Source organism: Littorina saxatilis, linkage group LG1 (assembly GCF_037325665.1).
Source record: "Littorina saxatilis isolate snail1 linkage group LG1, US_GU_Lsax_2.0, whole genome shotgun sequence".
Lineage (NCBI taxonomy): Eukaryota > Metazoa > Mollusca > Gastropoda > Littorinimorpha > Littorinidae > Littorina > Littorina saxatilis.
The window spans coordinates 55,381,053-55,453,141 of NC_090245.1; the positions used below are offsets into that span (position 1 = coordinate 55,381,053).

The following is a 72,089-nucleotide window of genomic DNA, read 5'->3' on the forward strand; positions in this document are numbered from 1 at the left end:
CCCTGCCAGACTTGCTTGACATGACCTCATTTACATGATATACACACGTGTGATTTGAACGATTATTATCTCAAGGGTGTCTCTCTCACGTATGTAGGATAATACTACGTTCACGTAGATGAACACAAACACAGCTAAAAAATTTATTTTAGAAGTAAGGTGCACACGTCGGACATTTTTTTCTTCAGAATGCAATACCAATAAAAAAACGCTCGCGCTGGACCCGAGTACTCTTCAGACATTCACACACACACACACACACACACACACACACACACACACACACACACTCTCTCTCTCTCCCTCACTCCTTCTCTCTCTCCCTCTCTCTCTCTCACACTCACACACACACACACACACACACACACACACACACACACACTACCACATCTCCATTCTAAAACACGTCACGTTCCAAATCAAAAGACGACATTCTATTTTCTTACGTCACTATTCTTGGTTTACGGTACCATTCGGCGGCTTTGCTACGAGTATGGCATAGTCTTGGTTTGCCGAGACCTTGCACCGTTCTATCAGACTGCCTGGCTGGCTGTTGCACCGCGAATTCCTCCCACCGCCAAGTCGTTTTTTTGTGGTTTATTTCGCATTTAGGTCCCAGGTAACATTATGAAGTTTTAATACGATCAATCGGACCTATTATCAAGTTAGTGTATCAACTTTTGAACGAACTGCGCCCAGTAGTTTCCCAGCAATAAGCTGTTAAGTCGAGACACACAGATAGACACACAATTAAAGTCTGCAGTGGCCGAGGTCTTGTCGGTAGCGCAAATAAGTTAGGTTACGCATGGAGTTACGAACATGTAAAGCCTACGTCTTCCGTAGCTGCGCAAATGCGTAACTTGGTGGTCACGACGCTTGCTTAGTCGTTTGCGGAGTAACGAAATACGAAAGGAGCTAACGCTGAGCGTAAAAGTGTACTATTTTTAGCGAACGGGGTAAGCCCGTGAAGTCGCGTTGAACTAATGATGTCAACCGCCTACATGGAAGTCTATTAGTCTCGATGATACAGAGAATTCTTTCTTTTTCGATACTTTACGTCAAGATGTTTTGTTTGATTACGTAAGAGAGTAATCGTTATGTTCTTTATCACGTTGTGGAAAATGGAACCCCAAAAGCATCGCGGCGGCAATTTTTCTGAAACTGAAATCCACACCTTGTTGGACAAGATTAAGCAAACCACGACGAGCTGTTCAGCAAGCTGAACACTGCGGTTACCACAAAATTAAAACAACGCTTGTGGCAGGACATCACAGACAGCGTAAATTCACGTGGAGGAACGGAGCGTACAACAACGTAAATAAGAAAAAAATGGTCCGATTTATCGCAGGCCGCAAAACGGTTTCAAAGTAAAGTAAAGAACCCTCCGACAGGTGGTGGTCCCCCTACCCAGGTACCTTGGTGGTACGAGTATGTATTGGACATACTAGGAGAAGACACGTGCCTTTTAGATGGAATTAGAGGTAAGGTAGTTTGCTGTGGGAAGTTATAAAAAAATATCGCGAAAGCTCTCCCCAAACTTTAGCTCTGCATACATTTTGGTATCATTTGTTTCATTGTCCAAGGGGCATTAACTTCGTGCAATAAAAATAGGCTTTCCTGTCAACATATTTTGTAGAAAGTGAGTTATCTTAAACAGGGGTGCCGAAAAACGCGTGCCCACGGTCGCCAGCAGTTCTTTCATAATGTTTTCTTTGCTTTTATTTAGATAAGACGCCGAAACGGTCAACTGTGACTGACAATCCCCGAACCCCTCAAATGGCCAACATAAAACAAGATTGTGAGACTGAGAGCTTTCATAATTTCGTATAAAAAAAATAATAATCCGATTTCTTCATTTCTTGATAATATTGCAGGAGGAAGAGAGTCGGACGATCCCAAACGGCCATCAAAATCTCAACCGTCCAAGTCTGGTGACCATGGTAATACTGCGTTGATTGTTGTTATCTGCCGACGACGACGACGACCAAAATAACACACACACACTTCACAAATGACATAGCATGGACTGCACTGATTTGACTGAGAAAAACAAAATAAAGTAAGATATTCGGAAAGACACTGACCGAGGAATCGATGAGTCTTAGTACAAAAAAAGGAAAGTACAGACAGACAGACAGAAAGAGAAAGAGAATCAGCCGACACACATGTAAATAACCAATAATTCAGTGAATTAGCTGGGTAGAAACTACACAGTTTCAAGGTGCCTTCCTTTCCTTACCAATCACGCTGTAGATCACCATCTATTCATCCAGGATTATACAGACTTTCACTCTCTCACTCATACCAAAATCGACGGCATGGCTGCTTTTAGCGCACGAACATTATACACACTCACACACACACACACACACACACACACACACACACACACACACACACACACACACACTGGCACACACAAACACACACACACACATAAGGTGATCAATGTTGTGCTCTTGACTGGTAAATAACTGTAAAATTCATGTAACATTTAAAATCGTAAGCACGTCTCAGGGTATCAGCGTCTCACGGACACAGGCCCGGCGCGTGCGTCCGAGTTTGTTGGGGGGCCTGAAAAGGAAACGACATTGTGACGGAAACAAGAACGAAACCATTAATGAACTCACGACGGCAGAGGTAGACAGAGTTGAGCTGGAAAGAAAGAAAATCAAGCTCGAAATGGAAAAGATTGAATTAGACATGGTAAACACAAGAATGGAGACTGAGTTAATGAAACTGAAACTGAATTTGAATAAGCTGCAGACAACGAATGCCATGATAGAACAGGCGAACTTATTCTATTCACTTCGTAGAACAGAGAGAGAGATGGGCTGGCCCGAAGCGGTTGTGGACCTTGACATCTCAGTCCCCGAAAGTAACACTGCCCAGTAACCATCTGACTTCTCCGAGTGAACGTGCGCCCGTCTGCTCACAGTCTTTGTCTTCATTTGACCATCTCGACGAAATTAATCTTTGATCAATCGAACTTTGCAATACTTTTGTTGTTAGAAATATTATTTTGCTCTAGTGAAAGTTATGTTCATTGTTGTTCACTGTGGCACTGTCAAGTAACAAAATATATAGTTCGATCACGTCAGGAAATAGGGGGCTATTTTGTTTAAGTTTATTTTTTCACGATTCATTTTCGGAATTCATATCTTAGTTTTGTTGTTTTCTATCCCTGTGGTACTGTCTGTGACAAGAGAAACAGTCTTTCAACAAAATTTCAACAAATCTGTTGGTTTCTTTGCAAGATTAGTTGAACGTTTATTCTTCTCAGTCAAGAGAAGTTTTTTGGGGGGGTTTGTAGTCGAGTTGTTGTACGTGTGTCTGAGTGTGTAAGTTGATGATTTACAGTACATCTTGAAATGTTCATATCATCGTGTATGCTCTATAATGATAGACACGCACTCCCCCCCCCCCCACACACACACACACACACACACACACACACACACACAATTGCAACGTCATCAAATGAGTAAAACAGCTGTGACTGTGGTTCACATTTTTGACAAGCCCTGTCACGTTGCTCATACATCATCATTTTAACAGCACAAGCCCGAGAGATAAAAGGAGATTACGGGAAACACTCACATCAACAATACATGTACAGAAACAACACCAATACAAAAGTATTCATTGTGGAGAGCTTACGGTGACAGGTGTGCTGTTAGTGATTAAAGTAGTGCTGGACCAGCCGGTTTCTTTCCATCTGTCCAGCCAGTACACGTCGCCTTTCACAGGCATGGGCGTGGTATTCCCCTTCATCACCATCATTTTCATTGTCTTCATCGTCAGGGTCTTCTTCGTCAAGAGGCTCTGGTTCTGGCAGTCTCAAAGTTGTAGCAATGTTGTGTAGAACAATGCAGGCCAGGATGATGTTGCAAGCTGCCGCAGGATCGTACCTATGTGCAATAAATTTAAGATGTATACAACTTCATTAACGCTTTCATGATGACAAAAATTAAAAAAAATAAACTATAAATGTACAGGAGATTGAATAAATAACTTTTCAATAGACAGTGATATACCCTGCAGTAACTAGTCGTCAGCAAATTCAATGTGGCAGGTTTTTACTGTTAGACGCTGATCTCGAATCGCGCGATAGACTTATACAGATTTCTTGAAGTTTATAGAAGGCAGGATCACGGTTGCATCACGTTCAGGCAGTGACAGTGTTAGTCACATTACTGTTAAGTAATATAAACGGCACATACCTCAGCTCAGCATGAAGGCAGTACCATCTTCTCTTTAGAACTCCGTTGGTACGTTCAATGATGCTCCGGGTGCTGCAATGGGCAGTGTTGTAGTTTTCCTGAGCTCTGCCAGCTGGGTTTCGGATGGGAGTCATGAGCCACGGTCGCAACATGTATCCGCCGTCTCCAAGGAAAACACCATTTAGTGGCTTCTCCGGCCCTTCAAAGTTGCGGAAAATGTTGCTTTCACGCAGAATCCGCGAGTCGTGCACCGAGCCCGGCCAACGGACAACACAGTTTGTGATTTGCATATCTGCATTGCACACAAGCTGAACATTGATTGTGTGCTTACCTTTTCGGTTGACATATTCAAATTCATTGACGACGGGTGCACTAATCTGAACGTGTGTACAGTCAATACAGCCCAGTATATTTGGGAAACCTGCCATTTGGTAGAAACTTTCTATCATCTCATCTGCCTCTCTTTGGGTGGCTGGAAGATGCACATATTCCCCAAGCCTTCGGGACAGGACCGAGGAGAATCGCGATATGATCCGACCTACAGTCCGTCTGTCGACGTTGAATAGGTCTCCAATATTTTGTTGGAATGTCCCTGATGCATAGAACCGTAAAGCAACTAACACTTGCATCAGTGGCGGCAAAGAACCTCCTCTCCGGAGGGGATGTTCCAGCTCGTCTCCGAACATATCAACCAGAGAAATGATGTCGCAACGCCGAAACCGAAACCTAGAAAACATCTCTACATCATCGTATATGTCAAAAGGATTCGTTCGATCCCGCAAAATCCGCTGACGCCTGAAATCCTGTTGCAAAAGCATTCTCAAATACAATCGACCAGCCATTTTTTTCCACCCTACACGCGTGTTGCGCAAAGGTTTACGACAGGGGGGGGAGCAGTCGTAACTTTACGGTGACCGTAGTGGCGCAAGTTACGCTACGCACGCGTCATGCCCACCACGTTTCTAGCTTACGGTGTCCGTAGGCTTTGCGCATATGCGTAAAGCCGCTACGTAGCCGACAAGACCTCGGCCACCGGACCCTTGTACGGTACTAGCGTACTCGGGGATAATTTTGATTTGTGTACGTCCATAGGCAGTTCTCTTATTTCTCAGAATTTTTAGATCAGAACATCGTATCGAAACAATAAAGATACTGATGACGACACACACCGTCGAAAAAAGTGTTTCAGACTGCAATGCCAGTTTTTTCAATTTGTCACCACAATAATCCATTAACCTTATTCTTTTAATTTAAAGACATCAAAACTACATCTGGCCAACACACACACAAAAGAACACACAAGAACACACACACAAGAACACACACACACACACACACACACACACATACAAACACACACACAAACACACACACACACTCACAGAAATGCACTCTCACTGGCGGTTTGCATTTAAATAACGACGTCCAATAAAGTCTATCAATTATGTTATTCATCTCTAAGCTCTCTGTCTCTCACGGATTGCATTTGAATAATGATACCGGCACGGTTGGCCTAGTGGTAAGGCGTCCGCCCCGTGATCGGGAGGTCGTAGGTTCGAACCCCGGCCGGGTCATACCTAAGACTTTAAAATTGGCAATCTACGACTTCTGTCTTGTGTGTGGCGCACGTTAAATGTCAAAGCAGCACCGCCCTGATATGGCCCTTCGTGGTCGGCTGGGCGTTAAGCAAACAAACAAACAAATTTGAATAATGACATCCGACGGGCGCAGTGGCCTAGTGGTAAGACCCCGGCCTTCCAAGCGGGAGGTCGTGGGTTCGAATCCCGGCCGCTGCCGCCTGGTGGGTTAAAGGCGAAGACTTTTGCGATCTCCCAGGTCAACTTAATATGTGCAGACCTGCCAGTGCATTCGTGTGTACACGCAAGCACACGTCCAATTGCGCACGGTAAATATCCTGTAATCGATGTGAGAGTCCGTTGGGTTATGGAAACTCGAAAATACCCAGCATGCTTCCTCCGAAAGCGGCGTATGGCTGCTTTAATGGCGGGGTAAAAACAGTCATACGCGTAAAACTCCACTCGTGCAAAAACCACGAGTGAACGTGGGAGTTTCAGCCCATGAACGCAGAAGAAAAAGAAGAAGAAGAAGAAGAAGAAGAAGAAGAAGAAGAAGCACAACAACAACAACAAGAACAACAAGAACAACAAGAAGAACAAGAACAAGAAGAACAAGAACAAGAACAAGAAGAACAAGAAGAAGAATGACATCCAATAAAGTCTACCAATTACGTAATTCCTCTCTAAGCTTTCTGTCTGTGGCGGTTAGAATTTGATTAACGACATACAATAAGTCAACCAATTACGTAATTCCTTTCTAAGCTCTCTGTCTCTGACGGATTGCATTTGAATAACGACATCCAATAAAGTCTACTAATTACGTAATTCCTTTCTAAGCTCTCTGTCTCTTACGGATTGCATTTGAATAACGACATCCAATAAGTCTACCAATTATGTAATTCCTTTCTAAGCTCTCTGTCTCTGACGGATTGCATTTGAATAACAACATCCAATAAAGTCTACCAACAGCTGCGGAAACTTTTAAGAAACTTGAAACTTAGGAAAGCAGGAAAACAATACAATGTAATTCCTTTCTAAGCTCTCTGTCTCTGACGGATTGCATTTGATTAACAACATCCAATAAAGTCTACCAACAGCTGCGGAAACTTTTAAGAAACTTGAAACTTAAGAAAGCAGGAAAACAATACAATGTAATTCCTTTCTAAGCTCTCTGTCTCTGACGGATTGCATTTGATTAACAACATCCAATAAAGTCTACCAACAGCTGCGGAAACTTTTAAGAAACTTGAAACTTAGGAAAGCAGGAAAACAATACAATGTAATTCCTTTCTAAACTCTCTGTCTCTGACGGATTGCACTTGAATAATGACATCCAATAAAGTCTACCAACAGCTGCGTAAACTTTTTAAAAACTTAAAACTCTTCGAAAGGAATAAGTTGCGCCTTGGGTCATTTTGGTCCTGATGTGAATTTTACGACCTCAGCCAGGCAAAGCAGGAAAACAATACAACGTCATTCCTTTCTACGCTTTCTGTTTCTGACGGTTTGCATTTGAATAACAACATCCAATAAAGTCTACCAACTATCAGCTGCGGAGACATTTGTCTCGATAAAAATACGCCGAGAGGCGTTAAAGTTCCCCTTGGTTTGTCCCTGGCAACTTTTGATATACGTGTATGTTTAATGTTTTTTGTGCTTGCTGCTTTATGACATAAAACTTGCCAAATAACGACACCGTTGTTTGGATCAATTTAAGAAGCAGTAATGCAGACACTCTGTTCTGTATTATACATTTACACAAGTCGCGTGAAGCAAAATTGATACATTTAGTCAAGCTGTCCAACTCAAAGAATGGTACTAAACGCACTGCATTGCATGGACAAATGAGATCATCCACGACCGAGACTAAAAGCGCTGACTTTCTTGTTCAAAATTTGGCTTGCAAAAGCAACTTTTCAACGACAAACACCATAAACTATTTTTTTTAATCAGCAACTGATAAGGAACAGATAATGATAATAATATATGTCTTCTTCAAACAATAAAGAAAGTCACCATTGAACGGTTTTCTCCAATTTAAACTCATGTTCAATCAAACACAACACAATCGTATATTTTCTCATACAGGAGGAAACACAGAATACAATGATGTCACCTTTGTGATTGGAGCAGACAAGACCCGGAAGCCACGACGTCATTCGTCTCGCAGACTAAACTGATGGTGTGACGGCGAACGCCGTCAATTGTGATTGAAATATAGATTTTTTATAAAATCAACAAAATCAGCTAATATTGAGTGACAATTTCAAAAACGAATTTTGAAGGTACCATGATGGAATGTAATCATATAGTCCGCACTAAGTCAAAGATCATCTTACAAAAATGTCAACAAATGGATGAAAATCTGTAGCCGTGAAAGTGCCGCCTCAACTTTTGCAAACGGGCAAATATGATGTCATCAAATAGTCCTATGAAATAAATCGGAGAAAAAGCACTTACAAAATGCCCTGAAAAAATGTATGCATCAATTGTCATGAAAATCTGTCGGGTAATTTCTGAAAAATGCTTGTCACATACATACATACATATAGTGGGGCTCGTACGTTGCAAAATCAATCATTTCGTGTGACAAATACCAAATTTGGCATACATGTATAGTTTTATGTGCTTAACAAAACCTGATACAGAGCCACCGCGAAAAATTAAAAAAATCGGTAGTTTTTATAACAAAATTCAAAATGGCCGCCAGTAAAAACGGTTGGGTATGTTAGGCATATTTCATTTCATGTGACAAACACCAAATTTGGTATAAATGTATGGGTTTATGTGCTTAATAAAACCTGACACAGGGCAACCGAGAAAAGTTAAAAAATCAGTTGTTTAAAAAAAAATTCAAAATGGCCGTCAGTGAAAAAGGTATTTAGGCGTATTTGATGCTACAAGTTCTTCTCTTGCAATAGAAACTAACAGAAACAATTGTTAAAACACAACAATACATGTATACATGATAAATGGTGCAGCGATTGGTTGGACGGGGTGGGTGGCAGGCTTGAAGAATCGTTGGCTTTCATAACCTGTGCCAACAAAAAACCGGAGGTTTCTACATCAACTTCAAAGCTAACACCAAGTCAAACTTGAAAGGGTATCATAACAGAAAGCACTAAATTTCAGCAATGACTTGGTGCAGGGGCGGATCTGGGGGGGTGCAATGGGTGCAATTGCACCCCCCCCCCCCCCCCCCAGCGGGACAAAAAAAAAAAAAGAAGAAAAATGTATCACCTGAAAATAGCACTTTACACGCTCAGATTGCACCAGATTGCACAATTTTGCTTCCTTTTTAAAAAAAAATTCCGGGGGGGCATGCCCCCGGACCCCCCTAGCATGCTCGGCGCTTCGCGCCATCGGTTCGGCGCTTCGCGCCTTCGCTGATTAGATACAACAAAACAAAAAAAAGAACTTTGCACCCCCCCCGTTTCAAAACCCAGATCCGCCCCTGTGGTGGATTGCTTTTAAACTTTCAGCATCATATACAAGACGTACTTTGGGTCAACTTTTGTATCGTTATAACAATAGAACATTTATTTACATATACATGTAAAGCATTCTGTCAGAACATGTTTTTAAAAGGTTCACAATTCATATGCTTGTCGGCTTACATTAAATCAATTGTTCTTCTTCGCACGCATACACTCATACAGACAAAGGATTGATATAAATTCTGCCACAGTGTCATTTCATTATGACTATAAGTGTAAATTTGCTAGTCCTGTAAACCTGATTAACGTCTTTTGGATGATTGCTGTCCTACAGCGATGCCCCTTCATGCGTGATACTGAGAGGCACTGAGCAATAACTGCTGTGGATAGAAAAAAGTCTGAACGTTGCTTTCGTTCTCATGCGTTTACAGGACATGCACATTTCCGCCAGTGGCCATACACAAAGTAAACTGTGGCAGTACTTGAAACAATCATAATATATGCGAAGTCAAACATCTTTTTGATGTAAGTCAAAAAACATGTGACGGTTTTTAAAACAATTTTTGGAAGATTCAAAACAGTACTCGAACTACGTCTCATTATTAGACATACATTCCTGAAAGTTTTGAAGCAATCAACTTGGTCATTGCTAAAATACATGGCTTTTAGTAGGGTATCCCTCACAATTGACAATACAAAAACTCTCACTTATTAATGAGATAAACACATACATCAGTAGGAATAATGGCATAAAACTAAAAAGTATTCATCCTGTTCTGGATAGATAGTCAAGTTGTCTTTCTCTTCGTATGCAACAGTTACCCAGTTGTGCCTCATAAATTTGTCTTGACTTTTTGTTGTAGTCACATCCCCTTTGTCACGCCAAGGGTACCCTTATTTGGGCGGCGGTCATGTGACCCCTGTAACTAAATCTTCTTTTATCTGAAAAATGTGCCATTAATGGCATAGAAAGTTTGAATAAAATGACACGGGAATGAATGTTTGAGTTGGGGTACGAAAATGGGTGCAATAATATTTTTACACAGTTTAATTGCTGATTTTCACAGGCATGCAAGCACAGCTGCAGAGAGCAGAGCTCTTCAGTCCTTCTTTGCAGCATTTGCAGCGTTTTGTTGTGCAGCACTTCCACACTTCATGAGTTCTCGGCACATGCTGGATACCTCTTGAAGGCTCGTCCAAAATAACTCCCACTTTCCAGCCTTGGACTGCCAGCCCCACAATTGGTGTTGGGTTGTTTGCCTGATTGTATATTTACTGATGAAGTCTAATTGGTAGATGGCTCTTCTCAAACTCATGTCCTGCAGCAGCACGTTACTTGTAAGGGTATTTTGGTCAATTTGGCAGCGCTTTTGACAGAAGATGTACCTTCTAGCACTGTTCACACCCAGGAAGTTTGGTTTTGTCCTGCAGAAGTACAACAAAAAGCTCTTGTACTGACCTGTCAGTAGTACTCAGCTATCAAAGAAGAGCAGACAACATGAGGAAAGATTGAGTGACGTCTACTAATGCATGCCATACTTGTCAAGCCTCCAATACCACTGAAGAACAACACAGTATCACAGTCTGTAAAACTGTGAAACATGGGCAGGCAGGGTGACTTCTCTGGGCCAATGGCTTTGGCAATGTGGTGAGCAAAAAATGGCTGAATCCTTTTTCATAGCGATGCACACTTCATAAGCAGAAAAACGGATATCAGCTGGGATGAGAAGCAGACTGTCTTAGATTTCTGGCCTCCTCTATGTCCATGGTGTAGGAAATCCACCTGGGGTACCCTTCACACAAAAGCTGAAAAGTGACAATTTTATTTGAATAATGTTTACTATCTCAGAGAGTTAGCCAAAGCCTTCACACAAAAGATAAAATGCAAGAATTGTATTTTAATCATTTGTATAATTCTTACTATTTAAGGGGATGTGCGGGGGTGATTTCTGAGCTTTTGGGCAAATTTGGGCATTTAGACATTTTGACTGTTTGGAAAACTGTGGTCATTTTTCTTTCAATTTCTGCCGTTGATGTTGCATATACATGGTTTTTTTGTGTAATAAAAATAAATTCAATAAACCAACCCTCGCCTGATTGCGTTCATTTGTCCTGAACTTGCCTTATTATTGCCGATTTTCAACACCTTGATCAGCAAATTTGAGCAGACGACAGGGCGAACACTGCATGACGTTGCATGCTACATAGCCTCCCCTGTTTGCATGTGACCGTTGTTTCGTTATTTTCCGGACTACTTCGGCTCTAACGGAACATTGTCAATGTAGTTCAATCTACGCCAACTTCCTTATACGGAGAGTATGACGTACGATGCGATCTTGATTCGTTCAACCGGGGTCACGTGGTACAACAATGGCGCTTGTTTACAAGCAGTGAAAGTACACGCTCCTGTGCAAAAATGGTTCGCACCAAGCCATCAACAACCAGAGGAGCCCCAAAATCTACGAAAAAGAGGACAGATCAAGTGAAGAGTCAATGGAAGGCGAAGAAATCAGCGCAATCAGCTTCTGTGCTGACTGACGTGACAGAATGTGTGCCGGTTTTGGGGTCGTCTGCTAGTGCTACATTTTCCGCGTCGATTCCTTCCACTGAAAACATTCTCGGCACGAAGACAAGAAGTGAGTTCAAAAAAGAATCGTATGAGAGGTTTGTTTCCGGTGGAGTTGACACTAAGTCATCTGCTGCTACTGAAACCCTGGTAAAAACCCAGAGGGGTGTTGTAGACTTTGCCGAAGTAGACAGTATGGTTGCAAGTTTGTGCTGTCCACAGTGCAAAAACAAGTGCTTGTCTCTTTGCACAGACTCCAGACCAACAAGTGGCTTGGCAGTATTTGCCCAGGTGAACTGTTCTTCGTGCGAAGAGCCTGTGTATGAACAGTATCTGGCGACAAAATTTAAATCCAAGACAAAAGTGTTCGACATGAACAGACAGGCAGTGTATTCCTCGCTTGCTTGTGGACTGGGAGCCACCACATTCAGAAATTTCTGTGAAAACATGGATTTAGCTGGACTTCACCACAAGACCTTTCATACTCATGCCAGCCAACTATTCACACAACTAGAGGGATTCCGGAAGCATGTGTTCAGTGAGACTGTTGCATATGTTCGAGAAGTTCATGCAAGATACTGTGGCACTACTCTTGGTGTCGATGACACCCTGAACATTATTGTGAGCTATGATGGCACCTGGCTTACTCGTGGACACTCTTCGCACATTGGAGTTGGGTGTGCTGTGGACTTACTTACTGGACTCTGTGTTGATGCCCATGTCATGTGTACCTACTGCCAGGTGTGCGAGTCTACGGGGCAGAAGCTGTTTCAGGAAAAACCAGAGGAGTATGCGGCCTGGCTCGTGGACCACTTGGACAAGTGTGAGGTGAACTATAAAGGTAAATTATATTTGTTTGCCCAGAAATATTTGAATAGAGTTTATTTCAAATTTAAGCAACTTACTCAAATATAGCAAATTACAAGTAAATGTAATAGCGATGAGTGGATATTATTTTCCATGCATTCCAGTGAAACTGAAAACCAAAACTAAAGGCATGGATGATGGATTAAAAAAAAGCGTCATAAAGACAGATCATCAATTTATGATAATAATAATGAAAGTTGTAACACATGCATATATAAATCCAATTTTTAAGAATAGTTCAGGGCATGGGGGAGTGGATGTGTGTGATGAAAATAATAAGAAAACACACACAGATAGAGAGAGAGAGAGAGAGAGAGAGAGAGAGAGAGAGAGAGAGAGAGAGAGAGAGAGAGAGAGAGAGAGAGAGAGAGAGAGAGAGAGAGAGAGAGAGAGCTGTATTTACAGCATGAAGTGAGATTCACAAGTCTTCAGAATCAACGGGCTTAGAACAGAGGGAGCTAGTAGTGGTCAGGGGGTGGCAAATACATACATACAACTATACATGTGTGGCCACATACATACGTGTAAGTATGTGTGGCACAATACAAGTGTATTTAAAAATGTTCAAATAGTATCAATTGATGAATTATGCTTAACGTTTACAATCTAACATGTTCAGTGCCACAATATAACATGTTCTCACCACTATTAATAGGTAACATGCGCCTTGAGTCGCCTTGTGGGGTGAGATACGTGCGCGATATAAATCCTCGTAAATAAATAAAAGTAAATAAATAAATAAATAAAAAAATACCTGCTGCTAGAAATTTAATATACAGTAATTTGGTAATTCCATGTTTATTTCAATTCTTTTCTGTATTAATTACAGTTGAAGTATTAGCTGTACAATGACTGTGAATAACACATGCGTGCACACACACACACACACACACACTTAAAAAATACTCTGTTTGCAAATTACATTTCTTATTTTGTTCTTGTTTGCAGGCTCATCAGGGATGATGGAGGTGGAAGCAGCCCGTGTCATATGGCGTCGATCGGTGAACACCAACAAGCTTCGCTACACAACACTTCTGTCGGACGGTGACTCCAAGACTTTTACAGAGCTCAACGACATCAAGCCCTATGGTGAGGATATTCACATTGACAAGGAAGAGTGTGTGAACCATGTGAGTAAACGACTTGGTACAGCTCTTCGCAACATGGTGACAGACTGCCGAAAGCGAGGGGTGACTCTTGGTGGACGTGGAAGGGGTCAGCTGACAGGCAATGCCATACGCAAGCTACAGATTTACTACAACCGGGCAATTCGTAGCAACAAGGATGTGTGTAGCATGAAAAAAGCAATCATGGCATCACTGTACCATTGTTTTTCCACTGACGAAAATCCACAACATGAACTTTGTCCTGCTGGAGAGAGCTCGTGGTGTTTCTTTCAGGAAGCGCTGGCGAAGCACCAAGTTCCAGGTCCACACAAACACCTCATCCACACACCCCTCAATGAGGAGAAGTTAGCTGCACACCTGTTGCCCATTTATGAGAGACTTTCTGAAGAACACCTACTCAGCAGATGTGTTTCTGGCAAGACACAAAATGCCAATGAGTGTCTCCACAGCCTCATTTGGTCAAGATGTGCTAAGGACCACTTTGCTTCCCGCAGTCGTGTTGAGTTTGCAGTCTTGACTGCTATTAGAGAGTTCAACTTTGGACCTGCTGCTGCTGCCGACTCTGCCCAGTTCTTCGGATTCCAGACTGGACATCACATGAAGAGGCTTGGAGCAGCCAGGATGCACAAGAGGGTGCGGAACAGTCTGAAGGCTGTGAGAGACAAGCAAAGTAAAAGGAGAGACAAAGTGCGGGCAGCCAAGTCAAAGAGACTGGAAGAACTTGTTCAGCTGGAAGGTGGCCCTGCATATGCTGCAGGCATGTTCTAAGTTTTGACTATGTAAATGTTTTAACATAGACGGGGAATCGAGACGAGGGTCATGACTCATGGTGTGTTTGTGTATAAAGTGATTCCGAGGAAACTACTGGACCAATCTTGATAAAACTTAACATGAGAGTTCCTGAGTGCGATATCCCCAGATGTCTTTTTTCCATTTTTTGGAAAGATGTCTTTGATGACGTCATATCCGGATTTTTTTAGGCAGTTGAGGCAGCGCTCTAACACCCTAATTTTTCAACCAAATTGATTGCAATTTTGGTAAAGCAATCTTCGACGAAGTCCGGACTATGGTATTGCATTTCAGCTCAAAATTTTAAAAATAAATTAATGAGTTTGCTTGTTAAGTTTGTCATTAAAATCTAATTTTTAGTAACAAAATAAACTTTGACTGCATTGCATTCCTCATTTTTTCCTGAATTCAAAAATATATAGATATGTCATGTTCACTCTAACAATGTGCTCAGAATTACAGAAAATAGGTTTAGTAAGTACTATACGGTCTCATGCTTTGCGGAGACGAGCGTGATCCGTCTCGGTATTGTTAGCCGAGACTATCTAAATGTATCTCGTAGTCTTGGCGATGACTGGTTTGTGGTGTTGATATTTAAGTTTCATACTGATTGACTAAATGTTTTTATATTGCTTCACGCGACTTGTCATTGTTATTGTGGTTAACATTATTCTCATATATTGTGGTTATTGTACGCATATGTGCAATTAATGACTTGGGTACGTTTCGTAATTTGGAGCTAGCTTGTGTGTGTGTGTGTGTGTGTGTGTGTGTGTGTGTGTGTGTGTGTGTGTGTGTGTGTGTGTGTGTGTGTGTGTGTGTGTGTGTGTGTGAATGTGAATGTGAACGTGAACGAGTGAGCGAGCTTTTTTTGGTGTGCATGCTGTAATTGGGAGTGTGTGTATGCATTGTTTGTAACTCGGGACAAACAATTTTCCTAGTGTACTGCACATGTTTGAAATAACTTATGTTTTATGTCTTCCCTAACTTTTAAACTGTGTCTCTAAGGTGTGAAAGACATTCCTCAGTGTGGAATTTGGTGATACATGTATGTATTTTGAGTTTAATTACAACTATCAATGGTTTCAAAACAAATTGTGTGCGTTTTTGCCTTTTCCTCAGTTTGCATGTTTTGACATTTGGGAACGAAATGATTTCAAATCTACTGGTTAGATTTCTTTGAAATTCTGCATACTTGTACTTTTACATACTATCTACAGAATTACCATTTGAATAATGAATCGGAAAAGAAATGTTGGCTTTACGATTTTTTTAATATTAAATTTTACGCAAAATTTCAACATTATGATAAAAAAAAATTTTTTTAAATAACTGTAATACTCACAGAAAAAATAAATGGTAAATCTGTAGATATGATCTAAATCTATATTTATGCAAAATATTGGACAGAAATCGAGCATTTGGATATGGAAAAAACGGTTCCTAAAATCCAATATGGCTGCTGTTTACTTTTCTGTTTCTATAGCAACGACATACACAATAAACAAACACATTAACATTTTTTAATTCAGAGACCATCAGTATTATAACAAAAGCGACACAAACAGTGCTGATCATCAGATATGGAAAATAGCGATTTGGCCCTCACATGGCCTTAAGGTCAATACAAACAAGAGGCGAAGCCTTCAAGGCTCACGTAAGAAATAGACAAACAGTAACACAAACTCAATCACTCCGTCACACATACACACCCACACACACAGTAAGCTTATGTGACACTGTGCAAAAAGAGAGACACTAGATCTAGATCTGTCTGTCTGCATGTAGCCTACTTACAGGGACACGACTGCCAAATAGTCTCGGCCCGCTCAAAATAACAATGACCGAGACCACACACACCACGCGAGAGAGAAAGACTACAGGGAGGCATGCCGTCATGATGCATTAATTGACGTCAAACACTTTTGACCGTGACGTAATCTTATGCGAGCTTTATCCATAGTCTTGGATAACCACTCACACATAGACTCGGAAATGTTAAAGTTTCTACCACAGACATACACACACACGCACACACACACGCACAAACGCACAGACAGACAAAGTTACGATCGCATAGGCTACACTTCGTGAGCCAAAAACTGTTTCCAGTGACCCAACTGATTCCAAAATCTTGCTGCCCGCTACATTCATTAGAATTCTAACAGTCGCTTACACTTACAGAATGTTGACCCTTGTAAGGGTATGGTAAACCCACCAAATTCACAGAGGTAGCTTACGCATATGTGTGCATACATGTTCCAGTTAATTATCAAAAAAAGATGCTAACTGTTAAGCTACTCTGGAGATATTAGGTACCAACCTTGATAGTAATGGTGAAATCAGCTCGTTTGTGTGGCACCAGCAGAATTGCTCATAATGTATTCACGCAGCACTCTTGTTCTCAGGAACCGGCATGTGGTGTAACCCTCAGTTGTATATTCTGTTAAAATAAAATGCACATCAATGCACGGTCAACCTAAAATAACAAACCAAAATTGTAACAGTGTTCAGACGACTCAGAGTTTTTTAAAACCACTCGTTTCTCATTTCATTAGCACATATTGCATACTTTTGTCTTGTAGCTATCATCTTTGAAAGTTTGATCACAAGACCGTAGAGACCTGGGGAATGGGTTTTTTCCCACGCTGGCCCTCCTACTAGTTAGTACATGTATGTATGTGGCCTACTCACTCTAAGTTACTACCCCTCCTCCCTCAGTCTTTTAGACACTTATGGAAGTCCTTTATGAAAGGCAGGACTAATTATCATGCCTTGAACAATCTCTTTCTCCTTGCCTTTTATTCAAAGTTCTTTTAACTTGTCCAAAATCATGTGGGTGGCGAGCATGGTTTCCTTTCATTCAATCAACAGATAGATCTAGATCTATCACAATCCAGTTACAGCAAGATTTGAAAGTGTGCAGCATTTCAGCGCTTCAGCCGATCAAAAACAGACCCGAGGGGACAAATAAAGATTATAATGACGTGAAATTGGTGAATGAAAGCGTAATCTTGAAAACTTACCTTCACGAACGTTGTTTTCGCTCAAATCAAAACACGCATTGCTACGGAGGCCGCCATCTTGAATGTTCATGCTGCGGATATACTTTTCTAAAAAATATAAAACTAAATGACAGAACACAAAAGTACCCATGAAAATATTTATTTCATGTATATATTATCAGCAGATTTACTGCTGATGGCTTTAGGTATAAAAATCGTCTGCTGTAGGTGCAGTCTTTTATTTATTAACATAAACACAAAAATCAATTTCTGAAGTGGCTCTGTATCTGAAATCATTAAAAATATCATAAGGAACAATATCACCAAGTATTCTGCAACATACGAGCCCCACTAATACACACATACATGCATACTCACACGCATACATCGGGAGATAAACCTCGCTCCCCGATCTCGTTAAAAAGCACATTCAATACCGCTTAAAATCGTAAATGATGATTGAGTAGGCAATTAGCGAATTCAATTATACCAAGGTGCTTATAGTTATCAGGTGTCACACACACACACACACACACACACACACACACACACACACACACACACACATACACACACACACACACCCACATACACACACACATACACACACACATACACACACACACACACACACACACACACATACTATAAGACTTAAAATAGGCACAACCTATAGGGTGTATCCTTATTGAAGTTACACAGCTTGCACGCTATAAAACGTGGTACAAACAGAGTTTAGCTCACAGTTGATGTCTGCATAGTCCCAGAGTAAGTACTACAGGTGAGTTTATCTTGATTCGTTCATGTCCTGTCGAGTGTATGCCGTACCTACTACCTGTGCTTCAAATCCTAGTTTTACAATTATTTCTCGGAGTTAGACATTGTAAAGCTTGCCAAAGAAATTAATCTGAATTTCCATCTCTGGTCTTAAATCAAATTATTTCACGGAGGTAGACATTGTAAAGCTTGCCAAAGAAACAAATCTGAATTTCCATCTCTGGCATTAAATCAAATTATTTCACGGAGGTAGACATTGTAAAGCTTGCCAAAGAAACAAATCTGAATTTCCATCGCTGGCATTAAATCAAATTATTTCTTAGAGTTAGACATTGTAACGCTTGCCAGACAAACAAATCTGAATTTCCGTCTCTGGCCTTAAACAAAAATTCAATTTAGAAAGATATTCTTTCTTCATACCAGTTGTCGAATTCAACCAAAGTCTTTTTCTTTTATATCTGTCTCGAAATTATGTGTGCGTCTGTCTGCATTGAAGACCATTTCGTCGACGTACTTACTAATATATCGGGGTTTATTAAACGGATAGTTCTCATTCTTATCTTTCTTGTTTTAGATTCCGAATTTTGAACTTTTTTTTCTCTTCTGAATCTCTTGTTTTTTTGTTTTGTTGTTGTTGTTCATTCGTTTGTTTTTTCTGTTTATTTGTACATCTGACAATAAAAATACGTCTTGCAAAGTATGGTGAATTTCACAAACAAAATGTATATTCTCTTCGATTTTTAAATCATGCGCAAACGTTCTCACTAAATATACAATTTACGCCAATTGATTGTTTTTTACACACACACACACACACACACACACACACACACACACACACACACACACACACACACACACACACACACACATTATATATTGTAATGCAAAGCATTTTATCAAGCATTCAAGCAATCAAGCTATCAATCGGTCAAGCAATCAATAATTCAGTCAACCAATCATAGTCAGTCAATCAGTAAATCCCGTCATTCTTTTCCTATTTGCTTTCAGTTCTGTCTCGTTACTTTGGTATTAAATTCAACTGAGCAAGATGATCAAGTTACTGACTGTCCTGATCGTGGCTTCCTGTCTCCTCATGATGACTTCATCTGTGACGTGTCCATACCCACCCGAACATGGGGATGGGGAATCACCCAGTGAGTCACTCAAATTGATTTTTGAAAAGAATGTGTAGTTTGAGAGAGAGAGAGAGAGAGAGAGAGAGAGAGAGAGAGAGAGAGAGAGAGAGAGAGAGAGAGAGAGAGAGAGAGAGAGAGAGAGAGAGAGAGTCTTTCTTTATTTGGTGTTGTAGGTCGTTTTCAATTATATCTTAAACGAAAGCTAAAGATTGTTGCCATCAGACAGCAAGTGAAATGCCTAATTCGTATACACAGTTTTATTTTTAACAACATCTGTATAACATGCGGACGACAAAACAAAAAATGCTATTTTCTCAATCGATATGTATAGGTAACCGAACGCCTGGTTAAAACCGCAATCAGAAACATCTTGAAAATTATTCATTCTCACAGCTAGAATTATTTAACATCAACATTTACCGAGGAAAACAACAGTCATACAAAGTACATAATGGATGATTCTGAATCAACTCCGAAAACCGAACCGGGTCGAAGTGAAAAAGAGTTTACACATACACAGGCTTGAAAAAGGATAATTTGGTTCAATCTGTTAGATTTTTACCCATAACATTAAAGATCACCTTGTTATAAAAGGAAAATAATCATTGTAAAAGTATTTTGCTATCGCAAAATAATTCAACTTTCTGGTTTTACCACATGACGTCAATAATGTAATCAAATTATTACATAGCGTGCATTTGTCAGAAATTATACTAAACTAGTGATACCCGTGCTACGCACGGGATTTCCTTCTTTAAAAATTACAGAATTGTGAATAAGCAACAAAAACGTGTTAAATGTTTGATGGCATCATACAAAACAAAATGCCATAAATTTATTGGGAGAAAATAGTGTGCACCGTACAGTTTTACACATCAGCAAATAGGAAAAAGTAACAGTTGGTACTGTGAACAATAAAACGCCTATCAAATTGTCATATATTTGGGAAAGGATAAAACAGCGTTAGGTGTGCCCTTTTATGAGATTTCAGTCAATGTGGACAGTCTGAGAATTCAGTCAATATGACAAAATGATTTTGTCACGCTTCAATTAAGATGCATGCTAGTTAAAATGTACCGGCACGGTGGCCTAGTGGTAAGGCGTCCGCCCCGTGATCGGGAGGTCGTGGGTTCGAACCCCGGCCGGGTCATAACTAAGACTTTAAAATTGGCAATCTAGTGGCTGCTCCGCCTGGCGTCTGGCATTATGGGGTTAGTGCTAAGACTGGTTGGTTCGGTGTCAGAATAATGTGACTGGGTGAGACATGTATGAAGCCTGTGCTGCGACTTCTGTCTTGTGTGTGGCGCACGTTATATGTCAAAGCAGCACCGCCCTGATATGGCCCTTCGTGGTCGGCTGGGCGTTAAGCAAACAAACAAACAAAAAGTTAAAATGTATAAAAACAATATGTAACACCAATGAGCGCTTTTGCTGCTAGCCCTGCTTACCTCCCCTGGCGCGAGCGCTAGAGGACACGGGTGAAAAATCGCTTCTTTGCGATGTGTAAATCGGTACTTTTCTATTTTATTCTGCAGCTTAGGTAACTGCGCATAGTCTTCATTGTTTTTTAAATGTTTGGTGTCGAGGTATGTCCGAATCATATGCTACCCATCTTTTACACATGGCGCATTTATCTAAGCTGCAGAAATTAAATAGAAAAGTACCGATTTACACATCGCAAAGAAGCGATTTTTTACCCGTGTCCTCTAGTGCTCGCGCCAGGGAGGTAAGACGCTTCTCCCCCTTGGGCCAAGGGAGGTGACCAATGCTAGCAGCAAAACCGCTCATTATATAATTGGGAAAGAAATGTTGTCGCAGTTCGCTGACAGCTCGAGTCACCCTCAATGAAATGTTTGTACGATCGACTGCACTTAAATTAGCGGCTACATTGACATAAGTGAAGTACATAAATGTGCAAAAAAAATGTGCCCATAGAACAATATTTTTACACATCACCATACATGTCTTGAGCTGTCTTGAGGCAGGAAAAAAACAACCAGCGTTAAATGGAACAAAATGTTTACACTTTGGCAAACATGTGAATAAAAAGTAGTTAAAAATTTAATGTGAAGTTGGTTCTGCGAACAACAAAATGTTTACATATGCATTGTGCACAGAGAAGCAAAATGTTTACAGATCACCATGCATATGTATAGAGAAAAACACACTCACACAACGCTAAATGTGCAAATGAACTGTGTGCACATCGTCATGCTTACAATTGGGAGCTGGAGAAAAAGACAGCACTAATGATCGCAATGAAGAACACTATCATGGGTACACATCAGTACACCCGTACTTGCAAAAAGTACAGCAAAAGTACAGTTTGTTCACACACACACACACACACACACACACACACACACACACACACACACACACACACACACACACACACACACATACACACACAGTAGCAAACTCAAAGGGGTTGAGAAAATGCAATCATGTGCAAAATGAACAAAATATCAATGTATACATATGTAACAACTAAAACCACACACAACACACTGAACTAAAGTTGCAAAGGTGTGTACAAAGAGAATAAAAACAAATATTTACACATCACCAACTTAGGGTTGAAATGATCTGAATGCAAACATAGTTGCACATCCAGTCACTTTGTGAGGCAAGTATCCTGACGTTGACAACAAAAGCTATCTTTCCAGACCATCATCAAACAATTTTCAGATGCAGAACACATGTAATTGTAAAAACAGCATCAATAGTTTGTTCACACACTGTAGCAGCTAAATTGGGTGTGGGTTGTGGATCATGGTGTTACACATCAGCAAATAGGAATGAAAAAGTAACCCATTAGTAAAAATACAGTGGGTTCTGTCGTTAAATGGTGCCCTTTTATGAGAATTCAGTCAATGTGACAAAATGATTTTGTCACGCTTCAATTAAGATGCATGCTAGTTAAAATGTATAAAAACAATATGTAACACCAATTATATAATTGGGAAAGAAATCTTGTCGCAGTTCGCGTCACCCACAATGAAGAGTGGACAAAGTTGTCGATGCCTGAACACTAACAGCAACGGAAAAGAGAGTGATGTCCCCCTATCTGTCGCCTTGTCTGCGGAAGAGAATGACGTCCCCCTATGTGAAGAAAATGAAGAAAAACAATATATAGATTGTACACAGGTGTATGGGTAAAGTTGACCTTTAGCGTGTTAAATTCATAGCTCATAATTCAGTGGCATTTAAGTCTCTAAATTTGCAGAACGTGCACTTGCAATCACCCAAATAAATCAAAAATGTTGAAATTTTTAGAACCTGAATTTGCTATGACCCAAATTAATGAAAAATGCTGAAGTTTGGAGCACAATCATCCGTCAATTAATTGGGATTTAACTGTCAAGGGTGGACAAAGTTGTCTATGCCTGATCACTAACTGCAGCGGAAGAGAGTGGACATCCCCCGATCTGTCGCCTTGTCTGCGGAAGCGAATGACGTCTTCCTATGTGAAGAAAATGAGGAAAAAGAATATACAGATTGTACACAGGTGTATGGGTAAAATTGAACTTGAACGTGTTAAATTTATAGCTCATAATTCAGAGGCATTTAAGTCTCCAAATTTGTAGAACGTGCACTTGCAATCACCCAAATAAATTAAAAATGCTGACATTTGTAGAACCTGCATTTGCTATCAATTCATTGGGATTTACCTGTCATTGTCAAGTGTGGACAAAGTTGTCGATGCCTGGCCGGCCTGAACACTAACAGCAGCGAAAGAGAGTGGACATCCCCCTATCTGTCACCTTGTTTCCGGAAGAGAATGACGTCTTCCTATGTGAAGAAAATGAGGAAAAAGAAAATGAGGAAAAAGAATATATAGATTGTACACAGGTGAATGGGTAAATTTGAACTTTAGCGTGTTAAATTCATAGTGGACATCCCCCGATCTGTCGCCTTGTCTGCGGAAGCGAATGACGTCTTCCTATGTGAAGAAAATGAGGAAAAATAATATATAGATTGTACACAGGTGTATGGGTAATATTGAACTTGAGCGTGTTAAATTCAGAGCTCATAATTCAGAGGCATTTAAGGTGTTACGAGTGTGTTCGGGTTGCGGTTCTTGCTAATGTTTATACTCACTGAGTTACTTCCCTTGGATCTGGATCTGGATCTGGATAACCCGCCTGGGTTGGTGGTGTTACGAGTGTGTTCAAGTTGCGGTTCTTGCTAATGTTTTCACTCACTGAGTTACTTGCCTTGATTGAGAGGGCGTATACGCACGGTCCAGTGTGCATTCGACAGGGGGTGCCCAATATGCACGGCTAGAACTAAGATACTTCTTGATTTCAGTAAATAGTTTCATTACATGTCAACTAGTTTGTTTTTAAATGATTTTTTAGAGATCGCCAAATGGTATTGTGTGAATAACATCATTCGGTCGATTGTACGCACGGCGCCGTGCTTCTAGTAGCTCTCAGTCCATTCCTTCTTTCCGGTATGGAAGCAGACGTGTTTCTGGCGAAAGAATCGGCGTTTTCAACTCGCCATATCTTCATATTCATTCGGACCGGAACAACGAAATATATCTTTCTTGTAAAAAATATCCCGAGCCTTGCGACTCTGGTAGTCATTTTGTTACGCGAAGCGGCCTTTGGTAGGTACGACAGTTTTAGTCACCCAAGTAAATATATCTACAACGCACGTGGACGAGTTTTTCAATGGCGTATTTGAAGTCTGTGAATGTTGTGATTACAAATCATTTCGGGGCACCCCTCAGTCTATACGTACAGACAAACAAATTGCATGGAACGAAAGTTGAGAGGCTGGACTGTAAGTTGTTGTTTTGACTTCTACACATCTCGCAGGTCTTTTATGCAAAACAGACTTAAAATTGCATTTTTCACGCAAGTGTAGATGACGAGACTATCGAAGGAATGGAATACACTTGCCTACAGATATAATAGACAGATACTGTCTATTTATATCTATGACTTACCTTAGCCCATATGTTAGAAGAAAGAACATACTTTGCTCTTTTGAATGATGTATGATTTGGCACTGTACACGGGATTTTAGACCTGCCCCCGAAGTGATTTTTCCATAAACCCGTCAAAAAGCTCACTCTGTTTTGGCCGTAAAAAGCGCCCAAATGCAGTAAATTTCTAACCTGTTTCGTGTGTGAAGGAGTACATCTCAGCGATGCCATTGCCTTGCAACCTCAAAGAAATATATTTTAATAACCCGCTAAATGAACGTTTTTTAGTGTGAAATAAAAGCCGGAGATTTGCTTCGTTTCTTTGCTGCGACACAAAACCAAAACCAACTATAGATCTGCGGTGACATTATGAGTTCGTTTTCGACATTGCAGTGAAGTTGCGTGGATCTTCGACGATTCCCGTTCGGTTTAATGTGGATGGAGCTTTGATTGAATGTAACTGCTTTGAAAAGTTATAACATGAGTTCTTGGGATCGATGTTTTTCGGTAAACTTCTTCGTATCCTTGACTTTACTTTTGACTTGAACAGATCCAGATCGGCTGGGGCTGTTGATCGCCTACACAGATCTATATGAAGTTGACTCGACACGGCGAACCGCCGAATCCGTGCCCTCTCGTCGGTCCTACCCCCAAATCCCTTACCAGCCTCAGACCCCACCTCACCATTCTAACCTCACTGGCGCACTAACTATGTGTGATTATCCCTTCCTCATGTGACTCATGTGTGTGTGTGTGTGTGTGTTGTTTGTTGTGTGAGTGCGTGCAGGCGGGCGGGCGTGTGTGTGCCCGTGTGTCTTTGTGTCTGTGCATGTCGTCTTGAGTGCGAGAAAGCGAAGTTTTGAGAAATAGTGACAGATAAATCACGGACCTACATTCTAATGGATGGCTGGCTTTGGATCTTGGTCACTTTAGCGGGAATATCGGTCAACTTCGAAACCTGAGGACCAGCCACTTCGGGTTCCCATTTCAGAGTAATGAGATTGCTGGGGCCGTAGAATTTTTCATCCAGTTTTGTCCTTTTTTCCCAAAATTGATATTAGTCGGAAGAAACAAGCACACGTGTGGTGGGGGTATTTCCCGGCGAGTTTTCAGTGTTGTTGTTGTTGTTGTTGCGAAGCGAAGCGGCTTCCAGTGCGGAAGGCAGGCAGTTTGTGCATCAAACAGTGTTGGATGAGTGAGTGATGAGGGTGAATGAGTTAGTTAAACTGTGACTGAATATCTTTTGATTGATTGATATTAAAGTGAACATTACGGGGGGGGGGGGGGCGGTAGAAATGCACCATTGTGCACTTGCCTTGATGTAAGGAACACTACTGCAGTCTCAAACAGCTTCAAAGTGGGTTAGACATGCTCTTGATAAAGACTGAGGCAAAATGTGCCAAATCACACATTGTCTTGTAAGAAGGAAAAATCTTCATTTGTCACCTTTCTGCACTTTTTTGACTTTGAGTGCATAGCCACAATGGTCACAGACAAGATGCATCAAACAGATGGGCAGGGGTTGGCAGGGGGTATCGGTGCACTAAAGGCACCAAGTGTTTGGGTGTTTGTGTTTGTATTGCGATTCAGAGAAAACTACTATACAGATTTTTATGAAACTCTGCACACTTCTCCCTACCACCTGACCTACTGGGCTCCCAAATGAATGTTTTCATCAATTTTTGTCAGTCAAGATATGGGGATGGGGGTGGTGCGGGGATAATTGTGGAGTAAGCAATAAGGAAACACGTTATGGTTTTCTTAGGTATTGCAACGGTATATAGTGAAGTTAGCTGTGTTCAAATTTGTTTATGATCTGTGGAGCCAATTTTGTGTTACAGCGTTTTTGAGTGATAACTGTTGTGTACGCTCTCGCCAATCCTGGATAATTTTCGGCATGCACATTGATAATTACCGTATTATAATAAAGTAATACTCTCCATTCTTTTAACTACACACAGTAATGTTTTATTGATCTTTTCTAAAGATAAAAATGTCAGTTACGATGACGTTACGAATTACAGTGTTTTCTGTAAGGTCATATGTGTCCACCCGGTACCCCCCAAAACTGACAAAACTCTTATAAAAAAAATGAATAAGAAAACAACGTTTTTTGTCTGTCTGCAGTTGTGGACATATAGCTTAGAGAAACATGTGCTCAAAATGTGTAATGGATTTCACGTGCGATTTTTTTTTCTTGGGTTGAGGAGAGGGGGTGGGGTGGGTGGGGTGAGGGGGGGGGGGGTGTATGCCCCTTGATCAGTCTCGGGCGCTCTGCGACCTCGATTTACACTCTTGAATTCTAAAAACACCCCCCTTACAAACTGATCTACCCTGGTTTATCTATCTATATATATATACGACTAGTGTCTGTCTGTGTGTCTGTCTGTCTGTGCGCGATGCGCGGCCAAGGTTCTCGATGGATCTGCTTCAAATTTGGTGGGCTTATTCAGAGAGACCCCGGACACAACCTCATCGATGAGATATTTCAACAAGTGCTCTCAGCGCGCAGCGCGGAACCGATTTTGGTTCCACCTCAGCTATTTTGCTTCCACCTCAGCTTACCCGGGCCCCCATACCGACACACCATAGCCGCTACACCACATCACAACGCCAAAGTTCTCGGTGGATCTTTTTCAAATTTGGACACCGTATTCAGCTACACCCCGGACACAATATCATCGATGAAATATTTCAACACGTGCTCTCAGCGCGCAGCGCTGAACTCATTTTCGTTTTTGCGTTCATTTCACCATTATAAGTAACTCTTCCTTATCTTCTCCAGTGTTTGGCGTTTATCTCCCTTCCTTCGTGTGGCTTTCCCGTTCAGTTCTAAGTTACTATTACTATTTTTAGAATGTCACTGCGCTGTCCACTGCGCTGTCCAGAACGCTTCCCTTGCACCCGTAAGTTGTTCTTACTGTCAAAGTGAAAAGGTCGAATCAATTTATAGCCACGCGAAAAATACACTCTCACCTATCTCTATATATTTATAGATACAGATATGCATATATATATACGGCTTCTCTGTGTGTGTGTATGTTTGTGTGTGTGTGTAGGCAAAAACCTATGTATTATAGAGTTCTGTTTGTGATGGGGTCTAGCGGCTTTTGTCTGTCTGTATGTTCTGGCATGTGAGAAGCCACAGCAGATAATATAGGGCTAAGAAATAAGCTCTAAAATTCTCAATCCCGTTTGACAGGACTTCGCCTTTCAAAGGTGATTGTGGTGAACCGCCACGCTGTCTGTCTCTGTCTCGCGATTCACCCCGGCGAAGCCGGGTATTCCTCTAGTCGTATATATATATATATACGACTTGTGTCTGTCTGTCTGTCTGTCTGTTCTTTGTGTTCGATGCGCGGCGAAAGTTCTCGATGGATCTGTTTCAAATTTGGTGGCCATATTCACGTTCACCCGGGACACAATCTGGTCGATGAGATATTTCAATACGTGCTCTCAGCGCGCAGCACAAACCGATTTTTTTTCTTTTTCGGGATCAACTACCAGTAACTTTTCCTTATCTTCTCCATGTTTTCAGCGTTTACCTCCCTTCCTTCGTATGATGCACTACGGTATGAGGGACATCTTCGGATATTCCCGTTCTGTTACTATTTTTAGAAAAAGAATATATAGATTGTACACAGGTGTATGGGTAAAATTGAACTTGCGCGTGTTAAATTCAGAGCTCATAATTCAGAGGCATTTAAGTCTCCAAATTTGTAGAACGTGCACTTGAAATCACCCAAATAAATTAAAAATGCTCAAATTTGTAGAACCTGCATTTGCTATCAATTCATTGGGATTTACCTGTCAAGTGTGGACAAAGTTGTCGATGCCTGAACACTAACAGCAGCGGAAGAGAGTGGACATCCCCCTATCTGTCGCCTTGTCTGCAGAAGAGAATGACGTCTTCCTATGTGAAGAAAATGAGAAAAAAGGAAATGAGGAAAAAGAATATATAGATTGTACACAGGTGTATGGGTAAATTTGAACTTTAGCGTGTTAAATTCATAGTGGACACCCCCCGATCTGTCGCCTTGTCTGCGGAAGCGAATGACGTCTTCCTATGTGAAGAAAATGAAGAAAAAGAATATATAGATTGTACACAGGTGTATGGGTAAAATTGAACTTGCGCGTGTTAAATTCATAGCTCATAATTCAGAGGCATTTAAGTCTCCAAATATGTAGAACGTGCACTTGCAATCACCCAAATAAATTAAAAATGCTTAAATTTGTAGAACCTGCATTTGCTATCAATTCATTGGGATTTACCTGTCAAGTGTGGACAAAGTTGTCGATGCCTGAACACTAACAGCAGCGAAGAGAGTGGACATCCCCCTATCTGTCGCCTTGTCTGCGGAAGAGAATGACGTCTTCCTATGTGAAGAAAATGAGGAAAAAGAAAATGAGGAAAAAGAATATATAGATTGTACACAGGTGTTTAGGTAAATTTGAACTTTAGCGTGTTAAATTCATAGTGGACACTCCCCGATCTGTCGCCTTGTCTTCGGAAGTGAATGACGTCTTCCTATGTGAAGAAAATGAAGAAAAAGAATATATAGATTGTACACAGGTGTATGGGTAAAATTGAACTTGCGCGTGTTAAATTCAGAGCTCATAATTCAGAGGCATTTAAGTCTCCAAATTTGTAGAACGTGCACTTGCAATCACCCAAATAAATTAAAAATGCTTAAATTTGTAGAACCTGCATTTGCTATCAATTCATTGAGATTTACCTGTCATTGTCAAGTGTGGACAAAGTTGTCAATGCCTGGTCGATGCCTGAACACTAACAGCAGCGGAAGAGAGTGGACATCCCCCTATCTGTCGCCTTGTCTGCGGAAGAGAATGACGTCTTCCTATGTGAAGAAAATGAGGAAAAAGAAAATGAGGAAAAAGAATATATAGATTGTACACAGGTGTAAGGGTAAATTTGAACTTTCGCGTGTTAAATTCATAGCTCATAATTCAATTTTATTTCTCAAATAGATCAGATAGTCTAGATGTAGCTGTTGTAAACTTTGCGATTGTGAAGGAAATGTATCGGCAGAATACATCGCGCGTCGTGAATCGCAGCGCTCCTCGTAGCGCCGCGCGTTGTAAATCGCAACGCTGCACAACGCGCCGCGCGCTGTGAATCCACTTTTGAAAAAATTCTCCATCTCCCCCACCCCACTTATGCGAAAGAGAATGGCAAAATCACAATGTTGGGTGATACACGTGGTGACGTATGGCCTATGCGTAAGAGAATGGCAAAATCACAATGTCGGGTGAGACACTGCCTTCTCCATCTCTACAGCTATAGAATAAACCCAATTCTTGATGCAGCGTTGAAAGACCCTGGCGTGGTTCTTCGAACAAAGCCTGGAATAAACCCTGTGGCAGAATGGTTTCGGAACACTTTAAGAAGGAGACTGACTTACCTGTCGAGATTGTCGATGCCTGATGCCTGAACAAATACACTTGCCGAGTCGAGGGCTTGTCGATGCGTCTCGCTTTTAACTGGCCGGTGCGGGCGGAAGTGGCGTTCCGATAAGCTCATTCGGTCTGAGCCAATGGGAGACCTGGTTCGTTTAACAGCCAATGGGGAGGCCTTCCGGTCGCGTCGTCTGTTAGAAAATGTCGCACCAGAATGCCAGAAAAAGCCATTTGGCGTCGGAATCGGCTATTCTAACCGGGCGCATCGTGTGCGCCGCAAAATGTTTCCAGATAACCCAGAGATCGGAGCCCAAATCGGCCGGGTTTGGGAGGAGATAGCGATGCAAGGCCCCAAAACGGTCGCGTATTATAATATAGATGTTAGAAGCAATCTTAAAGTGAAAGTAACGTTTAATAAAGGTATGCGCATTTACTTATTAATTGATATATGACTGAAATAAGGGACATGTAATTTAAACGTACAAAACGACATTTTGTACACTAAAAAAAACCGTGACTATGACCGACCGATATGTATCTGTAAATTAGGTCATTGTTAGCGATGACAACGGGTTTTCTTTAAAAGATAACACGCAAACTGTGATGTACAAGCCCATACATGATTTTAGTACGATTTTTTAGAACATGTCTGTTTTTCACTCCACCAGTTTCAGTTTTAATAAAATATATGTATAGCTGTCATTATCAAAAAGCCTTATCTGCAATTCACTTAACCAAATACACCATGAACCCAGAAGGTATTAGAGTGAGACACTTCACAGTGAAATATGCTATGATTCCCCTTATTAAAAAATATATGCATTTCAATTGGCAGACACGATTCTCGTCGTAGGTGCGTGCCCTCTGGTGAGGCAACCGTTATCGTTTTTTGCCGTAAGAATTGACATTTTTAAACATAAATCATGGACAAAAAACTCATTCTGCAAAAAGTGCAGGTTTTCTTGGCATAGTCAGTTAAAGCATCTTAAAATTCAAAACATTTTGCAATTTCGTGTATGTATTTGAAATGGCAGAAAATATTGAATGAAAGTGATTTTTGACTGATTGAAACCCTACCCCCACTAACAAAATGGGCCCTGAGATTAGGGGTGTTAGTTGAAGATGAATGAATATTGGCTATGCTTTTCCCCTAAAGTATTGAAAACCTAAACATATACATCGACAGGATGTTCTACATTAACACAGTTAACTTTTTATAAACATATACATATGCTTAGAATACCATACTTCCGGTTTTTCTACCAGATGGCTTAAACATTTAGGGAGTAAACACCGTATCGTAGAAAAAGCTTTATTTTCAAAAAGTGCAAGTAAATATTAAAATTCATGCATAATATTTACATATTGGAGTTAATTTTCCTTCGAATGTCATTTGTTTCAAGTGGCAGAAAATATCAGTTGCAGAGTTACATGTACGTAAAGCGTATAACTGATGTCTGTGATTAGTGTATTGTGGACACATTGGCACCATTAATTTTGATCCTAAATGCTAAACGATGTCGTGATCATACGACAGTTTTAGGATAATTTACATCGCATCGATTCCTAAATTGATGGTAGCATTCCATTGCTAAATTCTATTTCCGGTTGCGTCAGTGCCGTTCTCCGTTTTCTTTTTGTAATTAGGTAACGAATGAACCACGTGTCACACTGCTATGCTAGTCTTCAAATGAAAATTCCAATTTTACTCAGTTAAAAGGCATGTATTGCGCGTTACATACATTTATACCCCCCCCCCCCCCCCCCAGGATTACAATGCAAGTAAACACACATAAAGAGATGGTAACTTTTTACATGGTTACACACGCAGTGGTGAACGTCACGTGTGCTTTAACAAAATAACTTACACATACAATAGTGAACCAATGTTTAAAGTCTGTCTGTGTGTCTCTGTTTGTGTGTTTGTCTCTGTCTGTCTGTGTGTTCGTCTGGCTGCCTCTCCCTCTGTCTGTCTGTCTCTGTCTGTCTGTCTGTCTGTCTTTCTCTGTCTCTCTCTCAGTCTCTGTTTCTGAGTCTCTGTCTCTCAGTCTCTCTCTGTCTCTCTGTCTCTCTCTGTCTCTCTCTCTCTCTCTCTCTCTCTCTCTCTCTCTCTCTCTCTCTCTCTCTCTCTCTCTCTCTCTCTCTCTCTCTCTCTCTCTCTCTCTCTCTCTCTCTCTCTCTCTCTCTCTCTCTCTCTCTCTCTCTCTCTCTGCCTCAAGGGTCAGTGCTTGGGCCGATCTTGTTCTGTCTGTATATCAATGATCTGCCACTGCACATTTCTGACAGTAATGTAAGAAGTGATTTTTTTGCTGACGATTCTTCTCTTCACTCAAGTGGAAAGTCTGTTACAGTAATAGAGTCCTCCCTTCAAACAGCTTTAAACGATGTAAATAACTGGTGTAGTGCTAATGCTTTGCTTGTCCATCCAATAAAAACTAAAAGTATGGTAATTGCAACCAGACAAAAACATCAGATTTCTCCACTCAAACTAAATCTTACTATTGGTACGCAATCAATTGAACAAGTTCAACAGCATCGCGTTTTAGGGGTAATTCTTGATTGTGAATTCAAGTGGCAGGCACAAATACAGCATATTTGCAAGAAAGTAGCCAAGAACGTTTTCCTCCTATCCAAGTTAAAGCAATATACCGACAGAAGGACTCTGGAAATGTTCCACCATGCTCATGTAATGCCTCACATTAATTATGTTTCGACGCTCTGGGATGGCAGCAGTGATGTCCACTTGAAAAAGTTAGACTCTCTCTATCGTCGCTCGGCCAAACTCATCGTAAAGGATAATGCCTCAACAGATATGAAATTAAAAATGCTTAACTTTCTTCCACTGGAAAAGCATCTCAAGTTAAACAAAGCCATTTTCATGCATAAATTGTATCACGGTAAAGTGCCGATTTACATTACATCATTATTTAATAAAGCTACCCACAGATATGGGTCGGTCAACTTGATCCCACCAATTCCACGAATTGACCTGTATAAGACCAGTCTTGCTTTTTCGGGTACTTCAGTTTGGAATTCACTTCCATCATCCTTTAAGCACCTAAAGTCATTAAAAAGTTTTAAAAAATGTGTAAAAAACCACTTAATGTCTGAGTAGTTTAACGCCTTTTGACTTACCAAACTTAGTATTACGTCAAAAATATGCTGTGCATTGTATATTCTGAACATATTTTTGTTACTCTATTGCTACATGTTCGATTGCCACCAGCTTGTATTTATAATTACCTGCATAGTATGCATTTGATTTTATGAATAACCACATATGTATGCTCTTCATGCCTCATCTTTATCATCATCATCATCATTATCATCATCATTATCGTCATCATCATCATCATCGTCATCTTTATTATCACGTTTTCCGACCTCCTTTTGTTGGTTAACTTTTTAACTTTTTAATTTTTAATTTTTTGGGTTTTTTTGTTTTTTTGTTTTGTTTTTTGTTTAATTATATAATTGTGTGTCTATGCGTCCCAAGGACAGATTGTAAGAAAAGGCGTAGCCTTAAATCTAAATCCTTGTAAAATAAAGTTCAATTCAATTCAATTCAATTCTCTCCCTGCTCGGTAGCTGCACTGAAAGAGAAAAGCAATACAGAAAACACGCAGTGGTGAACGCAACGTGTAGTTTAACAAAATTAATTGCACGTACAATAGTGAACCACTGTTATAGTCTGTCTGTGTGTCTCTGTCTGTGTGTTTGTCTCTGTCTATCTGTCTGTTCGTCTGTCCGTCTGTCTCTCCCTCTGTCTCTCTCTCTCTGTCTCTGTCCCTGTCTGTCTGTCTGTCTGTCTGTCTGTCTGTCTGTCTGTCTGCCTGTCTCTCTCTCTCTCTCTCTCTCTCTCTCTCTCTCTCTCTCTCTCTCTCTCTAACGCCTTTTAATTTACCACACTTAGTATTACGTCAAAGATATGCTGTGCATTGTATGTTCTGAACATATTTTTGTTGTACTATTGCTACACGTTCGATTGCTACCAGCTTGTATTTATAATTACCTGCATAGTATGCATTTGATTTTATGAATAACCACATAATTATGTATGCTCTTCATGCCTCATCTTCATCATCATCATTATCATCATCATCATGATCGTCATCATTATCATCATCGTCATCTTTATTATCACGTGCTAAAGTTTTCCGACTTCCTTTTGTTGGTTAACTTTTTAACTTTTAAATTTTAATTGTTTAATTATATAATTGTGTGTCTATGCGTCCCAAGGACAGATTGTAAGAAAACGCGTAGCCTTAAATCTTAATCCTTGTTAATTAAAGTTCAATTCAATTCAATTCAATTCTCTCTCTCTCTCTCTCTCTCTCTCTCTCTCTCTCTCTCTCTCTCTCTCTCTCTCTCTCTCTCTCTCTCATTCTGCGAGGTAGCTGCACTTAAAGAAAAAGCGATACAGAAAGAAATGCATTTCTCTACCAAAAACAAAGTCTGTCTGTGTGTTTGTGTGCGTAAGTGTTTCTCTATAAGCATCTCTACGTCTTTGTTTGCGTGCGTAAGTGCGTGCGTGTTTCTGTGTCGCTTTGTCTCACTGTGTGTATGCCTGTCATTTTGTTTGTTTGTTTGCTTAACGCCCAGCCGACCACGAAGAGCCATATCAGGGCGGTGCTGCTTTGACATATAACGTGCGCCACACACAAGACAGAAGTCGCAGCACAGGCTTCATGTCTCACCCAGTCACATTATTCTGACACCGGACCAACCAGTCCTAGCACTAACCCTATAATGCCAGACGCCAGGCGGAGCAGCCACTAGATTGCCAATTTTAAAGTCTTAGGTATGACCCGGCCGGGGTTCGAACCCACGACCTCCCGATCACGGGTGTGTGCGTGCGTGCGTGCGTGCGTGCGTGCGTGCGTGTGCCAATGTGTGTGTGTGTGTTTGTGTATGTGTGTGTGTGTGTGTGTGTGCGTGCGTGTGTGCGTGTGTGCGTGCGTGCGTGCGTGCGTGCGTGCGTGCGTGTGTTTACGTTAAAAAATGCAAAACCCTTGATCCCGCGACCCAAACGCTCTACGAGCAGGCTCCCTTCTATCATAGGTTTGAATTGTCTGACTTTTTCTCGACGGTAAAAGAATTATTTTGTGTTGTAACAATGTTTGTCTTACAAGCTGTCCATAGGGTTTTTTATACATTAAAAAACAAGTCGCGTAAGGCGATAATACAACATTTAGTCAAGTAGCTGTCGAACTCACAGAATGAAACTGAACGCAATGCAATTTTTCAGCAAGACCGTATACTCATAGCATCGTCAGTCCACCGCTCATGGCAAAGGCAGTAAAATTGACAAGAAAAGCGGGGTAGTAGTTGCGTTGAGAAGGATAGCACGCTTTTCTGTACCTCTCTTCGTTTTAACTTTCTGAGCGTGTTTTTAATCCAAAAACATCATATCTATATGTTTTTGGAATCAGGAACCGACAAGGAATAAGATAAAAGTGTTTTTAAATTGATTTCGAAAATTTAATTTTGATAATAATTTTTATATTTTTAATTTTTAGAGCTTGTTTTTAATCCAAATATAACATATTTATATGTTTTTGGAATCAGAAAATGATGGAGAATAAAATGAACGTAAATTTGGATCGTTTTATAACTTTTGTTGTTGTTGCAATTTTCATATTTTTAATGACCAAAGTCATTATTTAATTTTTAAGCCACCAAGCTGAAATGCAATACCGAAGTCCGGGCTTCGTCGAAAATTACTTGACCAAAATTTCAACCAATTTGGTTGAAAAATGAGAGCGTGACAGTGCCGCCTCAACTTTCACGAAAAGCCGGATATGACGTCATCAAAGACATTTATCAAAAAAATGAAAAAAAACGTATGGGGATATCATACTCAGGAACTTTCATGTCAAATTTCATAGAGATCGGTCCAGTAGTTTAGTCTGAATCGCTCTACACACACACACGCACAGACAGACAGACACACACACACACACACACACACACATACACCACGACCCTCGTCTCGATTCCCCCCTCTACGTTAAAACATTTAGTCAAAACTTGACTAAATGTAACAAGTCGCGTAAGGCGAAAATACAACATTTAGTCAAGCTGTCGAACTCACAGAATGAAACAGAACGCAATGCAATTTTTCAGCAAGACCGCATACTCGTAGCATCGTCAGTCCACCGCTCATGGCAAAGGCAGTGAAATTGACAAGAAGAGCGGGGTAGTAGTTGCGTTGAGAAGGATAGCACGCTTTTCTGTACCTCTGTTCGTTTTAACTTTCTGAGCGTGTTTTTAATCCAAACATATCATATCTATATGTTTTTGGAATCAGGAACCGACAAGGAATAAGATGAAAGTGTTTTTAAATTGATTTCAACAATTTAATTTTGATCATAATTTTTATATTTTTAATTTTCAGAGCTTGTTTTTAATCCAAATATAACATATTTATATGTTTTTGGAATCAGAAAATTAATGAAGAATTTTTTTACAATTTTCAGATTTTTAATGACCAAAATCATTAATTGATTTTTAAGCCACCAAGCTGAAATGCAATACTGAAGTCCGGCCTTTATCGAAGATTGCTTGGCCAAAATTTCAATCAATTTGATTGAAAAATGAGGGTGTGACAGTGTCGCCTCAACTTTTACAAAAAGCCGGATATGACGTCATCAAAGGTATTTATCGAAAAAAAGAAAAAACATCCGGGGATATCATTCCCAGGAACTCTCATGTCAAATTTCATAAAGATCGGTCCAGTAGTTTGGTCTGAATCGCTCTACACGCACATACGCACACACGCACACACACACACACACACACACACACACACACACACACACACACACACACACACACACACACACATATACACCACGACCCTCGTTTCGATTCCCCCTCTATGTTAAAACATCTAGTCAAAACTTGACTAAATGTAAAAAGAAAAACAAAAGAGTTAATAAATTCTAACGTGATGACAAGGCTTCCAATCTATACCTGTACGTCCATGCGAAATATATTGTTTGACAAATGCTCGCTCTCTGTGGAGAGCACTTGGGGTGTTCCCATGCGGTAAGCGTATGTAAGAAATCGAGTTCTGTGCGTCCAACAAATACAACCCTCAACAACAACAAAAGTAAATATAACGAAGACAGAGCGAAAGGAATATAACGTTTGCCATCAGATTCTACCTTGAACCACCCCGTATATTCAAGGCTATACCGAGCGTACGCTGCCGTACCGTCAAGCGATTGTTGGCTAGGATGTGTTGATGCTGTATGGTTTTCAACACGCGGAGTCAATTTTTTTCCGATTCAGACGTTGCGGCGTTGCGCTACCACACAGTTTTGACTGCTTCATCTCTTTTTGAATGTTTGCACAATACAGACCGTTTTGAATGTTGATATTTCACATATCAACGCAGGACACATCAATGAACATAATAGTTTGGCTTGTCAGGCTATTTATTGACAAAGAGGCGTGTAAGATGGGATGAAACTGGGCGAACATGCTTGAGTGAGGACAGATCTACAGCAAATCGGTTCGTATGTTCGTTAACGTGTACATATTTCTCGTAGAAAAACAAACATGTACTAAATACAAACCTTACTCATGCCCACAATTATGAATTTAAGCTGTACGTGGTTTCAAAGAGACACATTTTGTTTTGATTGGGGGACACTTTCCGTGAAGTTGGCGACAACGCTTTGTTTACACCTGGCGTCAGCGCGCTATCAGTATAGCCGAATATACGGCGTTGAAACTACTCACAACCAAAGGGTTAAACCTGCAAATGATATTAAGATGCTCTTTTTAATCTGCCTTACTTATTCTTTTAAATTTAACATGTGTATGTTTCATTCCTTATAACTGTTCAAATGTTTTACACTGAAAACCAAAGCCGATTACTTGCCTCATTATGATTTATTTTAGCCTACTGAATTACGTCAAAACTACAGGCACAAACAGATAATGGCGTCATTTTAAGTGGCACAAACATGTACATGAATGCCTTCCCTTTCGAATGATTTACAGTTATAGAATTTCTGTCAAGCGGTTTAAGTTTTATGTCCGTTTTATGAACCCAACCCTCTAAACGAGAATAGTAACGCCAAAGAAGGAAAACATACACACAAACCAACGTTTTTCTCACCGATGGTTTGGAATATTGCCCCACGACTTTAGATTTAGTGTTGTGGTGTTAAAATATATCAGAAAAATGTGTTTGCTAACGTGACGCCAAAAAGTAACCAAAACGGTCCTTAGCCGACTGACTAATCAGTCGTTATCAAACTTTAAAGATCAGTCAGTACCAGAAGCCAGTCATCACCGAGACTACCTTCAGATAGTCTCGGCTAACCACAGACCGAGACGGGTCACGCTCGTCTCCGCGAAGCATGCGACCTTAGTACTTACTGAACCTATTTTCTTTCATTCTGAGCACATTTGTATAGTAAACATAATATATCTATATATTTTTGAATTCAGGAGACGATGAAGAATACAATGCAATCGTTTTTTTAATCTGTTTCTGCAAATTCGATTTTAATGACAACTTTAATTAGCAAACTTATTGACTAAATGTTAAGCTTCCAAGCTGAAATGCAATCCCATAGTCCGGACGTCGTCGAAGATTACTTAACCCAAATTTCAATAAATTTGATTATAAAATGAGGGCGTGACAGTACGGCCTCAACTTTCACTAAACGCCGGATATGACGCCATCAAAGATATTTATCGAAAAAAAGAAAACATCATCTGGGGATATCATACCCAGGAACTCTCATGTTAAGTTTCATGAAGATCAGTCCAGTAGTTTTCTCTTAATCGCTCTACACGCACACACACACTAACACACACACACACACAATAACACACACTCACACGCACTCACACATACGCCCTCCCAATCCTCTGGATTCTAAGCGGTTGACCGAAACACACTGATAGGATGGGTCCCACTGCTAGTGTGAAGGTTTTAGCCTGTTTAGACCCAGGCCGTGAAGTGTGGCAGGGCCTTTTTAAGATCCCCGCATATCACTGGATACTTGAGAAAGACTGGTAGGGGGGGGGGGGGGGTGATGTTTCTGGGAACACAGTTTTTCTTGTACTTGTCAATTTTCTTGGGTTTTTTTTTTTTGGGGGGGGGGGGGGAGGGTTTTCTTCTGAAGTTGGGGTTTTCTCTTTTGTAGCGTCAACGACAGGTACCTCTGTCTCGGCCGATTCGGACTGTGTTGGTAGATTTTGGACAAGGGTGGTTTTCCTTTTCTTGGATTTTTTTCTTTTTTTTTTACAAGAACGTACTCGTCTTTCTTTTCTTCTTCATCTACAGTATTTTCTTGGGTGATCTCATCTCCTGACTCGGTAGACATTGATCGGGAATGTGGCCTCTTACAGGGGGACCCCACCCCCGAATAGCTGGCCGACGGGGAGACCCTGCTTTTTTCGAGTTTGTTCTGAAGTAATTTGTTTTTCAGTTTTCGGGCGGCCGACTCTGAGCCCCCAGGGGGGACAGACCCTTTGCTCGTCATGGAGACATCCTCATTCTTGTTTACTTTTTCTTTGACTGGGGGGTGAAGGGGATCTAGATCCCTCTCGTTCACAACTGAGACGTTTGTGGAGTCTCCGTCCTCATCAGTCTCTAGACTGGTATCAGTAAGGTTTGGCATGTTGGACAAGTTCGGCGGGGGAGGGAGGTGGGCGCTCAGGCTCCACTCCTCCTCTCTTAACCCGGAGGAATTCAGGGGTAGGTCTGCTAGATGGCTGCAGCTAAAGACACTATCCTCCCACTCATTCATTCAGGACACTCACATACAGGCGGACGTGGCCCTATGTAAACAAAAGGCAGTCAGTAGCAGTGAGCTGGACTTGTGATCGAAAGGTCGCTGGTTCGAATCCGGGCCGGGACAGACACGGGTCAACTTTATGTGCAGACCCAGAGACGGTATCCATCTCCCACCTCCGTGTCACCACAATGGCACGTTAAAGATCTTGATCATTCTACCATAAGTGCAGATGGCTGATACCACCTAAACACGCATAGCGCATACATCAAAAGCCGTGAGGGCGTAAAAACTCGAATCGTATAAACCAATTCATGTCCAATAATTTTAAATATAAGCAATTAAAGGCACAGTAAGCCTCCCGTAAACCATCACAGAGCTCCCCGAGCGTCTAAATACAGTACAAGCATACTTCCATTTGAACGCTCACCGAACGGGAACATCCTGGCTGCTTTCTGTCGAGCGTGAGACATTTTCAAAGAATTTATTTTCGTAGACTTGTTCCGTTAACAACAACGGCGCCTCGTTTTTGCGCTCGACCTAACTTTTAAAATCTAAATAATAAATTGACAGCTTGTTACACAAACATTCTTTAATCATAAAAGAATTCGTTTTTCATCAAGACAAGATCAGAACAATTCGAAGTTGTGAAAGTTTAAAAAAAGAAAAGCCCGGAAGCAGGGTCACGCAAGGGTCGTAGCAGACGACGGCCGGTTTATCAGTGCAAATCGCCGTTCCTCTCAACAGTCAAAAGCCATCGCTAGAGTTCTTGTGAACCACAGCCGTTGTTTCGTGCATAAAAAAAACGTGCTATTGTAGATAAGCTCACGTCGAGTCGCATTCAAATGACTAACTATGACGACTGCATTGTGAAAAGGGAAAACTGGATCACACGGGTTCACGATGGCTCAGGGGTAAGATAAACCACGCAAAAATAAATTCTTTGAAAATTGTTCGCTCTTTACGGAGGGCACCTAGGATGTTCTCAATTGGTGAGTGTTTAAATGAAATGGTGTTTGTACTGTGTGTAAAAGCCTGACCGTATCTGTGATGGTTTACGGGAGGCTTACTCTGCCTTTAAGACCTGACAGACAATAAGCCCCTTAAAAAAAAAAATTTTTAACACGTTTTTGACTCACATGCGAAGCAAAAGTGAGTCTATGTACTCACCCGAGTCGTCCGTCCGTCCGGAAAACTTTAACGTTGGATATTTCTTGGACACTATTCAGTCTATCAGTACCAAATTTGGCAAGATGGTGTATGATGACAAGGCCCCAAAAAACATACATAGCATCTTGACCTTGCTTCAAGGTCAAGGTCGCAGGGGCCATAAATGTTGCCTAAAAAAGAGCTATTTTTCATATTTTTCCCATTTTCTCTGAAGTTTTTGAGATTCAATACCTCACCTATATATGATATATAGGGCAAAGTAAGCCCCATCTTTTGATACCAGTTTGGTTTACCTTGCTTCAAGGTCAAGGTCACAGGAGCTCTTCAAAGTTGGATTGTATACATATTTTGAAGTGACCTTGACCCTGAACTATGGAAGATAACTGTTTCAAACTTAAAAATTATGTGGGGCACATGTTATGCTTTCATCATGAGACACATTCGGTCACATATGATCAAGGTCAAGGTCACTTTGACCCTTATGAAATGTGACCAAAATAAGGTAGTGAACCACTAAAAGTGACCATATCTCATGGTAGAAAGAGCCAATAAGCACCATTGTACTTCCTATGTCTTGAATTAACAGCTTTGTGTTGCATGACCTTGGATGACCTGGTCAAGGTCACATGTATTTTGGTAGGAAAAATGTGTAAAGCATGTGAGTCGTATGGGCTTTGCCCTTCTTGTTATTTCTTTTTGGTACACGACATCAACATCAGACAGAAACATAAAATATCATCAACCATACAAACTATGCATCTTCAAAAAAAAATAAATAAATAAATAAATAAATAAATAAATTAAAGGCATATGTACGCGCTCCCGTGTTTACAAAGTGTAGTTTGCCCACAATCGATGTCAAACGCACCATAAGACCATTTATTCCCCCCTCTGCTTCTTTACCTCTGTAAACTTGTAGAGCTAGTTATTTTTCGATAATGACCCAGCAACCAAACAAATAACGAGCCAGCAACAGCCTGAATCCTCGATAGTGCAATGGGTTGAGAAGCTGTTCTGTTTCGGTACTACTTTTGCGACTGAAAAGTTCCGAACGCTCTATACGTACAAAGTATACATCTCTGGAGCAAACAATACAAACATACCGCATTTAAATTAACAACTACAGGCCTGAACACATGAATCTCCATATAAAATCCATGAGTTCGGTTGTTTTCTGAATCTAGATCTGCCGTGCACAAACCGTTCATCACAAGCAAATTCCCAAGGCAAGTAACTCATACTCTGGCGACAAGAGTAGTTCCCCTTCTTTTAACGCAGTTTCTTCGACAACACTGACTGCAATCCGACGGTCAGTTTTCAACAATATTTCATTTTATAAACAGATCACACGCAACCAAATGCACACATCTCATCAATTTAAACAACATAAAGCGGTTTCATACACTATTTTCCCCAGAAAACTGAACTTCATACAGTAATTAACGTTGGAACACGGGTGCAAAAGTTCGTCTGCTAGTCCCATTTGACGAAAGAACATTTAATAAGCGATACTAAAACATAAACAGAACACACAATATCTGCCTTTACCGCCACAGCAGAATAATAGCATATCTGTGTACTTGATTTTAGTCCAAAACAGGGAAACTGAAAAGAAGTGTTAACAGAATGGAATGATTTGCACGGAACTATACAACCGCGCATTAATCGATCGCCTGCGCAGGTTGACTGGTTGAGTGATTCGGATTCGATCAAACTTTCGCACAAAAACTCCTGGTTTTTTGGAATAACTGAAGAAAGGAGGAATAAAGAGGTTACACACCTCGTCTCAGTGATTATTAAAAATAATGGTCTCAGTTCGCGGTCATGAAAAAGCTCGCTGAAGCTCGCATTTTTCATGATCCGCTAACTTCGACCATTATTTTTAATAATCACTGAGACTCGGCATGTAACCTCTACGTAATGACGATATGTCGCCATGCGCGGACCATATACATGCATTACAGCTTGTTCTAGCCTCTGAAAAAGTGAGGATGTCAACAAAGACGCGGAGTTATTTCCCTTGCGTCAACGTTCCCTCTGTTGGCAAATCTATAAATAGGACGATCTAGATCAAAATAAAAATTCAAATATCTCAACATTTAAGGGGTCCTAGACCACAATATCTTGCAGGGAACTTAATTTAGCATGTCTCCAGCTGTTGGTAAAGCAATTAGCGTGTATAGTCATCGAGTACATATGGCTTTAAACAATGGAATAACACACTAAAGCATACAATCACACAGCCCATATTCAATACATTTCTAAATAATGTAAATAAGCTCTTCGTCTCCTTTTTATATTTAGTCAAGTTTTGACTAAATATTTTAACATCGAGGGGGAATCGAAACGAGGGTCGTGGTGTATGTGCGTCTGTCTGTCTGTGTGTGTGTGTGTGTAGAGCGATTCAGACTAAACTACTGGACCGATCTTTATGAAATTTGACATGAGAGTTCCTGGGTATGAAATCCCCGAACGTTTTTTTCATTTTTTTGATAAATGTCTTTGATGACGTCATATCCGGCTTTTCGTGAAAGTTGAGGCGGCACTGTCACGCCCTCATTTTTCAACCAAATTGGTTGAAATTTTGGTCAAGTACTCTTCGACGAAGCCCGGGGTTCGGTATTGCATTTCAGCTTGGTGGCTTAAAAATTAATTAAATGACTTTGGTCATTAAAAATCTGAAAATTGTAAAAAAAAATAAAAATTTATAAAACGATCCAAATTTACGTTTATCTTATTCTCCATCATTTGCTGATTCCAAAAACATATTTATGTTATATTCGGATTAAAAACAAGCTCTGAAAATTAAATATATAAAAATTATTATCAAAATTTTTTTTTCGAAATCAATTTAAAAACACTTTCATCTTATTCCTTGTCGGTTCCTGATTCCAAAAATATATAGATATGATATGTTTGGATTAAAAACACGCTCAGAAAGTTAAAACGAAGAGAGGTACAGAAAAGCGTGCTATGCAGCATAGCGTAACCACTACCCCGCTCTTCTTGTCAATTTCACTGCCCATGCCGTGAGCAGTGGACCACGAGTATACGGTCTTGCTGCGTTGCATTGCGTTCAGTTTCATTCTGTGAGTTCGACAGCTACTTGACTAAATATTGTATTTTCGCCTTACGCGACTTGTTATGTTTCTATTTGATTATTTTGTAAAACTACTCATACCACCAAGTCCTGTTCTCCGTTAAGCTGCTGCAAAATATACAGACAATGTTTATGTTCAAGTCTAAAATGAAAAACATCTTTAACCTCCTATTAACTCCAAAACCAAATTTCATCCCTACAAGCTCAATCAGAAAGACAATCAATCATTTAACAATATCAGAGGTTTAAATGGGTACCACTCCAGGAGAAATTTATTATATGTAAAATTAATTTTACTTAAATATTCTTCTACCAAATACTTTTTTCTCAGATCTCTTTTAAATGCAGCCATTGTAGGAACAGCTTTTGCATACTTACACTTGTAAATAAAAAAATTGGCATTTAATATTATAAAATCAAAAACTGTACTAATTTTGAAATATTTATCAATACCAAACAAAATAAACTTTTCACTAAAAAATATGTTCTCAACATTGTGACATTCATTTTTAACATAGTTTAACAAACCATTCCATAATGACTGTACATATTGACACGCCCACAAACAATGTTGAATACTATCCCTCTCGTCTCGGCATAAATGGCACATCACGTGTTCTACTACTCCCATTGGTTTTAATATCACATTTGTTGCCAAAACCCTATGTAATACTCGAATTTGAAACCATTTAAGTTTAACTTCAGAAATGTTCGTTACATATTTAAAACATAATTTCCAATCCATATCGCCTTCTAATTTACCTTCCCATTTTGTACAACAATTTGGACGCTTTCCATTCTGTAGTAGTTTTTCACAATAAAATGTTGCTCCTTTTATTTGGGAGTGAATGACTGACACTGATTTAATACTATCAATCATACTATTATTCTCCAAAACAATATTAAACGTTTTTATATATTTTTTGATTGCTCCCACGCATCCTAAATAACTCAAAAAATGTGTTCTGATTTGATACTTTTTACAGAACTTGTTATAGGTATAAAAACTTCCATTGTCATTAAAGGCAGAGTAAGCCTCCCGTAAACCATCACAGATACGGTCAGGCTTTTACACACAGTACAAACACCATTTCATTTAAACACTCACCAATTGAGAACATCCTAGGTGCCCTCCGTAAAGAGCGAACAATTTTCAAAGAATTTATTTTTGCGTGGTTTATCTTACCCCTGAGCCATCGTGAACCCGTGTGATCCAGTTTTCCCTTTTCACAATGCAGTCGTCATAGTTAGTCATTTGAATGCGACTCGACGTGAGCTTATCTACAATAGCACGTTTTTTTATGCACGAAACAACGGCTGTGGTTCACAAGAACTCTAGCGATGGCTTTTGACTGTTGAGAGGAACGGCGATTTGCACTGATAAACCGGCCGTCGTCTGCTACGACCCTTGCGTGACCCTGCTTCCGGGCTTTTCTTTTTTTAAACTTTCACAACTTCGAATTGTTCTGATCTTGTCTTGATAAAAAACGAATTCTTTTATGATTAAAGAATGTTTGTGTAACAAGCTGTCAATTTATTATTTAGATTTTAAAAGTTAGGTCTAGCGCAAAAACGAGGCGCCGTTGTTGTTAACGGAACAAGTCTACGAAAATAAATTCTTTGAAAATGTCTCACGCTCGACAGAAAGCAGCCAGGATGTTCCCGTTCGGTGAGCGTTCAAATGGAAGTATGCTTGTACTGTATTTAGACGCTCGGGGAGCTCTGTGATGGTTTACGGGAGGCTTACTGTGCCTTTAACTCATGACACTTACAAGCGACTTAACTGCAAAAAGACAGGCAGTTTAATGCGCAAATTGGAAGCGTTTAAGTGTTAACACTCTCTTATTGTTTCAGCGGGGAGACGCAGAGAAGCGGTACACGTCAGATCCTCAGTTGTCACAACAAGCAAGTGAGTTCTTTTTGCCCGTTACGTTTAATAAAGTGCCCATCTTCACACGGCAAAACCATAAGAATATAGCGTTCCTTTGCTCTTGTTATGCAACACTTTACCCCTTAATGCCGAAGGTTTAGTTTGTTGTCGAGTCTTTTTGGAAATGAAACAAGGGACTGCAGGTGGAAGGGAGTAACAGGATAAAAATGAACATGTCCTCGCCATAAAAAGGCAACAAGAACAAATAAACATGGACTAGTTTCGACTTTCGTTTTCATCAGAAAAAGAACGAGACACTTAAAAGAAGAGTAGACAGAGAAAGAAACAAGTCGCGTAAGGCGAAAATACAACATTTAGTCAAGTAGCTGTCGAACTCACAGAATGAAACTGAACGCAATGCCATTTTTCAGCAAGACCGTATACTCGTAGCATCGTCAGTCCACCGCTCATGGCAAAGGCAGTGAAATTGACAAGAAGAGCGGGGTAGTAGTTGCGCTAAGAAGGATAGCACGCTTTTCTGTACCTCTCTTTGTTTTAACTTTTTGAGCGTGTTTTTAATCCAAACATATCATATCTATATGTTTTTGGAATCAGGAACCGACAAGGAATAAGATGAAAGTGTTTTTAAATTGATTTCGACAATTTAATTTTGATAATAATTTTTATATATTTAATTTTCAAAGCTTGTTTTTAATCCAAATATAACATATTTATATGTTTTTTGGAATCAGAAAATGATGGAGAATAAGATGAACGTAAATTTGGATAGTTTTATAAAAAAAAATTTTTATTACAATTTTCAGATTTTTAATGACCAAAGTCATTAATTAATTTTTAAGCCACAAAGCTGAAATGCAATACCGAAGTCCGATCTTCGTCGAAGATTACTTGACCAAAATTTCAACCAATTTGGTTGAAAAATGAGGGCGTGACAGTGCCGCCTCAACTTTCACGAAAAGCCGGATATGACGTCATCAAAGACATTTATGAAAAAAATGAAAAACACGTTCGGGGATTTCATACCCAGGAACTCTCATGTAAAATTTCATAAAGATCGGTCCAGTAGTTTAGTCTGAATCGCTATACACACACACACACACAGACACACACACACATACACACGCACGCACGCACATACACCACGACCCTCGTCTCGATTCCCCCCTCTACGTTAAAACATTTAGTCAAAACTTGACTAAATGTAATAACAAGTCGCGTAAGGCGAAAATACAACATTTAGTCAAGTAGCTGTCGAACTCACAGAATGAAATTGAACGCAATGCAACGCAGCAAGACCGTACTCGTAGCATAGTCAGTCCACCGCTCATGGCAAAGGCAGTGAAATTGACAAGAAGAGCGGGGTAGTAGTTGCGCTGAGAAGGATAGCACGCTTTTCTGTACCTCAGGCTCTCTTCGTTTTAACTTTCTGAGCGTGTTTTTAATCCAAACATATCATATCTATATGTTTTTGGAATCAGGAACCGACAAGGAATAAGATGAAAGTATTTTTAAATTGATTTCGAAATTTTAATTTTGATAATAATTTTTATATTTTTAATTTTCAGAGCTTGTTTTGAATCCAAATATAACATATGTATATGGTTTTGGAATCAGAAAATGATGGAGAATAAGATGAACGTAAATTTGGATCGTTTTATGAAAAAAATATTTTTTTTTTACAATTTTCAGATTTTTAATGACCAAAGTCATTAATTAATTGTTAAGCCACCAAGCTGAAATGCAATACCGAAGTCCGGGCTTCGTCGGAGATTACTTGACCAAAATTTCAACCAATTTGGTTGAAAAATGAGGGCGTGACAGTGCCGCCTCAACTTTCACGAAAAGCCGGATATGACGTCATCAAAGACATTTATCAAAAAAATGAAAAAAACGTCTGAGGATATCATACCCAGGAACTCTCATGTCAAATTTCATAAAGATCGGTCCAGTAGTTTAGTCTGAATCGCTCTACACACACACACACACACAGACAGACACACACACACACACACACACACAGACACACACACACACACACACGCGCACATACACCACGACCCTCTTCTCGATTCCCCCCTCTACGTTAAAACATTTAGTCAAAACTTGACTAAACGTAAAAAGGATGGTGCCCCATGGATTACAGGATCTTTTCCGTGCGCACTTGGTCCTGTGCTTGCGTGTACACAATAAGGAGGATAAGGCACTAGCATGTCTGCACAGAAGTTGACCTGGGAAATCGGAACAATCTCCATCCGTAACCCACCAGGTGGCCGCGGCCGGGATTTAAACTCACGACCTTCCGATGATCCACTACGACAGTGCGCCCGACTTTCAATTGCGTGTATGTGTGTGTGTATGTGTGTATGTGTGTGTGTGTGTGTGTGTTCTTGGTTGTTTTTGTTTGGTGTCCTTTTTGCTCATTTCACGGGTAAGCCCTTTGCATATTAAGGAGCAGTCACGTGATGCAAACTTGACCCTGACCTTACCCCTATCACTGAGAGAAATATATTGCATATATCGCAAGCACGAAGACCACCGTCGTTACGCAAACTCCCGGAGCTAACCCCACTGTCACATAAACACATGCCCTCTTCTTCTTGTAGCTAATCATCAAGTCGTCTTTCCCTTCTACCCCCCACAGGTAGTATAACAAAAATAATGAATACAAATAAAATAAACTTCTTTTTTCCCTAATGCAGGTAAGAGAAGCCAGATACCTAACATGGCACGACAGCTGGGTTGGCACCTCGAGTAAAACATTTCGAGTTATACCACACAAAAAGCCAAGGATGTCGTGTGTTTTAAGGTCAATTTTTTTCTGGGGATAAAATAAAGACCATTTACATCATAACATGCTTTTTTCGGTAGGGAGGCATTACCTCGGAAAGAAAATCGGCTTCCTAAACGCCTGTTGAGTCGGTCACCTCGAGTAAAAAAAAAAAAAGAAAAGAATATTACAAATCCCCTCGGAAAATGTCAAGATCTTTGGATTTCACTCGTCTGATTTTAGTTTTCAACTGAAAAGATCAACCCGTCTCTTTGCGTGTTCCTCGACAAAAGAAAGTGTCCTCCTCCAACATATTATGCTCTGCATAACTGTAACATCTCGAGAAAAAGGAACAAATGAAATGAGGTGTTGACCCAAATGGCGTTCAATATTGTTAAGTGAGAACTCAATCTCTGAGCCTGTCGATTTGCCGGAAATGCAGGTGCGTATGCTAGTGATTGTCCATCTTGAACACAAGGCCAGTACTGTAACTGACCTTGATACGGATCGATCCAAGGGGGGGCAATCTCAGTCATCTCAAAGAGGGAAATCCAAACGCTATCCGCCTTGTTCGATTTTATGGGCTTGGACGATAGAGAAAAATAAGAAAAGCAAACACTGGAGTATACCTGGACGAAATTGCTATCAAGAACGCAGAATTGATTTTTTCTGAGGTTTTTTTTTGCCGTAAGCGCCATGTTTATCGGAGCAGGAAACTCTTCCAGAGTGAGGCCCCTTTGTTGATGCATGTCAACATCAGATGTGCGAGACGCGATAAACATGGCGCTTACGGCAAAAAAAAAAACCTCAGAAAAAAATCAATTCTGCGTTCTTGATAGCAATTTCGTCCAGGTATACTCCAGTGTTTGCTTTTCTTATTTTTCTCTAAGCATCATAAGAACCCCACGGGGAATCAGACAATTGTACAGTAACACAGCACAAAAACCGAACATGGTGTTTCAATTGTGCATAGACCTACCTGTTCGTTTGTTTGTTTGCTTAACGCCCAGCCGACCACGAAGGGCCATATCAGGGGCGGTGCTGCTTTGACCAGTCCTAGCACTAACCCCATAATGCCAGACGCCAGGCGGAGCAGCCACTAGATTGCCAATTTTAAAGTCTTAGGTATGACCCGGCCGGGGTTCGATCACGGGGCGGACGCCTTACCACTAGGCCAACCGTGCCGGTGGACCTACCCGTGAAAACAGTTCTCACTATCTCTGATCTGGCCTGGCTTGTACATGGGATAAGACCATCCCTCCACTCGGACACACACCACAAATCAACATCCTGTCTCTATTCTCTGTAGAGTAGGATTTTTGTCATTCATGAAATAGATTTGTAAATTGACAATTTGTTATTACCCGGTAGTGGCTCTTTAGAAATAAATTCATTAAAAAAAATCCTACTCTACACAGAGCAGTCAGGCTGTTGATTTTGGTATGTGTCCAAATGGAGAAATGTTCTTATCCCATATCAATGTCTGGCCAGATCTGAGAGGATGACCCGAATTGTTCACATCGGAAGGATTGTGTCCAACATGCCGAACATGCACCTTAAAGTGTTACACGGGAACCAATTTCAGCATTGCGTGTTAAAAGAGCGTCTTTTTCCTTTTCATCAAACAGTGCACCATTCTCCTTACCCACCCCTAGATGGGGAGTACACGTACAGACCACAAACGTTGCGCATGAAACATGTCATTTCCATGTGTTGTGAAAGAGTGAATACCCTTGCTTTTTTCTCGGACAAATACAATTGACACGTGCTCCTGTCCGCGTGTTTCAGACACACACCACTAGTGACTGGCCCCTCCAATGCTTGTCCTAGTAAAAGCAAGGGTATTCAGTCTTTCACAACCCATAACAACCCGATAGAGTTATTTTCGGAATTCGCCTATCGCTCTTATCCATTTAAGAAATGAAGACTGATTTGTATTATGTGCTCAAATACACAAGCCTGGCATATGTGAGATAGTGATCAGTATTTGTTTTCACTAGACAGACTGTTCCCTTCAAGTGGACACAGACATCAGAGGACACATACAGTACGAATTTCTCCGACTAAAAGCTTCTTTTGTTTTGTTCTCTTTCAGTTTGGGCAACAACGACATGGAAAACGCCGGACAGGGACCTCGACCTTGACCTGGTAGTCACAGCAACCAAGGTCGGTCCACGCAGGCGGCTCTTCTATTCTTACAACAATAAAACAGCGTGCCGCAATATCATTCTCTTTTTTGTTTGTGTGTGTGTGTGTGTGTGTGTGTGTGTGTGTGTGTGTGTGTGTGTGTGTGTGTGTGTGTGTGTTAACTAGTGGAAAATCAAGCAGACAGTAAACATTCTTTGATGCACTGCCGAATCTCTCTCTCTCTCTCTCTCTCTCTCTCTCTCTCTCTCTCTCTCTCTCTCTCTCTCTCTCTCTCTCTCTCTCTCTCTCTCTCTCTCTCTCTCTCTCTCTCTCTCTCTCTCTCTCTCTCTCTCTCTCTCTCTCTCTCTCTCTCTCTCTCTCTCTCTCTCTTTCCTCCTCTTTCTCACTCACACGGACGCACGCACACGCAAGGACAGACACTGACCTAAAGGCAGGGTCCTGCCCGTGAAAACCATTCATCATATCAGAGTTGTTGAGGCTGTTACATTAAATGAGACCACACCTCCACTTGGACACACAGTGCAACCTCCTATAACGACCCCTCCTAATAATGACACATCCGTTTTCCAACCAGTTTTCTATACCAAAAACAAATTGCATAGCTGCTTCATGCAGAATTGTATTTTTGGACAAATTAAGTTGGCTAAATGCCACACGTGGCCGTTTGAAAAGTAATTACTCATAAAAATGAAGAAGAAGAAAAAAACGAAAACATGCTTTGCAAAAAAAGCAAACAATCTGAAGTGTTTGACATGCCTAACTAGGTCTGTGAAGGGCTGTCTCAGGAGAAGGAAGTTGCTGCACTCGGATCAGATGCAAAGATATTCTGCAAATTTTCCCAGGTTTCCTTCTAAACTCCTTGAGAAATCATCTCCTTCCTGTAAAATGAGGCTTAGCTTTCTTTCGCCAGCATGCATAAGTGGATATCGTAAGCGCAGTTAAGTTGCCAGACCGGTGTAACACGAAATTTTTACTCCACGAACATTTACCCCGGAGTATATATTTCGTACGAAATTCTTACTCCGAGTACACTTTTCGTACGAGAAAAGAACTCCCCAAGGCACGAAAAAATTACTCCCTCCACGAAATTTTTACTCCCCATTTTTTTTACTTCCAGTAAAAATCTCGTACGCAAAAAGGGGATGCGGGCGAAGGGATAATGCCAATAAGTGATCTCGCGCACACGAATGACCTTGACCTTTTCAACCTAAACTGTCATCGCGTGTAGAGGTCATCATACACTAAAAATGTCTGTATTTTCAAAGTTTGTGCTATAAACGCGCTGAATAAATTTACACTATTCCAAATTTTGAACAAGATGTGACCCCACTGTGACCTTGACATTTTAGAAAGATTAGCCATGTGGTCACTTTTGTTCTGAAAGTATGTAAAGTATGTAAAGTCTAACTGATCTTGCTTTAAAACATGTAAGACGTACAACGACAATTGTCCAGTTTGGAAAGGAAATTTAACCTAGCTGTGACCTTGAAATTCAATGTGGTTTAATGTGATCTGTACCATATCTGGGGGTCACCATACTTTGGTAGTGTGCCAAGTTTCAAAGCCTTAGCTTCAGAAACGTGCGAGATAACCTGAATGCTACGTCTCAGTGCCATGTTGAATAATATAACGAACAAAATTCCCGTTATTTGTGAAATAATTTGAGTGCATTTGTCTTTTCTTTTCATAATTGGGTTCCAACATCTGTTGTCTTAGCAAAAATCACAATATCAGTCTTGTTTGTCAACCTTTATTTTTTAGCCCCTTTGTCCGCTTTTCGTGCGCACCTTTTGGCACTTAGTCATATATATATATTTATATATATATATATATTTATATATATATATATATATATATAGAGAGAGAGAGAGAGAGAGAGAGAAAGAAAAAGAGAGAGAGAGAGACACACACACCCACACACACAAAGAGCAGAAAAGACTGGGACAGAGAGAGAGAGAGAGAGAGAGAGAGAGAGAGAGAGAGAGAGAGAGAGAGAGAGAACAGAAGAGATTTGGAGAGAGAGAGAGAGAGAGAGAGAGAGAGAGACTGAGGCAGCAGAAGAGAATTGGAGAGGGAGATGACGGGCCCAGTGGCGTAGTGGCAAGACGTCGGCCTCCTAATCGGGAGGTCGTGAGTTCGAATCCCGGTCGCTGCCGCCTGGTGGGTTAAGAGTGGAGATTTTTCTGATCTCCCAGGTCAACTTGTGTGCAGACCTGCTAGTGACTTAACCCCCTTCGTGTGTACACGCAAGCACAAGACCAAGTGCGCACGGAAAAGATCCTGTAATCCATGTCAGAGTTCGGTGGGTTAAAGAAACACGAAAATACCCAGCATGCCTACTCAACGAAAGCGGAGTGAAGCTGACTATGCTCTCAGAGTATAGTGTGGGGAACCCAAATGGGCAAACGAGCTCACACGTAACCAGACAATTCTGGAACGCTGAAGAAGAAGGAGAGGGAGAGAGAGAGAGAGACAACAGAATTAGACAAGATACTTTTCAGTATATTATCTATACTCGCCGTCACAAAAAATAGCCATATGCGTTTGTGTGAAGATCAGTCTTTGATATGAGGCCGTTTATAAAACAGAGAGAGAAAGAGAGAGAGAGAGACTGAGAGGGGTGGGGGGGGGGCGGTGCAGAGAGAGAGAGAGAGAGAGAGAGAAGAGAGAGGGAGGGAGAGAGAGAAAGAGAGAGCGAGAGAGAGACAGAGACAAAGACACAGACAAAGACAGAAAGAGAGTGTTACCGACCATCATGATTATGCAAAAGCTTGTTGCGAGGAAGGTTCGTGAGATAAAGTTCTTGCTGTCGTGCATAAGGATAACGGTGTTGATTTAACACATTTAGGGGAAGGGCTCCTAATATAGACCGGCTCCTAATATGGACCACCTCCAGTTCTGACAAACTAACGGCGCTAGAGCGCTCAAAAAAGTTCTTTTTGCTGTATTCACCCTCTCTGGATAACTTGCACATGTCAAAACAGTTGCAGAAACACAAATCTCAAAACCGTTAGGCTTTTTCTGTTTTTTTCACTTTTGGCAGCGTTCACTCTAAATATGCCGCCTAAAACGGACTCGTTTCTGTCCACAGCCAAAGCTTTTATCACACAAAACTTGCTATATATGACAGCTAAGACCAGGGGCGGAAGAGGGGGGGGGGGTTCTGGGGTTTCCGGACCCCCCCCCCCCCCAGCAAAAAAAAAATAAATATGTGTGTGTGGTTTTTTTTGGGTTGAGTTTCAATTTTTTGGGTATTAATCAGGGACAAAATCTGCTGCCTGAAACTGGTAATGATCATCCTCAGAATGCACCAGATTGCACCATTTTGCATCCTTTTTTTCAACATTTTCCGGGGGGGGGCATCATGCCCCCGGACGCGAATTTGCGATTCCTAAACGCCCCACTGAACGACTGACGTCACACGTCGCTTCGGTCTTTTCCGGAGGAACACCGCGTGTACATAATACACACTTCGATCGCGTAGCACTGCCATTGCACATTTTCGCAACGAAAACCGTGCCACTGTTTCATTCATCTTGGTGTGTTAAATCTGAAAGCATTATAAGTGAACGAACAATTGAAAACATATCGCGTTACTAAACTGTAGCTCAGTGTTTCAGTGTGACGTGGAAGTGTTCAAATATCTGCTGTATCAGGCAAGCCGATTTGGTTTCACCTGAACGACTGCGAGAGGCGAGCGCAAACCGTTGTGTTGTTCAGAAATGGTGTTCCCTTTGATATTTTAGTGGACATTTAACTTCAAATGCAACCTTTCTTAGCTGTAGAGTTGGTAACAGAACCTTCATGCGCGAGAAACGCCACATACGACAGAGTAACCCTGAAATCCATTCAGTTGCTGTCGTAGCATAGTGGTTTGTGCTCCAGCTTGAAGGTCAGCTGACTCGGGTTCGACTCCCTTCCCGTTTACATTTTTTTTCTTGTTTGCTTTATTGTTGTCATCTATGTTGTGTCCTTAACTCCATCCTTCAATCTTTTCAACCCTGATGCATTCCGTTTATTTTTTTATTTTTTATTTTTTAAACCATTTCCCCCAAAGCGGTTTAGCACGGTGGTATGTTATGATGAAAACGCGATTACACAAACTAAACGGCGTGGGCTCACCGTATTAGCCAATAACAAGCACACATATCAAACCGCAGCGCAAAGCGTAAACATTAGTACAACTTGAAGAAATCAATAATTATAGTTACCAGAAACAAAACCGTGCTTTGCACCGAACAGTTTGACAGTGACTGACCTACCACTGACCGAACCGCACCTCTCGCTTGTGACAGTCGCTCATGATACAACCATTCTTTTGCCGAGTCTGAAATTGATCTTCATAAAAGAATGTGTAAGTGTAACAAAAGAAAAAACTAATTTCTTTCATATTGCCTGAATAATAACTTTATTAACTGATAATCAAGGTGGCATCGCCGAATGACTGCAATAGCAACGCGATCGAAGTGGCACGCGGTGTTCCTCCGGAAAAGGCCGAAGCGGCTGTGACGTCAGTCGTTCAGTGGGGCGTTTAGGAATCGCAAATTCGCCCCCCGGACCCCCCTAGCAAGCTAGGCGCTTCGCGTCGTCGGCTCGGCGCTTCGCGACTTCACACCCATATCTTCACAATATACTTTTGGAACCCCCCCCCCCCCCCCCCATAAAATGAACTGATCCGCCCCTGAAGACCGTATTTGTTACATTTTAGCAGTGCTGACCCCGAGTTTCTACTGCAAACAAAAAATAATAGCAATCTCAAAGTATACATGTGCGAGTCCCCTAATATGGACCACCTTCATCAAATCGAAGAAAATAAAAGCTAAAGGCTATTTTCATTAATTCATTAAGAAGCTTGCTGGAAATAACCCATAACTAGCCCTCGAGATTTAAAAAAAATGCAACAAAAAGTCTTCTTTTCGTAGAAATTGATAATTTCACTTATTTTCACTCTGTTTTTGATAAGTTTCTTTAGTTTCCTGGTGTGCTTCAAATAATGCTCTTATCAACCCGAAACAGATAAATCTAGAGCATATTTTAATTAGGCTGACTTGTACACCTTCTTCTTCTTCTGCGTTTGTGGGCTGAAACTCCCACGTACACTCGTGTTTTTTGCACGAGTGGAATTTTACGTGTATGACCGTTTTTTACCCCGCCGTTTGGGCAGCCATACGCCGTTTTCGGAGGAAGCATGCTGGGTATTTTCAAGCGCGCTACCGACTGAGCTACATCCCCGCTCGACTTGTACACCAAGTTGTATCATGTTATTTTGAAATAAAGGCCGCTTCATTGGTCCATATTAGGCGCCCACGCTCCTAATATGGACCCTTTGTGATTTTTTCTGTATTTATTTTTTGCTGAATGTCTATCAAAGCTATTTCACTCTAATTAGGCCTAACGGTTAACCTAAGAGAGAAGGACCACCAAACACAAAATGAAACTTCTTCGCAAGAAAACAAGCTAGTTATCACAACAAGTCGCGTAAGGTGAAATTACTACATTTAGTCAAGCTGTGGAACTCACAGAATGAAACTCAACGCACTGCATTTTTTCACAATGACCGTAGTCCGCCGCTAGTGCAAAAGGCAGTGAAAGTGACGAGCCTGTTCAGCGCGGTATAGCGGTTGCGCTGTGCTGCATAGCACACTTTTCTGTACCTCTCTTCGTTTTAACTTTCTGAGCGTGTTTTTAATCCAAACATATCATATGTTTTTGGAATCAGGAACCGACAAGGAATAAGATGAAAGTATTTTTAAATTGATTTGGAAAATTTAATTTTGATCATAATTTTTATATTTTAATAAATGAGGGTGTGACAGTGCCGCCTCAACTTTTACAAAAAGCCGGATATGACGTCTTCAAAGGTATTAATCGAAAAAAAGAAAAAAAAAGTACGGGGATATCATTCCCAGGAACTCTCATGTAAAATTTCATAAAGATCGGTCTGGTAGTTTGGTCTGAATCGCTCTACACACACACGCACAGACACACACACACACACACACACACACACACACACACACACACACACACACACACACACTCACACATACACCCACACACACATACACCACGACCCTCGTCTCGATTCCCCCTCTATGTTAAAACATTTAGTCAAAACTTGATTTAATGTAAAAAGTGGTCCATATTAGGAGCCCTTCCCCTATGTCTAGCGTCCCCATATTGAACCCTCGCGACGGGCGCATGCAGTGGCGTCGTGACCTCCTAATGCGTCTAGATAAGAAACGTATATTTTGTTCCATGTTGCTTCGTCTGTCCATGAAAACTTTGTCCAGTGTTAGAATTGGCGAATGTGGTGTAAAGTACTACGATGCAATTTACTTCAAAGAATGCCTCTCTATGTCTGCCTGCCTGATTATGTCTGTCTGTCTGTTTCTGTCTGTCTGTCTGTCTGTTTCTGTCTGTCTGTCTGTCTCTCTCTGATGCTCTCTTCCTCTGTCTGTCTGTCTGTCTGTCTCTCTCTGTCTCTCTCTCACTGTCTCTCTCTCACGCCCTCTTCCTCTGTATGTATGTCTGACAGTCTCTCTCTCTCTCTCTCTCTCTCTCTCTCTCTCTCTCTCTCTCTCTCTCTCTCTCTCTCTCTCTCTCTCTCTCTTTTGCGCTAGGTTCTGCCAGGACATCCCCCGCATACTTGTAATACCAAAACGATCAGAAAGCAAATAAAATTGAGATTTGTTGTCAAAACCCTTTATTATCCCAGAGTATTGATCACTTGAACTTTTATGAAAGGTATAGACTCACGCTAAACAACGAATAATGTTTAATTGGCCAGTTCTGAAAACTGACAACAGAAATGTGAAAGCAAATCAAATTAACCTGTGCCTCTTGAGCACTGCAAAAATGTCAACAAACAAAGCAAGTTGAATATTACGAGAGAAAAAAAGAAGTTGAGTCTTACTGGACATGGCACAACTGAATCATATTAAATCAATCGCTCATGCACTTCTAATATTTATGATTAAAACCCACAAAAAAGGAAGGAAACCCGATTTTTTTACAAATGGTAAAAACGATCAAAAGAAAGATAACAAAATACAAATCCGTATGAATATCATCGTGTATCATCAGCTTAACATCATCAGGGTTCGGAATAGAAAAGGGGTCTGTACAGAAAGCACACACACACAAACAGCACACATACCACGCACAAAGATGTATGCACCTTTTCTAATAATGATAAGAAAAATACCTACTAATTCAAGTGCATTTCTTTATAAACACTACCTCTCAAGTAATATCCTGCAAATGTATTGATTTGTATAATAGCATTACATACACATTAGAGGGATAAACGTATTTTAAGTGGTTGTAAATCAGCTATCAGCATTATTGCACACTTTGAACCTTAACTTGTTTTAGGCCTAACAAAACAAAAACAAAAGTTTGTCAACGTCAGTAAATGTTTATTTAATCTTCATATCCTATCTTTAATCTTCTTATCCTATCTAAACCTTAGACATGGTTTGTTTTTTCGGGTTTTGGCAATCCAGTAATAAACATAAAGCATAAGAGTAAAACATCTGACCATACAATATCCCTGCAAGGTCCATAAACATCTGTGTACAACATCTTCCTCTCTCTCTCTCTCTCTCTCTCTCTCTCTCTCTCTCTCTCTCTCTCTCTCTCTCTCTCTCTCTCTCTCTCTCTCTCTCTCTCTTGCTCTCTCTCTCTCTCGCTCTCTCTCTCTCTCTCTGTACGGCTGTCTGTCTGTCTGTCTATCTATCTGTCTGTCTGTCTGTATCTCTCTCTTTCTCTCTCTAACACACACACACACGCACACACACACACACACACACACACACACACACACGCCCGTGAACGCATGCAAATCAATAAGTTAATCACAAACGCAAGCAGATCAATAAATCAATTAGGCATATGCAAATTAACCTAATGAGCAAAAATACTAAACAATCTGCTCTGTAACTAAGAGCAGAGCACGTAGATGCTGCAGCAACACTCTTCATCCATCATGACCAGCACAGAAACAAAGGCAAACCAACCCTGACTCTTCTCTCTCTGTTCTGGGACTGGCTCAACCTAATAAAACTTGTGGTCAGGAAGGAATATCTTTTTGCCACAGCTCGTGCGCCGTCGCCGGACAACGGGTGGCAAAGGTGGTGGATGGCCGGCCAGTGGGCAGTGGGACAAGGTGTGTGCGTGATAGCCTGATGCCCCACAGTTCGGACACACGTAGGCTCTCAGGACCGGACAGATCACCATGCCGAAAGGGTCCTGTGGAGAAATCAGACAAAGATAAATGGATAGAGGATGGATGGATGGATGGATGAATAAACATGCGCTAAGCTCCCAGCCCTTGCCCTCAGCACAGAACAGATCACCACGCCGAAAGGGTCCTGTGGAGAAAGCAGACAAAGGTACAAGTAGATTGATAGATGGATGGATGAACATGCGCTCAACTCTCAGCCCTATACCTCAGCACAGAACAGTTCAACATGCTGCAGGGCTGAATATTGGTGGTCCCCCGATCACCCCCGGCGGGTTCAAATCACGTCGGGCGGATTCGAAATTCCTCTGAAATCGCCCCCCGGGCGGGTTCAAATTTCGCTGAAGCACAAAGTCGTTAGGCAACGTAGTTAATCGGAACGGCCGGCGAACAAATATCTCTCGCGGGCGATCTCAAAATCTGTCACTTCTCTACTGCTCACTCATTCACACCCCCCCCCCCCCCCCCACTTTGAGAAGGACTACCACCAATTAAGGCCAGACACATTGGCTAGACAGCTACCGCCTCACTTGACCGTGTCATCACCCCTCCAGTGCCACGAGCCGCTGGCGATTGCATCAGCAGTCAAAATAGCTACTCCCCCCCCCCCCCCTCTTTGCGCTATTCACTTCACCCCCACTCTTATCTTATCCTGCGCTGACTAATCCTTCAGAGACTTTCACATGTTGTACAACAGTTTCCTCTCAGATAAAAACTCGGTCATTGACCCCGGGTAAGAAGGTCAGTGTCTGGACAGGCAGTTGTGTTCAGATTGCAAGTACCGGTCATTGACCCAGGTCTCAAGGCCAACCAGCTTTTACAATGCATCTGCCTTTGATCTGACCGCCCATCCAGAGCAAACATATTCCTCCTCTGTATTTTTCCTTTGATGTGCCTGCTATGTACCACTGATCCAGTTTCTGGGAAATGTATAGGTCATTGACTGCAGGGATATTGATTAAGACCGTTTTCTAAAATACATTAAAGGCATATGTACTCGATGACTATACACGCTAATTGCTTTACCAACAGCTGGAGACATGCTAAATTATGTTCCCTGCAAAATATTGTGGTCTAGGACCCCTTTAATGTTGAGATATGTTAATTTTCATTTTGATCTGGATCGTCCTATTTATAGATTTGGCAACACATGTAACGTTGATGCAAGGGAGCTAACACCGCGGCTTTGTTGACATCCTCACTTTTTCAGAGGCTAGAACAAGCTGTAATGCATGTATTATGGTCCGCGCATGGTGACATATCGTCATTATATGGTCTTATGGTGCGTTTGACATCGATTATGGGCAAACTACACTTTGTAAACACGGGAGCGCGTACATATGCCTTTAACACCAGCTTTGCTGACCAACTTAGTACAAGTAGTGACAGTACTACTGCTGTCAATTATTTCCCTTCAACTAAGGAAGTAACAAACAAAAAAACGATCCAATATAATTATGTGATAAAGAAGAAAAGACAGACCTTCAACAATAGGATAAGGGGTGCAACTCTGCAACTCTTCTGAATCAAAAGCATAAAGATCACCTGTAAACAATTCTAGGATCAGGAAATCGGAACATCTGTTTGTTTTCATTAGGAAATAGAAATGAAATATAATGCTTGTGATTATTTGTGACTTCAGCTGTGGTAAATTTGGCTGGTATGCAACTTTTATACTTCTGCTTGATCTAACAGTAATATTAATAACACACACAAAAAGAAAAAGAAACAAAACAAGAAAGCAACTTAGAAAAAAAATTGTTGTCAGCTTTTTATACTTGGTTTTACACAACAAAAAACATAATTTAAATTTAAAAAATTGCTGATTTACTCTTTTGTTTAAAGTGTGTGTTTATGTGGGAAGTAAAGTTCCATAGTAAATTACTTTGTAAATTGTGTGGTAGGGGGTACATAAAGGGGCTAACTTTTAGTGAGGTTTAGTGTGTGAGAGGGTGTGAATGTTGTTTTGATTTCTTGTTTCTTTGTGGCGGCATTTATTTTAGATTCTTTATTAAAACAAGGTTAATTATCATTATATTAAAATATAGCACTTTAGTCATCAAGTTTGTGTGTGTGTTTGTGGTAGTTATTAGTAGTGCAAATCCACATGCATGCATGAATGTATGCATGTACGTCTTTTGTGTATGTGGTTAGCACGCGACGAGCCACTGGGGCCGTTGTAAGAAATCCCGGCCGGTTGGGGGCCGGTCATGGTTGGGATTTGGGGGGGCCGGTTCAATTTTTGACTTCCCACCGGCCCCCCTGGCCGGTAGCAAAAAAAGTTAAGGTACACCCCTGATGCTGAACAGTCATGTTGAAAAATCAGACAAAGGTACATGTAGATGGATGGATGGATGGATGGATGGATGAACATGCGCTCAGCACAGAACAGATCACCATGCCGAAAGGGTCCTGCGGAGAAATGTGGCAAAGATAAGTGGATAAGATGAGGTATATGTGCGTGGATGGATGGATGGCCTATGAATGGATTGATATGCGCGCATCTCTCAGCCCTAACTTTCAGCACAGAACAGATCACCATGCCGAAAGGGTCCTGTGGAGAATGGATGGATGGATGGATGGATGGGTCTTCAGGACAAAACGGACCACCATGTCCTTGACGTCAAGTAGAAGAAAGCAAGGGTGGATGTATGAATGTATGTTTGGATGGATGGATGGATATATATTGGCCCTCAATAGGGGACAGTTCATTGGCTGGCTCGATCGAGTGCCAGATGCACATAAAGGGGCGGGTTATTGTGGTAGCGTTCATATTCCTTCACACATGAAGCTAGCCCAAAACAAACTGTAGACCACCACAGCCCCAATACTGTTCAGCACTGTGTTTAAAGCAAGAAAGAAAGTATTCACCGCATAAATACAGATAAGAAATATCATCCTACCTTCAACACGTGCGTGCTGTAGAACTCTTTCATTTCCCCATTCTTCTTGCAAAAGACGCACTCCAACTCCCCTTCCTCTTTTTCTTCTCCTCCTCCTCCTCCTCTTCTTCCTCTTCCTCCTCTCCCACGCAGTCTGCCACGACTGAAAGAGGATGACCTGGGCTGCCCTAACGGTATCCCCGGTGTTCCAGACCAACCGAGCATGTCGCCACCGCTGTTCATGATGGTGCTTGGTATAGAGGCGAAGGGGGTTGATGAGGTGGGGAAGTGATAAGGCGAGAAAGGGGTGGGGGAAGGTATGATTGCAAATGGGGGAGGGGGTGGGATGGGGAAGGTCCCAGCAGGTAATATTGGGAAGGGGGCAGGAGGTGAGATTGGGAAGAGAGGAGGTAGGATGGGAGAAGGGGTGTGTAAGAGGGTGGTGTGGAGAGTTAAGGTGGGGGTGGTTGAGGTGGTAGTGGTGGTGGTGATGAAAGACTCCCAGCAATGTCCATAGTTGTCCCTATCCCACGTTGCCTTGGAGATGGGACGCAGAGGAGATGGAGATGAAGGGCTGGTGCACGTTGGGGAGGTGAGTGGTGGTCTCTTAATGGGCGAGGGTGGGGCTCGAGGCTGAGTAAGGGGAGATGGTAAGAATGGGGACCGTGGCTGCATGAAGGGTGTGGGTGTGGGCTCCTTGAGGGGTGCAGGTGGGGGTGTGGATGGGGACTGCATGAGAGGTGAGGTTGGTGGTGGGGTTGGGGGCTGAGTGACGGCCGTGCAGGGTGGGAATGAGAGTGGGAATTCCATGAGGGGTGAGAGTGGTGGTAGTGGTGGAGGTGGTGGTAGGTGAGAGATGGATGACACATTCTGCCAAAATGGTAGTGTATCTTCTTCTTTGGCAGAAAACTGGACAACAACAAAATGCAGAGAATATATATAATACATTTTTCGGGTCCCTTTATAAACCCCTTTCAGACAAAAGCCCTGTAAAGAATATACAGTATTTACTTCTTTTTACATTTGGTCAAGTTTTGACTAAATGTTTTAACATAGAGGGGGAATCGAGACGAGGGTCGTGGTGTGTGTGTGTGTGTGTGTGTGTGTGTGTGTGTGTGTGTGTGTGTGTGTGTGTGTGTGTGTCTGTGCGTGTGTGTGTGTGTAGAGCGATTCAGACTAAACTACTGGACCGATCTTTATGAAATTTGACATGAGAGTTCCTGGGAATGATATCCCCGGACGTTTTTTTCTTTTTTTCGATAAATACCTTTGATGACGTCATATCCGGCTTTTTGTAAAAGTTGAGGCGGCACTGTCACACCCTCATTTTTCAATCAAATTGATTGAAATTTTGGCAAAGCAATCTTCGACGAAGGCCGGACTTTGGTTTGCATTCCAGTTTGGTGGCTTAAAAACTAATGAATGAGTTTGGTCATTAAAAATCGGAAACTTGTAATTAAAATTTTTTTTAAACGATCCAAAAACAATTTCATCTTATTCTTCGTCATTGTCTGATTCCAAAAACATATACATATGTTATATTTGGATTACAAACAAGCTCTGAAAATTAAAAATATGAAAATTATGATGAAAATAAAATTTCCGAAATCGATTTAAAAACAATTTCATCTTATTCCTTGTCGGTCCCTGATTCCAAAAACATATAGATATGATATGATATGTTTGGATTAAAAACAAACTCAGTAAGCTAAAAAGAATAGACATACAGAAAAGCGTGTTATCCTGCTCAGCGCGACCACTACCGCACTATTCTGCATGGCTTGTCGATGTCACTGCCTTTGCCACGAGCGGTGGACTGACGAAACTACGAGTATGCATGTGGTCTTGGTGAAAAAAGCAGAGCGTTCAGTTTCATTCTGTGAGTTCGACATCTTGACTAAATGTTGTTATTTCGCCTTACGCGACTTGTTTCAAACTGATAAAGAGCACATGCTTTGGCTCACTCGAGTAAGCTTATAAGTATGCTCATTACCTGAATTCTTGCCTGCGAGAAGGACGACCAAATAATCTGTACGAAAATCGACACAAAAGTGACATAATTTTTTACCCATCTCTGTTGTCCACCGGTGTAACATTCCGTTTGGTAATATCCGTTCTTCCCTCGAGGGACGGTTCAGAGGGAAGGGGCGGGGAGGGGGGGGGGGGAAGAACTAGTGTTACACCGGCAGTCTTACACGAGATAATGATGTCGAGTCTAATAAGTGTCTTTTATTGTCACCGGATGGGCACATTGCTAAACACCCCTCCGGAGTATAGCAGTGACGATACCTCATGGCGCCCCCCCCCCCCCCCCCTCCCAACCATTATCCTCCACCCCCACCTCTAACCATACCCCTCACCCATCCATCATGATTCGCCACTGTATTCGGAAGCAGATTCCCAAAAAACTACTACAAGAAAATTCAAGTTTTCCTTGTGCCCCCCCCCCCCCCCACCCCTGTGATAGCTATTATATAACAACAGCAGATGCAACAGGTATATATTTGAAGGCATCTGGAACTACTCACATTTTACGGTGGACGAGGACACTTTGAAATCATCGAACGAGTCAGTAAAGACGAAAAAAATACGAGACCACACAGAAATGCCCTGGACATGGTCCGAACCATCCAGAAAGTGTGTGTGAAGAAAAAAACGTCATTACATAATTATTATTCCGTCGAGTTTTCCTTTCGTCGATACACGATACGGTTTTACTATAATCGACCTCGGGATGAAATGGTTGTTGCCGGGTTACGTTTGAGTAAGATACCTACAGGCGAAGAGATGGGAACGAAATACGGGCATAGACAAACTTTTAATTTAGAACGAAATAAAAACAAGCACAATATTTATCACGTATCAAAAACACCACCGTCGCCATCACTGTGACAAAAATGCTGGCATCAAATTCATTAGTAACAAGTTGTGACAGAGGAAAATGTCTGACTCACTTCCATGGAGACAGAATGAACCTGAGACCTCAATCAACGCCGCCGTCGCAGAAGTGGGAAACAGTCTGATTGTCTTATTGATACATAATTACACCGCCGCGGCACGTGCGCAGTAGGCGGGATTGATTGTATGTAGAAGTTTTCGTGTGCAAGATGACCCGCAGTCGCTGTCGGGGTCACAGATAGGTGTGAGGCGGACAGGCAGGGAGGCCGGGGGGGGGGGGGGGGATAGTGAGGGGTTGGACTGATGGAGGATGAGGGGGGGGGGGCAGGAATGAATAAGGAACTGTTGAACTACAAAGCATAACTTGATAGCACAGAGAAGCAGGGGGGGGGGGGGGGGGGTGGAGGGTTTGCAGGCGAGAGGTCATATGCCTGCACAATGCTTCCGCCTGTCCCATGTTTTTGCAAACTGAAAAGATGGCGTACGTACCGTCTCTCTGCCGACGTTTGTGGTATATTGATGCTATCGGGTTTTTCACCGGCATCAACTGGCCGCCGGTCAGATCGTACTGATCGACGGGGTTCGATTCTTTGCTTATACCGTTGTTACTGCTCAGTGTTGCCAGCACGATGCGTCTGCGCGCTCCTCGAGAGGTCCGCTGGGCGGTTTGGGGATCAGCTCGAAGTGATTCTGCTTAAAACTTTGCAAAGAATTATAAGTTCTGCATAAAAAAAGTGACCGAGAACAGATTTTCAGCCCTCGATTTACTTACATCGTTGATGTTCTGCCGTGAAAGGAACAATTAACTAGTGACTGAAGAGTGTTTCTGTTTGGAACCTGGTTCTCTCTCTCTCCAAGCGGTTAACGTGCGACTGATTTAACTATTGGATCATTCTTTATAATTATTGTATTTCAATCGAATTCTTTTTTTTCCCTTCTTTTTAAATTTAGTCAAGTTTTGATTAAATGTTTAACAAAGACGGGGAATCGAGACGAGGGTTGTGGTGTGTGTGTGTGTGTGTGTGTGTGTGTGTCAGTGCGTGTAGAACGATTCTAAGACAACTACTGGACCGATCTTAATGAAACTTCACATGAGAGTTCCTGGGTAAAATATCCCCAGAACATTTGTTCTTTTTTTGGATAAATATATCACTGATGACGTCATATCCGGCTTTTCGTGAAAGTTGAGGCGGCATTGTCATGCCGCTCATTTGTAGATCAAATTGATTGAAATTTTGGTCAAGCAATCTCCGACTCAGTCCGGACTTTGGTATTGCATTTCAGCTTGGAGGCCTAGGCTTACAAATTAATTAATAAGTTTGGTCATAAAAAATCTGAAAACTGTAATTACAATTATATTTGTATACAAGAGGCGAAGCCATCAAGGCTCACGTAAGAAATCGACAAACAGTAACACAAACTCAATCACACACACACACACACACACACACACACACACACACACACACACACACACACACACACACACACACACACAGAAAGAGCATAGGTGAAACTGTGCAAGAAAGCGAGACACTAGATCTAGATCTGTCTGTCTGCATGTAGCCTACTTACAAGGACACGACTGCCAACTAGTCTCGGCTCGCTCAAAATAATAATGACCGAGACTGTCAGTACTTCCTTCGCGTGACGTCTAACCCTCTTACGTCATAATGTGACGTCAATGTAATGTGACGTCTTCAAATGTTAGAGTTTCTACCACAGACATACACACGCACAGACGCACGCACGCACGCACGCACAGACAGACAAAGTTACGATCGCATAGGCTACACTTACGTGAGCCAAAAACGATTCAAAAATAATGTCATCTTATTCTTTATTACCTCCTGATTAAAAAAAATCCACATAAATATGTTATATTTGGAATGAAAACAAGCTAAGAAAAATAAGAATATAAAATGTACGATTAAAATAAAATGTCCGAAATCGATTTAATAACAATTTCATCTTATTCCTTGTTGTTTTCTGATTCCAAAAACATATAGAAAAATTAACCTTAGAAAGTTAAAAAGAAGAGAAATACAGAAGCGTGCTATGCAGCTCAGCGTAACCACTACCGCGCTAAACTGGCTCGTCAATTTCACTGCCTTTTTCCACGAGCGGGGGACTGACGATGCTATAATATTGTCTTGGTGAAAAAAAATGCAGTGCGTTCAGTTTCATTCTGTGAGTTTGACAGCTTGACTAAATGTAGTAATTTCGCCTTACGCGACTTGTTTAAATGTGTCCTCGTTGTTGTAGATGAAGTAGTACAGCAGTCCCTGCAATGTACGGCCCCCGGCGTGAGCGGACACCTGACATGTACGGACACATTTGCTCGGCACGGAGTGTTTTCCTTCTATATTTGCCCCCCCCCCTCTTAAACGGACACCTGCAAAACGTGGACGCGGACACTCATTTTCGGTCCCAACAGCAGGTCATACCTCCAATGTAGGGACAGACCATCGTCAAATTTTCACCACAACAAAATCGATAACAGAGCAGTCCGGCTCTTGGTACAAAGATCACAGCCGCAATGGCCTGATGACAGTCACTGATAACTTGAGTGCACGTGTACACATCAGGTGGGGGGCGTAGTTTTGGTCAGGAGTGGAGTACATGCGAAGATGCTAACATGAAACTGCACTGTGCTCTTTATTCTTGTCTGTTGGACGTAAACAACAGAAACCACAGTCGATGAAGGTCCTGAGCGAAAGAGAGTGAAAAACCGGCCACAGTTCTCAGCATCGTGTGCCTGTGTGTAACCTATTTCATTGACAAGATACTCTTGTTTCCCCTCAGCCTTGACCAGTGTCAGTGAGTTGGTTGCCTAATCTGTGAACCCTTCAGTTGTCTTGCTTTGTCAAAAGTTACGACACAGTCAACTGGTTTTGCTCGGAGTGAACAGTGCAGCTGGCCTCTCTGGCCACAGCCCCAAACAGTACATGGCTGGAGGGATCGAGTGAGAGAGAGGGAGGGGGGGGGGGGGGGGTGGAGGTGTAAATGGCTAAACTCTGAGGGGTGTCCGGTGTCACTGCATGGCAGCAGGAAGAGCATTGGAGAGAAATAGAGAGGTGTACTCTTCCACACAATTTCAAAGCATCAGTTGTCACGGCTTGGGGCAGTCATTAGTGAGGGAGAGTGGGAGCTGTGTTATGTACAGTGTATTATCATTTAGTAGCCACAAGAAGTGATTAGCATAGACTCAATCCTGTTGTTTGTGTGTCTCCGCTGGTGAGTGTATGGGGGAGGGGGTTGTCAGTGTGGTCACCCCTTCCGTGACCGGGACACCTGCAATGTACGGACAGTTTTGCTATGGCCCAAGGGTGTCCGTTCATGAGAGGGACTGCTGTAGTACCCATTCTTTGCGTTGTTTTACGTCTGAGAGAGAGCGTCTGAGAGAGAGAGAGAGAGAGAGAGAGAGAGAGAGAGAGAGAGAGAGAGAGAGAGAGAGAGAGAGAGAGAGAGAGAGAGAACGAACTTTATTACTCAAGGATGGAGCGAGAGAGAGAGAGAGAGAGAGAGAGAGAGAGAGAGAGAGAGAGAGAGAGAGACAGAGACAGAGACTGAGAGAGAGAGAGACTGAGAGAGAGAGAGAGAGACTGAGACTCGGACAGAGACAGACAGACAGACAGAGACAGAAGGAAGCAATGGTCGCTTTCATTGCAAAATACCTGCCAAAACTATCGGTTACATGGGCCGCCGGATACTATTACTGAAATGACTCAATAGTAGACAGGTACCTTCTTCTTCTTCTTCTTAGTGATAGGTAGCCAACATCAGCATGGTGATGAATCTGCTACGCTTGGGTGATAGTGGTTCCGGTCTATTGCTTGGTCAGGGGTGAAGTTCAGGGGGGGGGGGGGGGGAGGTTGGGGGTAGGTCGCCTCCCGTAAACCATCAGTTTCTGGCCACGGACACTGTCTGGCTTTTACACACAGTACAAACACACTTTCGTTTAAATACTTACCGCTAAAGAATACCCTAGGTGCCTTCGATACAGAGCGATCAATTTTCAAAGCATTTATTTTGCGTCGGTGTTGTGACATGTACCACTAAATAGTGAAGGAAATCGGGTGCCTGTGTCCAAGTCAATAGCAGTGGAAATTTCCACAGAGCAGCAAGGCGTATTTGTAACAGCGATGTTGATTGGTCGGTTCTTCGGGTGTCTTCGTAAGATCTCGGCAGCATGGCGACTGAATGCTGAAGTGGGCTGCGGCTGATAAGAAAGTAAAGGTAAGTAGCGAAAAACAGCATTGTATCGGGATTTTCCCCACTGAAAGGACCGTGGTACGAATGTGCACACCACAATATTTTTAGCTTGATATTGAAGGTGTGAGGTTACTCTGTCGAAGGCGACAGATAGGATTTTTGAGGTACGGGCGTACGTGTTGTGTATTTTCGCTCTCGTCTTTTTGCTTATTAAAAAGATGAACTTTGGACAGCTGATGCTGCAACCGACTAGATCAGTAGATGAATACAACCGAGTAACCTTTCTGCTCCAGTTGTTGGTCATGTGTATACTGTGTGTCGTGCAACAACTGTCAGCGTGGAATGCTGTTCCCTTTAATCAGGTGCAGTCTAACCTGTACGTAAGCAGTTGGACCTTAGCTTTAGATCTGCTTCAGTGCTTGTCTAACGATGACATCAAATTTTCCCAAAGATTAGTGTTTCTTAGGTAGTTACCATACAAAGCGATCTCACACAGGAAGTTACATGTCATCAATATCCTCATCCTTCTTTTGTTGGACAGTGTAATATATTGTGGCAGTTCAACACAGGCAGTTACAACTTATACATATGATAACTGATATTCTCAAATTCTACTTTCCTTGAATTTAATTAATAGTGTAATATAGTCAGAATGTTGTTTTACCTTGTGCCTATGAAAGATGTATTATTTGCTACAAATTTAAGTATTTTTGATACACAGGTTTGACCACAATTTCATAAAAAGAAGACACTTTCGTAATTCTTTCAGATATATATTTGTTTAATTTTGTGCAAAATAACTAATATGAAGTGCATGTTTGTGCATTTGCTTGAACCTCTCATTATAATACAATGTACATGTATTTGTATGTGTGTGCACACATGTGTGTGTATGTGAAATGTGAGGGAGGGACAGACAGACAGCAGTGTTGTTGCCCAAGGAGACAATAGGTCATTTGGACTTCCCTAAAAAAAAACAATAGGTCCAAATGTCCTGGCTTTAAAAAAACAATAGGTCCAAATTGTATTATATTGATGAACTTTACGCTGTTTGCGCCGTTTTCGGTAAATAGGTACACCGGCTGGATCGGGTATTTCCGTAAATGCAGCCTCGAGTGTCAATGACGACAAACACGGACTCGGCACTGAGTGCATTTTCACTCGTAGCGAACATGAGCATTTCGATCGGGGTTTGTTTTCTGACTTTGCAACTCCCATTCCATTCATTGCAGACCTTGTCCGCCTTGTACGAATATGTATCGGTCAGTTGACCACCAAAACGTAAAAACTATCGACCGGACAAGGCGTCAAATCAGAAAGGAATGCGCCAGAAACCGATGATCGAGGCCTGGCAACAACACTGAGACAGTGCAGAAAAGAGGGAGAGAGGGGAGAGAGATAGAGAGAGAGATATACAGGGAGAAACCAGCAAGACAAATCAAGAATTGAGATGCGTAAGCTTCATTTGTTATTAAATGATCTAGACATAATACACATGTGCACGATGCATCTGGTTTATTTTTCAGGGACTCATCAAGAACTGGAAAAGTGTAATGACAACCGACATTTGCCAGTGCTGTTGACACGACCGAACCAGATATAACTAAAAAGCCACGATGCGATTTCTAGGCGACGTGTATCGTGCTGCCACTGTTCTCTTGCACAGGCCTCGAGCTCTTGGGGTTACTTCTTGTAGTGCTCATGGTGAGTGCTGCTTCTTTATTTCAATCACTTTGAGTTGGACTATTTCACCTGTACATCTTAATGTGTGCAATTAATTATCTCCGCTTTTTGGAATGCCTGTGGGAATGTATAACTTTGTTACAGCATTCACCTTTACTGGGTTTAGTGTGCTTGTGTGGGATTCATGCTTGTGCAATTGCATCATCATTATGTATTCTTGTTCAAGTTGTTCAGGCTATTGATGACATTTTTTGTAACCTAAGATAGTAAGAATGAAAAAGTGAAGAATTGTTTGATTGTGTGCATTTTCAATGTGTAAGTCAAGTGATAATCTGTATCATTAATGAGAGTGTTGTGTGCTAGAGTTGTGAAACTTCCCCCTTTGTAAGTGATTTACAGAAGCTTAGTAATTCTCACTTCTGATTCCGTCCTCATTCCTTACTGCAGTATTGATTAGAGGGCAAAACATGAAAAATCTGGTCTTTTTTTAAGAACTAATGAAAATGATATTTGAAAGGCCATTGAAAACTCTTCTTTTTTATCGATTGCATCAGGTGATCCTTTAGCCGATGTGTCAAGAAGATCATATTTAAACACACACACGCACACACACACACACACACACACACACACACACACACACACACATCATAAATATAACACATAGACAGCCATGCAAAGATGTAAAGGCCTATAATGTTGTGAGCACTGAATAAGAAAGCTTTCTGGCGTCTATTTTAAATTCAGCTTATATATATGAGAATTTGCTGAGCTAGTGGAAAATGGTGGGATTGCTACCAGGCCAGCTGTACATAACTAGGCCTAGAGTGATCGCAAAGCCTTCCGATCAGCTGAGACTGGGAAACCCCCACAACAGATAAGAAATCAGATGACCTTGGAAAACTACCACCCACTACCCTTAAGTGTTGCTCCTAGGCATACCTACTTCACTGATCGGTGTACATGTACGTACTCGTACCCTACACTAGTGTTCATTTCAGTTATGTATCCTGATTGTCTAAAGGACTGATCACTGTCGCAGAATCCTTGCACATGTATAGCGGGATTGCTTGGAAAACACTTGTAACAAAAGTAATCCAATGATAAGACACATTTTGTGAATTGAAAAGTCAGGTTGTCTGCATCCTTTTTGTGTAGATTTTCTTTCAGTTTAAATATTTGTTCGCTTTTTATTTGATTTTTCAAAGGCAGAAAACAAAGTTAGGGACAATTTCGAGAGTGTTGGAACTGTCTTTATATTATTCAAAGGCTGTCTGTCACATTTTTGATTGCTAATACTTGTATGCAGTCAAACCTGCCCTTGCGACCACCTTTTGAAAACAACCACCTGCCCACAACAACCTTTCACAATGATCCCAGAATAGTTTTTCTTCGATGTAATTCTCCTTTCCACAGCGACAACCTGTGTATAATGACCACTTTTTTTGGCCAGTCCCTTTCGTGG

General features: G+C 41.3%; 2 protein-coding genes and 1 long non-coding RNA gene across 5 annotated transcripts in view; all 3 read left to right on the forward strand.

The window, feature by feature from the left end:
• Positions 1-11,165: 11,165 nt before the first annotated feature.
• LOC138974392 (uncharacterized) lies at positions 11,166-15,681 on the forward strand. The gene is made up of 2 exons (XM_070347113.1): positions 11,166-12,644; positions 13,619-15,681. The coding sequence occupies exons 1-2, from the start codon at positions 11,654-11,656 to the stop codon at positions 14,563-14,565; spliced, it is 1,938 nt and encodes a 645-aa protein (XP_070203214.1). The 5' UTR covers positions 11,166-11,653; the 3' UTR covers positions 14,566-15,681.
• A 3,698-nt stretch (positions 15,682-19,379) lies between these two features.
• LOC138945419 (uncharacterized) lies at positions 19,380-50,780 on the forward strand. Its single transcript, XR_011449002.1, has 3 exons — positions 19,380-19,525; positions 45,750-45,804; positions 50,649-50,780. It is a non-coding gene; the product is annotated as an uncharacterized lncRNA (long non-coding RNA).
• An 18,127-nt stretch (positions 50,781-68,907) lies between these two features.
• Positions 68,908-72,089, forward strand: part of LOC138974586 (uncharacterized) — a 28,998-nt gene continuing 25,816 nt past the window's right edge. For 2 of the 3 annotated variants that reach the window (XM_070347308.1, XM_070347319.1), the window contains exons 1-2: positions 68,908-68,965; positions 70,468-70,645. In XM_070347308.1, the coding sequence (XP_070203409.1) occupies positions 70,558-70,645 (88 nt within the window). In that variant the 5' untranslated portion in view covers positions 68,908-68,965; positions 70,468-70,557. Of the gene's footprint in view, positions 68,966-69,004; positions 69,106-70,467; positions 70,646-72,089 lie in introns of those variants that run through there. The other variant, XM_070347312.1, reaches the window with a different exon arrangement.

Coding starts and splice junctions, on each gene's coding strand:
- LOC138974392 (XM_070347113.1), top strand. CDS start 11,654: ATGGTTCGCACCAAGCCATCAACAACCAGAGGAGCCCCAAAATCTACG. Junction 12,645..13,618: donor GTGTGAGGTGAACTATAAAG/GTAAATTATATT, acceptor TCTTGTTTGCAG/GCTCATCAGGGATGATGGAG.